The sequence below is a fragment of the Candoia aspera genome, chromosome 13, assembly GCF_035149785.1.
Source record: "Candoia aspera isolate rCanAsp1 chromosome 13, rCanAsp1.hap2, whole genome shotgun sequence".
Classification (NCBI taxonomy): Eukaryota; Metazoa; Chordata; class Lepidosauria; order Squamata; family Boidae; genus Candoia; species Candoia aspera.
Genome location: NC_086165.1, coordinates 1,511,621 through 1,582,401, shown reverse-complemented (window position 1 = coordinate 1,582,401; position 70,781 = coordinate 1,511,621). Strand labels below are relative to the sequence as shown.

At 48.2% G+C, this 70,781-nt stretch overlaps 2 protein-coding genes across 4 annotated transcripts; both read right to left on the bottom strand.

Moving 5' to 3' along the window:
- Positions 1-12,895: 12,895 nt before the first annotated feature.
- On the bottom strand, positions 12,896-33,572 carry ANXA2 (annexin A2). The gene is made up of 13 exons (XM_063313922.1): positions 33,459-33,572; positions 25,744-25,803; positions 23,325-23,424; positions 20,103-20,197; positions 19,503-19,616; positions 18,382-18,472; positions 17,469-17,548; positions 16,675-16,734; positions 15,824-15,917; positions 15,098-15,193; positions 14,308-14,366; positions 13,571-13,693; positions 12,896-13,333 (listed from the first exon to the last, which is right to left on the bottom strand). Exons 2-13 carry the CDS (start codon positions 25,789-25,791, stop codon positions 13,274-13,276), a joined length of 1,020 nt encoding a protein of 339 aa, XP_063169992.1. The 5' UTR covers positions 25,792-25,803; positions 33,459-33,572; the 3' UTR covers positions 12,896-13,273.
- A 4,281-nt stretch (positions 33,573-37,853) lies between these two features.
- Positions 37,854-64,373, bottom strand: ICE2 (interactor of little elongation complex ELL subunit 2). 3 transcript variants are annotated; one of them, XM_063313989.1, is made up of 15 exons: positions 64,270-64,373; positions 62,270-62,374; positions 59,949-60,180; positions 59,276-59,395; positions 58,398-58,532; positions 57,915-58,073; positions 56,803-56,962; positions 56,025-56,194; positions 54,229-55,195; positions 53,454-53,617; positions 50,837-50,966; positions 49,320-49,404; positions 48,516-48,566; positions 47,676-47,934; positions 37,854-45,195 (listed from the first exon to the last, which is right to left on the bottom strand). In XM_063313989.1, exons 1-15 carry the CDS (start codon positions 64,314-64,316, stop codon positions 44,983-44,985), a joined length of 2,997 nt encoding a protein of 998 aa, XP_063170059.1. In that variant the 5' UTR covers positions 64,317-64,373; the 3' UTR covers positions 37,854-44,982. The 3 variants fall into 3 exon arrangements, with proteins under 3 accessions (XP_063170059.1, XP_063170060.1, XP_063170061.1); XM_063313990.1 differs by having other exon boundaries at positions 57,948-58,073; XM_063313991.1 differs by lacking the exons at positions 59,949-60,180; positions 64,270-64,373 and having other exon boundaries at positions 62,270-62,375.
- Positions 64,374-70,781: the final 6,408 nt, after the last annotated feature.

The window sequence follows — 70,781 nt, the reverse complement described above, 5'->3', positions numbered from 1 at the left end:
GGAGAGCTTCCGGCCCCCTCCTTGCCATGGCCACCAGCAAGAAGCAGCGATGAGCATAATTAGCCTCCCCTAAACACAGTAAACACCCCAAACATTTTGCAAAGCATAAGCCTGATCTTCAAAGAACGGCTTAGCAGGCCCGCCGTTCTAATGTACAGGTAGTCCTCGACTTATGACCATTCGTTTCACAGCCATTCAAAGTTATGACAGTGCTGAATGAAGGGACTTACAACTAGTCCTTGTACTTACAACGGTCACAGCATCCCCACAATCACGTGATCAGAATTCAAGGGCTTGGCAACCGGCATATATTTATGTCAATGGCAACATCCCACGATCACACGATCGCCATTTGCAACCTTTCCAGCTGGCTTCTGACGAGCAAAGTCAATGGGGGAAGCTGGATTCACTTAACCATGTGATTGACTTAACAGCTGTGGTGATTCGCTTAACAACTGTGGCAAAAAAGGTTGTAAAATCGGGCATGACTCACTTAACAACCTCCTTGCTTAGCGATGGAAGTTCAGGTCCCAGTTGTGGTCGTAAGCCGAGGACAACCTGTATAGAGATGCACAAGCCCTGATAAAGGAATGTTGTCATGGACCCCTGGCCAAATCCAGTTTGCCTGGTTAAAAACCCTTTCCTGCCCTCAAAACAAAATGGGGCAGGAGGAAAGAGGCCGCGTGTCAGTTTTGCCCGCCAAGGGGAAGGCACCCCCTGCAGTGCAACACCTTGCCCCCCGTTCTGGTCTGTTGAAGAAGGAGAAGAGACGCCATTGCTTGGAATGGGGTGGAAAAATTAAAACCAACCTCAGGGGGCTCCGAAGCATCTCTCTGAGGGGGAAAGGCCAACCAGGGAAGCCCCCAGGAAAGGGGACCCTACAAGACTATCCCAGAGAAAGAAAGGGTTCACCCCCCCCAAACACTGGAACTCAGGACCATTCAGCCAAAGTGGCGGGAGACAACCTGGCAGAGCCGCCATGGCAAAGAGCGGGTGGCAAGGGGTCATTCTCAAAAGGCCATGTTTCGCCCACGAGGACGTAGCATTGTGGAGAGGGAGGAGAGAGAGAAAGGGACGTCACCTGGGCTCTAAGTTCTCCAAAGGGAAAAAGCTCTCAGGCGGTTTTGGAACATCCCACTAATATGGTTGAACGGAGCTATTCAAAAATATTTATTTGTTTGTTTGTTTGTTCATTCGTTTGTTCATTCATTCATTCATTCCTTTTCTTTTTTTTCTACTTTCTGATATGCTAAGTCTTGTTAAATTCATCTATTTTTTCTTTTTCGTTCATTTGTGTGTGTATGTGCATAGTAACAAGACAATGGAGGTTTTAATATTGAATCATTAGCTTAAGACTGAAACCTTTAGTATATAACAAATACTTCGGCGTGATGCAAGTCCCAGCGGTTTTTCTGTTTTCAATGTTGTACTCAACTCTGAATGAGAAAGCCAAATAATTTTAACAACTGCAATTGCAGTAATTAATATTGGCAGAGCATCTTTTCCATTTCTCTTCTTTATTTTCAGTACTTTAAGTTACCTAAATAATAGAATGTCAGTTCTATTACTGACATTCAATAATCATTAATTATATCATATAAACATCACTGTATTGAAATAAAACGTATCAAGATTTCTAACAATTCAATAAAAAGGAAAAGAAAATTGTTGAGTGGCCCTGAGTTCTGGGGGAGTTCATTCATCCATCCAGGATTTATTTATTTATTTGGTTGGTTGGTTGTCAAATCCATCGGACCCCTAAGAGATTCTGGATGGTGTATAACAGTAAACAATATAGGAAAGGCATAATGTGCCTCTCCAAGAGAAAAACATGCCAACAAACCTCATATCAGAGGCTCACCGCCCACCCTAACCCACAGCTTGGGGGGAAGTCAAGGGTTTAAATTTAGGGGATCCAAGCTTTGCAGCCCCCCAGATTATGCTGTAAATTATGTTGTGGAAAGTTACTCTCCTGCAGCAAATAATTGGCGGGGAGGCAGAAATCTATGACAAAATTAGAGGAGTGATTGGCCAAAATTGAATTACTTGATTAATCTTCTTGAAAGCTGCTTCCCCACCGGATGCCTCAAAAGCGGAGACAAGGTACAGAAACGGACCAGCGCTGAAAAGGATCCTTGCTACTCGAAGCACTCCTTCTACAGAAGTTTGGTTTTCTCTGAAGCCTCCAAGATGACTTCAGCTGAGACTTCCCCTTGTAAACAAAAATGGAAAATACTTGCAAATCTTTTAATTTCCAAGTTAATGAATTCATGGGCCTTCCCTCCCACCAAGGATTCACCCCAGCGGAGGGTCTGGCTTCTGGGCACAGAACACCAGAAACGTAGCAGCTCGCGAGCAGCACAAAATCCCCCTTCGCCACTTGTCCGCTTCTTCCCGATATTAAAGTGTTTAAATGTAATAAACAGAGGCAGAAAATTGACTTGTTTTATCCGTGCCTGCCTCACGAACAACTGGATTACCAGCAGATTTGAGGTAATTAATTATAATCTTCTAGGGGAAAATATGGCCTAACGGGCTCATCACAAGAAATGTTGCATTTGGCTCCCCACCCGGTCCCCTAATTCCTGACAGTTACAAACTCCAAAGAAGAACATCTGATGAAGGGATAAAGTTTTTCTTTATCAGGAATAGTTCCCACTTCAGTTTAGGGAAGACACCAGGGGAACTTCTAGGTCAACTGGCGCTCCAGATGTGCTTCACTACAACCCCCATCATCCACCCCATCTATCCGCGCAGGGGATAATCCAACACATTCAGAAAATATTGGGTTGGCAAAGCTGCTCTGTAGATTGTTGGGGGGGTCAAAAACATCAAGATGGCATCTGTGACCGCTTGATCAAAGCACATGCAATGCCTGCAAAATAGGGCGGAGCTTCAGCACAGGTAACAGAATCTCGGCTTCCATCACCTGGTCCCGACTTGACTTTCTTCGCCCCATCCTGCAGACCCTCCTGAGAAACAGGCCAGTTTGTCAGTTCTGCACCGAGATGGTTGTCCTGCTGGCTTCGGAGGGAAGCTACAGTTCTCCCAGAGGTAAAGATGGGTGGGACAGCAGGTTCCTGGTCTGGTTCCTGCGCCCTACTCCCGAATCCATCCATCAGGGGACCCCACAGCCTCCTCACCGCAGATGCACAAATGTCACGGAGCCCGACCCTCAAGGTCCTGCCCCCCCCAGCAACAAACCCAAGAGTGCGCCTTTGATCCTAGCTCCTAGCAGAAGACAACACTGGCCGATGATCCAAGCTGGGTCCCAGGAGAGGTGTAGGGTCCAGTCCTGACCTCGGGAGCGACAGGAAAACCAAGCTTGCTTCCTGGGTCTTTCTCCCCCCAGGGTCTCTCTTGGCAGTGGAGCAGGGCCTTTGCTACCCCGGGGCCTTTCCAATCCCCTTCAGTCACAGCCATCCAGAGCAGAAACCTTTTAGGGTTCACCGCTTCTGTCATTGGGTGTGGCCTTTGTAATTGGTGTGAACAGTTTAGGGAAGGTGGTTTGGGCATATTTTGAATGGAAGAACAGTCACCCCCTGGTGTCTGTGGAGCCAATACAAGGTTCAGACGGGGAGAATATTGACCGCTATTCTCAATTTCTAATTGAATCCTGGTGTTTGCAGCTGCCTGAGAGATTCCCACTTATCAGCTGCAGTACAAGTAGTCCTCACTTAACAACCATTTGTTTAGTGATGGTTCAGACTTACGATGGCGCTGGGAAAACTGTCTTACGATCAGTCCTCACACTTACAACTGTTGCAGCATCCCCGCAGTCACGTGATCACAATTTGGGCACTTGGCAACAGGTTCACATTTATGACTGTCACAGTGCCCCATGTGATCGTCATTTTCCTGGCCAGCTTCTGGCAAGCTAAATCAATGGGGAACTGCATGATTCACATAATGGCCACATGGTTTGCTTAACACCCACGGAGATTCACTTAACAACCACTGCAAAAAAAGCTGTAAAATTGGTCGGATTCACTTAATGACCGCTTCACTTAGCAGCCAAAATTCTGGTCCTATTGTGGTCGTTAAGTGAGGACTACCTGTAAAACCAATTCTTTTTCTAATTCAGTTCTTTCAATGCTCCAGCACCAGGCCTTCCCCCAGATCAAGTTTGCTTCCCGGTTCATTGTAGAGACACGTCCAGGACTGAACTTCATGTGCGCCTCGTCCGATCCTCGTCTGGTGTCTCATGAATACCGTTGGCCTGCCAAGCGATTCATGCACAAGCCCCGAAACACCCAAATCCTCTGACTTCAAGAACTCAAACTTCAAGAACCCCACAAAGTTTCTTATTTTGCATAGAAAGGGGAGGGTCGCAACACATTCAGGAAAGACATTGGATTCTGTGCATCGTACAAGGGCTGAAAGGAAGCTCGGTTTAAGGCACGTCCTTCTTCCCTAGAGAAACTGGCCAAGAGGAGAGCAATTAGATTAACTATCGCGGAGTAATGGATATCATACGGTTAGCTAATGAAAAGATTCGTTCAGAATTTCATCCCCGTACTTAAAAAAAAAAAAGATAATACCGAATAACTGTGTTAAATACACAGGGAGGAACTGTACCTGATCGAGCAATCTGGGGGGAGAATAAAGTTATATAATTTGCAGGGTGATTGGGGAGGCAGCACCTCCCTAAAAAAAGGTGGAATATTTTTAACTCTTGACCTTCAAATCCAGTGGTGACCCATGTCCCTCCTCTGCTCAAAATGTTCACCTGCCTTGGCAGGGTGGTGGCACTAGCAGGCAGCCACGTCACTAGGCACCCCTGGTGTTCTCTGCTGTCCACCCTTCTGGGATGTCCACAAGGTGAGTGGGGAGTCAAAAAAGTCAAGATGGAGCCAGAATCGAACCCCCACCCTTTCTACCTGCATCATGCATGGAATGCTTAAAGAAAAGGGGCAGGGGTGCAGCCCTGTCTTAATTTTTTTTACACCACCACTACCCCGCAGACACCCTCCTGCCCCCCTCCCTCTTGTCTGGGGTGCACATCAGCTTTTCTCTGCAGAATGACCATGCATTTGTTGGGCACCGGTGGAGCCTTCCGAACAGCCGCGTCCCTGGCCAACATCTGGCCCCTTTCAAGGAGGAAAGGGTATACATAATTCTAATTTGAAAATGCCAGACATTAATATGCTGATTTTCCTGGTGTTTGTCTTCCCTGTTTGGAGAAATTACGACTACAAATATCTTGCATGGAGCACCTCTGAGCAACCAGCTTGAGCAAACAACACTGGAGCTGAGACAACCTCACACTGCTGATTAAAGCCACTTCAGAGGCAGTGGTGATTAGCGGGCTTGGCTGGCAGCCATCCTTCGCCTCCTTCTTTGGGGAAACAGATGAACAAAGCGTTTGGTGAGGGGCTCTCCCCCCCGCAAGCCGGAGGCCCACCCACATGACAAGAAGTAAGGAGGACAGATGGCCCCCTGCAGAACAGCCCGGCTCCCCATTGGCTCCAGAATGCGTTCCCTCTGGCTTCCGGAGGCCCCGCTGAAAATTGGCTCCAGAAAAGACACGGACAGGTTTGGAGAGGTGGGGTAGCCTCCATAATGGATGGTTGGCAGTGCCAAGCCTGGGTGCCGTGAGATGAACTATCCCACCCACCCTGTCCTCAGCTGGTGGAGGTATGTGGAGGAAAGATGGAAGTTGGTGGAGATCCATGGTGTTAGTCCAAGGTTAGCTGCCTGAAAGACGACTGCCCCATGCCGAAGATCTGTGCTCCGTCACCAGCTGAGGACCTGGTTTGTCCATCCACGACAGAGACCTACTTCTGAATCTGAGTCACCCCTGCAAAGGCTCCCCAATTCCAGTTCCCCCAGCACTGGGGTGGAGACCAAAAGACATGCAGTCCTCAACCAGCGTAGACGCTACAGGTCCACGTCTCTGGGCCACCTCTTTGGGAACGGTGCCTTCTCCTGCTCCGCGTAAGGTGCATACAGGAAAGAGGGTAGAGAGAGTGAGTTCTGGAAACGTGCAAACCTCAAACCTTTTGCCTCAGAGCCCCCCTCCCATCAAAGCCAGCATTGCCCGTCCTCGGCTGAAGCTCCCCCAGATTATTTCCCAAGCCTCTTGCTTGTATCAGGCACCAAGCGAAGCCCTTTCTCCTTTGACCTTTTCCGCAGAGAGGGCGATCCGTCGCAGGGCTCGCTCACCAGTTCCGAACCGCAGGTCAACCTGATCTGCAAAATATTCTGTTCAAAATCATCGTGGAGGACTCTGAAAAGTGTAAAGAGAAAGGCGGTGGCCGGAGAAGCAGACAGACACCCCCCCCCCATTTATCTGGCAATCTTCCCCATTATGGGCAAGATGCAGAGATTTCTAGTGATCCTTGTACCATCTGCCTGTTTACAAACCAACGAGCTTAAGAAATCCAATTCCTCTTTTCCCCACTTTTGGGAGGTGCAGTACATCAGTGGCCACCTTAGAAAGAGAAGGTCTGATAGAAATGCAAAGAGAAAGAAAACGACTGCACGTAATTCCAGCCGAACGGCTTGATAAGGACGATGGAGGCGATGCAACGGAAAATGCTATTCTGTGGACCCGGCCAGGGACGTCTCCACCTGCAAGCACCATTGGCACATCATTTCCGCTTTATTAAGCGTTGCCGAGAAATGCAAGGGTGCCAGCAAAGAAGGGGGAATTCTAGCAATTACGAATTATTCTAGCAATTCGTCACTTTCCCCTTTGGGGAATGGGAAGGCCTTCTTAGCAATCTCTTGGAATGCTAAAACGGCCCCAGGGCCCTTCCCTTTCCCCATCCCCTTGGGTGAAAAGTGGCTGATTTGATTGCGTTTGTGGCTGCGGAGGGCGGTGGGGGGTGGATGGGTTTTTTATACTGCGGGTTTTAATTTCGTAAGCCGCCTGGAGTCACCATGTGTGAGTTGGGCAGCCGTACAAATTTATTAAATAGATAGATAGATAGATAGATAGATAGATAGATAGATAGATAGATAGATAGATAGGATGCGGAGGTCTCCCCCAAATGCAGCTTTCCATGGTAAGTTCCTAAGTGGGCATCAAATTAGCTGGTGGTCTTCCTTGGGAGCATTTAATCTGGCATCTTCATATGCTCAGGACGGCTTGCCAAACAAGTCTACTCATGATTCAACCAACCAACCAGGTTAGTTGGTTGTCCACAGGGCATGGTGGTCAAAAAAGTCAAGTTGGCAATTGCCATTTCACACCCATTGTGGCTGCTATCTTGACTTCTGTGAGGAGATCTGGTGGATACCCCTGAACCATCCAGCCAACAGTGAGAATGATGCTAGGGAGAGTGGAGGGCAAAAGGAAGAGGGGCCGACCAAGGGCAAGGTGGATGGATGATATTCTAGAGGTGACGGACTTGTCCCTGGGGGAGTTGGGGGTGTTGACGACCGACAGGAAGCTCTGGCGTGGGCTGGTCCATGAAGTCACAAAGAGTCGGAAACGACTAAACGAATAAACAACAAAATTCCTGCATTCCTTAATTCTGCCTCAATTCTACATCCTTCTAGAAGCCACGTGCCCTAAATCTTTCACACCTGGTTTTCTGAGGGCATCTAAAAGTAGCCTGCATTTTTACCAAACATAATCTAACCGCATTCTTAGTTAACAGGTGCAATATAATAGTTCTATTTTAATGAGACTTGATCACAGACAGTAGTTCCTAGTGAACTGGGATCACCAACATTTTGAAGCACAATATAAACGTATGAATCTAAGGTTGCAGGTACTCTTTAATATCTTCTGAATTAATTCCAGAGAGGCATAGATCTTCAGCTCAGCACAGCATCTCTGCATCTGACTAAATTACAGTTTAAGGTCTCAATCCTTTCTCTGCATCCACAGAAATTCAGATTTCCTCTGTGATAAATTAGGAACAATAAGCTGCTTCAGAATGGACTGCCTTCCCCAAATATCCTCAGTGGCTAAAAAATCAAAGAAAAGAAAAACATTTTATTGTATTTGATGTTAAAGTAACTTATAGGACAATATATGTTTGTCAAGGACTAGTAACTCATCATTTCAAGTGGCTACTATGATTCACTATAATGGACTCAACGTGAGTTCTATTTTGCATTGGCGTGTTGTAAAATTATATCAATTTATATAGCTACGATAGGCTGCCCTGTGCAAATCCTCCCTCTCTTTGTTTAAACAGAGCTTCTAAACAATTTTCCTGTGAAATGTGGCCTAGATATTTTTTGCCAAGATAATGTTAACTGGACTGTTTCACCCCGATGCATGAATCACCCACAAGCTTCCCATGAGTTATGCCTCATACATTGGCTGTTCTTCTTTCTTTTAAAGAATACATCATGGTTCTGCTTTCCCGTTTAATACTACAGGCAACAGAAGGAAATAAAGCTCTTTGCATTTTGATAGTTATGGTTTTAGCATGCCCTGTCCTTTCACTGCAATTCGAAATATACCTCCCTTGTCATAAATGCCATTCTGATAAGGGGGGGCTAGTTAAGGCTTAATCCTATATAAAGTTGAAAATATATCCCACTGAGAATGGTACTTGCAGATGGATGCATTTGGAACACAACAACCTTATTCTCTGCATGTGCATAAATCTTTTTTATGCACACACATCTTTTTTTATCTATCATCTATACACGTGCATATACACAGTTCAAATAATGAATGGCTGACAATTCTGAAATTCATTTAAGTGCTATGTTAAGATGACAAAACCTTTTTTCCTGTTTCTTCTCCGGGGAAAGGGTCTCTCATAAGCTGTATCCACAACTGTTTTGAGCATATATAATATAAAGATTAACCAATGAAAAGAAAGAGGGGAAAGGCCTTATGACACCACGACTGGAGACAGAAATCCGGCAAAAGTTCGTTTCAAATCCCATTTAATTCAGCGGGGCTTAAAGGCAAGCACAATTACAGCTGCAGATTGCACATCCAGACACAACTGGAGATAGACCCCCTTGCTTGAAAGGGGATAACGGAAGGACTTTGAGGCCGTATCACACATATTAGGAATTGGTGCAATTGAGCTTAATGGACTTTACTCCTGAGTAAACATGGATAGGGTTGCTTTGCATGGCTAGAACCTGATGCACGCATCTTTGGAAGCAACTCAACTCAATCAATTGCCTATGGTGGATCGAAGGGCCCACTGACCCCATTAAACAGGTGGGGTTTAGTCCCCTCCCCTTGCTTCAAAAGGCTTTGAAGTTGATCTTTGCTGGGTTTGAGATTTCAAACTCAAAATGTCTCAAGAGAACGGAAGAGCTGCCTGGCAGATCTCAGACCATTCAGACAGTGAGAATTTTGCCAAAGATTACACAGATTTTTGCAGCTGCCAGGACCAATCCCTACGACATTGTACTGGTGAGGGTGACAAAGTTTAAACTTGAAAAATATGCAGTGTTAACCTAAGTCTTTGCTGGGGGGGGGGGTTGGAGGGAGCTGAATCCCCTCTTGCTTTTGATCTTTTACCTGCCTGCTGCTTTCTCCCCTCCAGCTTATTTTCCGCAGCGGTTGAGCATCAGAGGCCATTAAAGACAAGAAGCCGCCGTGAAAGAAAGGCGCTTCCTCGAACAGGCTTTGCCTTTCCCCCGTGTCGTGACACTAAAAACATCCAAGCTGGACATAAATAAGTCTCCTGGCCTAATTAAAGGCATTCGCTCTCCCTATTAAAAATTTAGAAGCGCTCCCGAGTATAAGCAAGTCATTTTGAAAGCGAGGAAAAGAAAGTCTCGCGCCCGCCCATAATTGGAAAATTGTTGTTTTAGCCAGCCTCCTGAATAACACACCAGCACCATAAATTACTCTAATTTTGCTCCTTTCAGTAAAGGGCATCCTTAAATGCTGGTGATTAAATCCATGCAAGATTCACCTGAACACCCTGGGTAGAGGAACGTCTATCCTTTTCGCTTGCTGGTACGCAGGTTGCAATAATTTAGGTAAACACTTGCTTTTCAACCATTAAAATTGCTACTTTGCCCATAACATTCTACACATCGAGAGAAAGGGCGGCATATTGAGTACTTCCACAAGGGAACTGATGCTAAAATGGTGGGATAAAGGCTGTAGGCCAACCGCAGAACACACCCTTGGCCTGAAGAGGGTCCCAGCTGCAAGGCCCAGCGCCCCAGGCAAGGCTGGGAATATCTGCTGCTTGAAACTCTGGCACACTAGCCCCCCCTGGGTGATGTGGACTATGTTTCCCCATCCCCAGATGTGTCCAGCTGTAGCATCTGTATCCCTGACCTAGCATGCCCCATAATGGGGTTCTTGGTCTAACTCATCAGAGCTGATGAGACATCAAGAAGGGAAGGCAGCTCTGAACATCTCCCTGGGTTGAGCCCCAGAGAAATAGTTAAATTCTGTTTATCCCCAGGGACCTGCAGGTGTGCAGGTCCCTGGGATTGGGGCCAGAGAGTCACCCAGCAAACCGGGCTTCTGCTTGAAAGGGCAGCAGGTGCTGAATACCTGGGAGAGCTGTTCTGATGTTGGTGGTGAAGGACACTGCCAATTAATTACTCAGTCATAAAGCAGGACTCCCATGCTGTTGCTTGTGATGGGGGGAGCATTGCAAGGAATTTAAGGAGGGGGTCTTTTTTTAAAACCTGATGAGCCTTGTGCAGAGTAGGAGGGCTCTTAAAACTTCCTCTGGGCTTTAATTCTTGATTTAATTCTTGCAAGTTGGAGAACTCCTGCATGATCTAAAGTAGTGTTCCTCAACCTTGGCAACTTTAAGATGGGTGGACATCAACTCCCAGAATTCCCCAGCCAGAATTCTGGGAGTTGAAGTCCACCCATCTTAAAGTTGCCAAGGTTGTGGAACACAGATCTGATGTTTAATTAGGAAAAGCAAGTGGTATACTATGTCTTACCCCTAAAGCCAATAAGTTTGTTTTATTCATTGGGAGTCCCACAAACTCATTTAGCATTTTAGAGGAGAGATAGAGAGATATAGGTATATACAGTATGTATGGGTGTATGTGTACATGTGTGTGTAAATGTGTATTATATTATATTATATTATATTATATTATATATTATATTATTATGAGAGCAGTTCATTCAAGAAAATAATGCCAAAGTTTATGGTCAGCCCAGACCTTCTGGTGAGCCAAGAGCCATCCGCTTTGCTTTGAGCACCCCCTCGTGGGCAGCAGTCAGACTTGCAGGCTTGGCTTGTAAATTGCTCCAGAAAAACGGAACATTTCTTCCTAAATATCTATTTTATCTGCACATGGAGGAACGTGCCCAGGATCTCGCAAATGCTGACAGCCAGCTGCCTCCATTGATTCATCCATCAGCTGGGTGATATAGCTTCTCTGCTCAATTTTTTTTCTTGAATCCTTTTATGGCACCCTTCTCCTAAAACTCTGGATTCCCTAACGGGTCCTGTTGGGTTGAAGCTGGTTCCATCCGTAGCCAGGCTAGCTAGTAGATGAAAAGGTGGTTTGCCTAGCCACGGTTCAGTGAACAAACAACAATGATGGGATACGAACCCAACACATATTGTGGTTGGTGCAATATGAGAATTAGGGCTGGCTAATCCCTAAATCCCTGCTTATATTTTTTGTGCGTAGCGAACGCACTCTCTAGCAGCCAAAATGAGGCCATGAACATGGTTACCTTGGTGGTTTTCACTGCTGTGCGGGTTGGAGTTCGTCAAGGTCCACCTGCAGGTTATCACTGCTTCGCCGGCTGCATTGGCTTCCAGGAGGCAGTTCAAGGAGATGCTGTCACCTGTAAAGCCCTTAGCAGCCCAGGGCTGGGCTATCTGCAGGACCGCACGTCTCCAATTGTTCCTGCCCATGTGGGACCCCTCTATGCGCCAGTGCCATCTGTTGGGCCACCAGTCCTATGGAGCCCCGTTCCTCCCAAGATCCAGATGATCTTCACCCTGTTGGCCTTCTATAAGGCCCTAAAGCATGTTTCTCAACCTTGGCCGCTTGAAGATGGGTGGACTTCAACTCCCTTGCTGGCTGGGGAATTCTGGGAGTTGAAGTCCACCCATCTTCAAGCGGCCAAGGTTGAGAAACACTGCCTAAGACCTCGCTGTTCCCCCAGCCTTGGGCCAGGATGTCAGGCGGACCTGATGTATACGAATTGCACCTTGGGGAGGGGAGGGGAGGGGAGGGGAGGGAAGGGGTGACAGAGTTGACCCAGACCTCAAAGCATTTGTATCGATTATTGTGGTTTTATTAATTTTGGTGTGTTTCCCAGTTAGCTGTCCAGTCAAATGCCAGATTGACAGTCATATAATAAGCATTTGAAACACATTAAATGATTCTACGCAGTAAGGCTCTTTCAAGAGGGTAACATGCGTAAAATTTGTTGAGCGTCAATATACGAACAGCGCGCAAAGAATTAAAGCCTGCCACTTGGACTCAGATTGAACTACTCCGCCCTCAGCCCACCTTTAGGAATACGGGTAGTCCTCGTTTAGCAACTGTCTCATTTAGCGATCGTTCGCAGTTACAACACTGAGGGAAAAGTAACTTTATGGCCAATCCTCACATTTATGACCTTTGCAGGTCTGTAAAGCAAAGGAAAGCTCAAGTCAGATCATAAGCACAATTGCAGTTTTCACTTAGCGACCGCTTCACTTAACATCCAAGTTGCTGGTCCCAATTGTGGTTGCTAAATGAGGACTATCTGTAGCTATTCCCCACCTGCTCAAAGCACAGTGCGCAAATCTGTTCATTGCATATCACACGGCTGGAAAAACGCCCCTTCATCCCTGCCTCTCCCCCGGCACGCACAGAGCCACAAGACTGTGTTTGTGGGCCCGTGTCAGAGACTGGCAGAATTAAGAAAAAAGGAAGATCGTACAGTCAAGACACAAGCCTAACAAGATGGTACCCCGCTGTTGCCAGAGGCAGACGCCCACGGAGGAATTGCACGAGAACGAAAGGAGTTCCCTTCAAAGTAAAAATCTCATTATTTTTATTTGTCCTTCCGGCAGGACCCCATCGGAGGCAGGATCTTTCACAACACGTGTCGGTGGTGGTGTCCGTCCAATCCACTTCCCTCTCTTTGGAATGTTAACTGCTTCAGCCGGGAGACTTCCGCAGGGCTAGCGACTTGGGCAAGAGCTAAGCAGGGAGGGGGCAACACGGAAAGCGACCCAGGCGGTTGGCCTTGCTTACAGAGAATGCGGAAGCTGGATTAGCCGGCTACTGTGTCAGTGAATCTAGTCCTGCAGAGACAGAGGAAGAAGAAGCGGGGCGAAGCAGGGGGGGAGCACATTTCCAGCCAGGAATGTTTGGTTGGGTTTTTCCTTTAATTCTCATCCCAGGCTCAATCTTCTCCCCCACACAGATTCAGGAGCGCCCGCTGGTAATCCCCCTTTGTGTCTTGCTGTAAAAAACAGAAAGGACCAAATCAGACCTCTTAACGATGCAAATACGATTGTGCACAGGAGTTGGTTCAATCCCCGCTCTGGTCGCCAGAGCCCAGCACGGGACACATCTTGGGGCCTTTGGGGGGCAGGGGAGGGAGGAAACGCCCCCACACTTGGCACGACGCGCATCTCTTAAGGAGATTTTCATCAGAGATGCCAAGAGCCGAGCCGGCCCCAGCAGTTTGTCCACCCACCTGGATAAAGTAATAGAGGGATTTTCCGTATTTCCTCTTGAATTCACTCTTAATTTTCAACATGTCAACCTCAGCTCGAGAAACCATGATTCGGATCAAGACTTTGTCGCGGGTTCCTTTGCCCTGAAGATTAAGATACCTCACACTGAAACTTAAATGTCCAGAAATGTCTGGGAAATCTTTACAAGCATTTTCTTTCCCCAGCCAGCAAAGGAAAATCTTGAATTGCTTGATATAAAGATGGGGAAAGCGCTTTGGGATAATTTGCACGAGGCAAAAGAATTAACGCAACTGCCTGGACGTCTCTCCCATTTCTGCATCCTGATGAAAAAGACCAATGTGGTTTCTGGAAATCGTTCCATGACCGAGCAATCAGTAGCAGGGTAATAATGTCCAGTTCTGACATCAGCACGGTTTAAAAGCTATGACTTCGGTCCTCACCCACTTTTAAGCGATAAATCAATCAACTGAATGCAACGAAGTCAGCATCTACCCAAAACATTGACATTAACACCAAATGAAATCTCCAATTGCATCTCCAGTGTGCATTTCCAGTTGGTTTCAACCACAATGTCCCTCTGCCGAGGTGTTGGCAGGTTATGGTCAAGAAGACACACATGCAACGCACGTAAAAGTCAGACTAAGCTTGGATTGCACCATCACGGCCACCGTCTTGACTTTTTTGACCACGCCCTGTCCTCCTGCTCAAATCCAGACCCCGTTCTCGAATGCCTTACCTTCATGGAATCATACAGCCGATCAGCAAAGTACAGCTGCTTGTTCTGAATACACTGGACTGTGGAAGGAACAAGATCAAAGATGGGGGTGAAATGTGTGGCAGGGAAATTGAAATCACAAGAACCTTTTGGAAATGTGCAACTATCAGAGATAATGTTACCCAGATTGAAGACACGGCCAAATCTCAAAACCCACACTCTAAAATCAAACAACTCAAAACTAGGGGTGGCTTAATTCTGTCTTGGCTATTTCCTCTATTTAAAAAAAAATCCTGCTGGAATGTTGTGGTGTCCATAACAAATTAGGCATGGGCCTAATCAGTGGAATATAATTAAAAAGGAAATCATCTTTCACCATCTACATTCCACTGGAAACTCCTAGCATACATTGATTTTGAACCTTTTTTTTTTTTTGCTGGTGTTAATTAGAAATGCAACAACTTAAAGAACTTGCATAATGCAAGACAACCATCAAAGAACACCTCCAAATTCAGCTGGAGATTATTTTCCGGCCTCTCCGACCATGTAGCCTAAAAAGGGTCACAAATCTGTATCTTGAAGACTACCAAACCTGAAAGCCTTATCATTCCTGTACTAATTTCCCAGAGCAAGGAAGATCCATAAAGAGCCCTGGTGTTCTGGCATCACTACAAATCTTCACACCAATTTCCCCTCCATTAGGCCAACGGTCACCTCTGGCAAATGCGTTCTCTGCTTGGAGACAGCCAGCCTGAGATGTCCGTGACCACATTCAGATGGCCAGTTTTCCCACCCTTCTCTGTTTCCTTACCGAGATTAAGGAAGGCGTTTTCAAGATCACCTTTCACCTCCTTCCTGATGCTCTCCAACATATCGTAAGGGCTGTAGCTCTTGTACCTTTCAAACACTACCAAGACAAGGGGGAGAAAGTCAAAACAATCATTTGGGTGAAGACAAAGTTCAAGAAGAACATCAGGATCTAATGGTAGGCTAGATCTATCATAACACTGTAGGCTAGATCTATCATAACATCTATCATAACGCTCAGGAAGAAGACAGTAAGTTGGACTAAGAGGAGGAGAGTAAGTCCTCCTAAGGACTTACTGTCTTAGTAAGTTGGACTAAGAGGAGGAGAGTAAGTCCTCCTGCCAAGTCTCCTTCATGTCCTTCAATGAGCAACAGAGAATTGTTCTTTCGTCTTGGCTCAGTAGCGCTGCTTATCAAGCAAGTCCTCGCCCTTAAGGACCTTCTCTGTGGTCCGCTCTCAATGCGCAAGAAAGCTCTGGAAAGTGAAGGAACTACACAGAGCATAGACTTCTTGCACAGTGTCACACGCTGACAGGCAGAGGAGCCGCCCATCACCTGCCTCCTGGTCCTTCTCAGCTGAAGATGCAAGGACCTTCTTTCTGAAAGCCGATGCTCCAGGCAGAATTCTGGATCCAATCCCTGACCTGCAGCTCAGCCCTGTGTGGTTAGTCCTGGGCATCTCCTCGCTTCGCCTGCCCGCCCCCAGCTGTCCTGGGAGGATTCACTTTACCTTTCTGGAGATGGGGAATGCTCCTTTCAGTCATAACATTGATCCACTTGGGAACATCCGTGCCCTTCCGCTTCACGCCGGCATCATAAAGGTCCTGGGGATGGCACAGACATGTCTGGTGTCAGCTCCTGCCCACAGCTGGCATGCTGCTGGCCAACCTGGCACCCTCTGGATGCAGTTCTTAGAAGCTCAGCCAGCAATTTTGCAGGCAGCAGGTTGGGGAAAATCTGCCAGCTCTTGCCAAGGCAGTTCCCCCCCCTCACCCCACCCCCAGATGGCTCATCATCCGAGTTATCCTCAAAGCTCGGTGGTACTGAAAGCAGAGACGGAGGAGCCATTCAACGGAAGTGGAATGCCCATGTCTCCAAGCCGTAAGTACAACAAGCAGATTGACAGCGGGAAAGGGGAAATAGTGCCCCCCCCCCAAATTCAGAGCAAACAGCAAATGCCGGTGAGATTGTAGAAGGGCGTTGTTAGGAAAAATGCCTAGCAAAAGCCATACTCTACTGGAAGAAACTGCACAAAGATATGGAAGTATTTCCAGATACGCTTTCTTCTAAATAAATAATCAATCAATCAATCAGATGGAGGAACTGGGGTGAAATTACCCTGGAAAAGCAGAAAAGCAACCACAGCAATGAAGGAAAACTTGCATGGCCAGATGAAGTGATAGAAACCACAGATGCAGATGGAAAATGAGAGAGACAGATAACCTTACGTTATATTTGGGGGGTGGGGTTGTTTGCTTTAATCCTGTAAGATGCCCAGGACCACTTGTGTGAGATGGGTGGCTATAAGAATGATAGAAACCAATACACCATTTTCAGTCACAGAAAGTCAGAAGCATTTACCCGGGCGTCTTGGTCAATGAGCTCGTAGTCCACCACAGAACAGTCTTCGTTTCTCCTCCCCTTTAAACAAAGAACAGAAACACCAAGGATATCAGTCACAGAGTCCTAGACAGGAAAGACCATGAGGGCATCTAGTCCAACCCCCAGCTTTGGCGCACCTGCAGGAATCACACTGCTCCGACGGCAACTGAGACCGGAATTTCCATTGCTAAGTGACGTGGTTGTAAAGCGTGATGTCACGTGACCATGCCACTACCAGGCGGAAATTCCAGCACTTGCCGCCATTAAGTGAACCACCGTGGGTCATTAAGCAGTTGCCACTGTTAAGTGAACCACCGCAGGTCATTAAGTGAGGATTAACTCAACAATCGGATTCCGAGATCCAAATCAAATCAGTTTGCAGATTGGAACCAGAGCAATTTCGTGATCCAAACCGGATCGCTCCTGTAAATCAGAACCAACCGGATCGGCACCCTCCTGATACGCAGCTGTGGGCTCCATGCATTTGGGGGTCTTTGAGGTTGAACCATTTATAATACACTGTATTCTTTTCTCCTAGCTATGAAGTAAAGGACTGTTCTTGCGGTTACTGATTTCCTCAACCGGAGAAGCAATTCCTAAAAATCCTGACGCCGGACATGAAACGAAGTACCCCTCAATATCAGACTGTAAGAGGTCAGGCCTGGTGTAACATCAGAAAAGTCTGCCGTCCTATTCAAATACGTGCCACGGGTTTCCCGATGGCCCCAGAACCAAAAGTAAGGCAACAGAAAAAGCAACCAGGAGATTCCTACCTTGGCCAGGGCGACCATCAGCTTCCGGAAATCCCCAGACGTATCAGAGATGATGTCTTTTTCCAGTTCAGTCTTATACACTAAAAACAAAGCAGAAAGATGGAAAAGTCACCTCTGGTTTAGACAGACAGTCAAACACTGAATTTGGGTCACACCTGATTGCGGTCCTGAAAGTCAATGCAGATGCAGGAATAAATCATGGTTTGATGTTCTGTAAAGCAGCCACAGTCACAGGAGTCACTCAGGTTCCTGACTACCCATTTAGCGACCACAATTGGGACAGTCCACTTGGTCATTAAGCAAAGCGGTCACTAAGTGAAACCGCAACTGTGCTTATGAACTGACTTCAGCTTTCCTTTGCTTTACAGACCTGCAAAGGTCATAAATGCAAGGATTGGTTGCAAAGTGACTTTTTCTTCACCACTGTAACCGCAAATGGTCGCTAATCGAGGCAGTTGCTAAATGAGGAGTACCTGTAATTAAATTCTGTCTGGAGGACCCTGAAAACTTGGTAAAGCTGAGGAAGGTTGGTGGGGCTTTTTTCTGTGAACTCCAAACTGTGTACACTACACAAAATATCCTTTCTTGCTCCAGTTTTTTTGGCCAGGGACTTGATTTGAAAGCCACGCTTCCTGTTCCTCCAGTCCCGATGGCCTCCTTTTGCTTCTAAGCCCAGCAAAGTTTGCTACGTTCCCCCCTCGCTGGCTGCAGGCTGCTTATTCAACGTCTGGACACCGCACAGCAGAAGAAGGGAAGCGTCACCTGGGCAACTTGCTGCGACTTGCCTCTTTTCCTTTGGTATACAACCATCGTTGCGGACCAGCTCTGACTCTCAAGCGTTTTAGAGCAAAACCCTGGTTTTCTAAAGGAGAGAATTAGCCAACTTCTCCCACGTCCATCCTGGCCAACTTACCCTCCTTGTAGACTTTGTTGATGATGGCAAGTTCCTGGTTTGTCCGTGAGCAGATGACCTCTATGACAGTATCTTCGTCGGTCCCCAGGCCCTGAAATGCGAGCGGAAAATCAGAGCAGCGCTCTGTGGTCATCTCAGTTCGGTGGATCCCGGTCTGACTCACATAACTGGCAAACATCAGGGAAAACCTCAGGCGTGCCAAGCAGCGGCTTCGCTTGAACTTAGCTCCAGTTCCTCCTCCAGGGATGGCTGGAGAAGCTCCAGCCTCAGACTTAGAAAGCTGCTCCCATCATTCCTGACAGCTGGAAGGACTCATGACTCACACGGTGCTAGTTTTTGCGGTCAATTATCGCATCCCAACTTGACTTGAATGACGTTCGGAAATCCTCAAGAGACCTAGCACCAACATAATGCTAAATGCTGGCCCAATTTTACAATGCTTGTTCGTCTCTTTTAATTCTGTTTCCCCCCCCCCCTCTCTCTTTTTTTAACTGTGCTCTTAAATGCTGAGATAAAGAGTTCTGGCCCCTCCGCCCAAGCTAGAGGCAAAGCCATGATCCCCAACCCAACCTTCACTGCAATGCAGATTATGGACACTAGAGGGGGGTGTTGGATAAAGAAAATGCCAGGGTTAGACCTGGCACTGCACCAAGGCTAGACAGGTGGTCAAGTGGCAAGAAATCTTCAGGAACTGCTGATTCCCATTCGGGAACGTCACCAGAAAGGAAAAGGGCAGCCCAGGTTATATTCCTGAACTAGCTCTGGGCAATCGGGAGCAGAGACCAGTTGAGGAGGGCACCGGACGCAATTCCGAAGGTTCCAAGGGAGATCCCAGGGGTCGACCCTTTCTGAGCATCCAAATCTGCTCTCCTAAACCTGCCAGTGTGTGGTACTCCAATTCCCATAACTCCCAAAGGTCCCCTGCCTTGGGCTGGAGCGGATGGGACCTACAGACCAGCATCCATGCGGACTGGGCAGGGTGAGCAAAATTTAGGAGGGGAAGAACAGAGCTCGGTTTCTTTGGGAGGGCAAAGAGGGCAACTTGACCGGGGTTGGCATGATGTGTGAAGGGGGGGAGGGAGAGGGGCCTCCCCCGCCCCCAGCACCAGGATTTCACTGACCTTCATGGCCCCCTTCAGCTCAGAAGCATCGTACTGCGCCGGCGTCTTCAAGAGGCCCAGGATGACTGCCTCCAAGTGGCCGGAGAGGGCAGATTTCAAAGCAACAGCCAGTTCCTAACAGCAGGAAAGAGACCAAAGAGTTCAGGACGCCCTCTGCATAACCAGACGTTTGCTCCCCCCAAGCAACTTGGCTCACACAAGCCATAAATTGTGGTTTATAAATCAGGAGGGGCTGGGTTCTCACAGCAAACTAGGTCAAAACCCAGATCGCTTTATGGTTAAGGTGTGAATTCAGCCTACAGATGCAAGCAGAAAGCTCACAAATCACACTAAGCCAGGTTTAGTCAAGGTTTGAATAAGCCACAATTGGCGTTTATACCAGGATGCTTAGTAATGCACAACACGTCAAGCTGGTTTATATCGACATCATGCATCTGTTTCGCTAGCATCATTTCTCTACTGAAGCATGATTTTATAGATTTCTGTCTGTCTACTTCAGTGTTTCTCAACCTTGGCAGCTTGAAGATGGTGGACTTCAGCTCCCAGAATTCCCCACCTCGCCCGAGGGAATTCTGGGAGCTGAAGTCCCGGCCTCCATACCTTCTTTGTTCTCCTCTGGTAGGCGAAAGCGATGTCCTGCCGCTGATCATTGCTGCGGTTTGTCAAAAGGTTGACAATGGTCACTTCATCCACACCTAGAGACAGAGAAGGCCACAGGTCAGCTCAAGGCATCTGCCTCCTCCATCCATTATTCTGATTATATAGGTTTTATTCTTACAATTATTAATTAAAATGGTTATAGCTTTCGGTTATACAGATTTTCAAACTACTCAACTTTGGCTCTTGAACGCCTCTATTTCAGCACCAGCCTGAGATGCTCAGATGCCCCATGCGGACAACAGAATCCATCTTAATGGTGCTTCGGCAGCTCCAAATTAATTTGTTGCTATGGATTCATTCCTGCTTCTCACATATCAGCAAATGAGGCTCAACCAATACTTATCACCTTGATGCAAAATCTGCCTTGCCAAAGACATTCTCCACAGGTAGTCCTCATTTAACAACCATTTGTTTAGTGATGGTTCAGACTTATGATGGTGCTAAAAAAAACAATTTATGACCAGTCCTCAAACTTACAACTGTCGCAGCATCCCCATGGTCACGATTTGGGTGCTTGGCAATTGGTTCACATTTATGACCGTTGCAGCATCCCATGGTCACATGATTGCCATTTTTGACGTTCCCAGCCAACTTCTGGCAAGCAAAATTGATGGGGAACCACATGATTCACTTAAGAACCACGTGGTTTGCTTAACACCCATGGTGATTCACTTAAAGACTGCTGGAAAAAAGGTTGTAAAATTGGGACAGATTCACTTAATAACCACTTCACTTAGCAACCAAAACTCCGGTCCCAATTGTAGTCATTATGCGAGGACTACCTGTATTTTCCCTATATTATTTAAACAAAACTCTCTGAAAAGGTGTGCAAGCTGCTGGGGTGCATGTGTGTGTATGAGAGAGAGAGTGTGTGTGTGTAGAGCATTGTTTTTCAACCTTGGCAGCTTTAAGATGGGTGGACTTCAACTCCCAGAATTCCCGAGCCAGCCATGCTGGCTGGGGAATTCTGGGAGTTGAAATCCACCCTTCTTAAAGCTGCCAAGGTTGAGAAACACTGGTGTAGAGGGAGCCTATAGTGAAAAAAATCTCAGTTATAGAAACCACACTGAGTCGGAAAGCAATTAAGGACGGCTACTCTGGACCAAAGTTTAGTTTCCTGCATCAGCTTTTCCTTTAGCAACAACCCATTTAAAGCCACTTGTCACGCTGGCTGGCTTTAAAAAATCCCTCCTTGGGGTTCTTGCCAGGCTGGGGAAATAAAGGTGTGTCTGTGCATGCCTCCTGCAAAGGTCCCATCGGTCGTGCCGAGAACGAAAACGATTGCAGCTCCACCCCTTTTTACGCGCATCAGTGTGCATGGAAAAGGGGCAGACCATGCCGTTGTGGACACCACTGCGACGTTTTTGACACACACGCACAAGCTCCCTGTGCAAGCCTTCACCTTTGGGGGCCAAGAAGGGAAAGCTGGTGGGCTTGGTGCATAAAAACGAGGCACCTTCCAGTTTTACATCTCAAGGAGCTGGCCTCAGGCTGGCAGAGGGACCCCAAGAGTTGGGATCCTCCAGGCGTCTCTCCCCAGGCAGATAAGCGTCCCTAACAAGAGCAGGCATGTCACTAGTCCTCACTACTTTCAGCCCCCTTGGCCGCAAATGCTGCCTTCCCAGAGGCCGCTCCACTTTCTCCCCACTGGAGCAAACTGGTCGCTCCTGTCTCTTCCCAGTACCCCCCGCCTGGTCCTGTAGCATTCAAACGGAGTAGGGAGGGCTATCTGGGGGAAGCACCAAGGAATCTGCTTCACCCCTGTCCAAAGGGCTTTGGAAAGAGGCTTAGCCACACCGCGTTGCCACCGCAAAAGGCCAGCCGTCAGGCCACCATAACGTACTCGATCTCCATGCCCAAAATGCTGCCTCCCAGGGTGGCATGTAAAAACAGAAACCAGAAAGGAAGAAAAACCCCAAGTGGAAAGAGAGACAGGGATGGCAAAACAAACATGGGAACGTTTTTCAAAAACATCCCCACCCAGCTTTGGGACCGGCACCAGAACGCCCTGCTCATCAGCGCAGCTGGTGAGGAGATCGGGGTCCACCTCTGCTCCCTCTCCTGCCGTTGCTCGCAGTAGACCCTCCTCGCCAACTTGGGGCATACTGGCAGATCCCAGGGGGCGCCTTCTCAATCAACCGGCCCCGAGGAAGGACGGGAGGGTCCCAGAATGGTTCCAAGGCCCACCACTCCGGGAGCCCAGCCCGAACGTCCTTCTCTCTCCAGGGAGAGCCCAAGCGGTGCTGGGCATCCTTGATTCGGCCCCACCTCTGGGCTCCACCCACTGGTTCTGCAACCAGGTGCCCTCCATCAGCACACAACAGAGCCCGAGGACGGTGGCCGCCGGCTGCGATCCCCAAACTCTGGGAAGGCCTCAGGCTGGAGGGCCGGTGTCCAAAGACAGCCCTCCAACAGGGTTATGACCGAAGCAGCCTTTACTTTGCAGCAAAAGGGGAAGGAAAAAGGTGGCTCCTGCAGTTTTGGGGAAAGAGAAGGAAGCTTGGGTCCACATCTCCCGCCAGCCAAAGTTCATTTCCACTTCTAATTCATTTTCACAAAGGTTGGAAGAGCTGCCCCACTGCGAAGCTGCAGTGAACCCCTCCCCAGGCTTAGCCAATCAGAGCTCCCCAACATGGCGCCCCCCCATAGAAGAGACACTGCCAGAGCAGGGCAGCCTTGGACCCTCCCTCACCTGCTCCCCAACCCACAACCTATCAGGGCACCCGAAAACCTGTCCCAACACCTGATGCCTCCTTTGCTTTTCCCCGCCCCCCCTTCTCCCTCCCCATCACTTTTCCTCTCGTGTCGCACCTTTTCAGATGATCAGGCTGGTGGCAGGGACAATCTCATTCGCCCTGTAAGCCATCTCTGGAAGTCTTCTCAGCTGCAGGCTGCAGCAACCCACCCACCAGCAAGTCCCCTGCACCCAGATTTGGCAGTATCCCCACAACACCAGACCCACTTGCATTTGTTTTAGGAGCTGCTCGGCAGCTGCCCCGTGAGCGAAGGCCGCCCATCTCCAGCCCGTTCCCCCAGGAGCGGATGGGGGCCGTGGGGCACTTCTCCCACCATCCTGTCTCACGTCCAGCCAGGAGGAAACGCAGCCGTGGTGGACGTGGGAGGCCCCAGCAGCTCCTTCCACGCAGCCTGCTTCACACCCACCTTTCGTCTTGATGGCGGTTTCGAGGGTCAAAGCATCGCGATCTGCATCAAAGTTTCCATAGGCTTTGACGGTCGCGTAGGCGCTGGGGGGCAGGGAGTGCTGGGGGGGAGGAAAAGGGCAACTGTGAAAAGGAAGGCCCGCCCAGCCGCTCATCGCTCTCTCGCCCGGCCCGTGCCCGCTCTTACTCCCAGCCAGCATGGACTGAGCTGGCTGGCGCTGATGGGGTCTGTAGTCCAAGACACACACACACCCAACATAGCCTGGTTGGGGAAGATGACTGTTAAGGCAGCAGGTCCGGCCTCGCTTCCCCAAGGTGCCCAAATACAGAAGTGGCTTTTGTGAAATACTGCACTCTGCCAAAGGCCACCTCCCATGGCGGCGGGGGGGGGGGCAGATCTCCAAAAGGGATCTTCAATTTGTCCCCCCCCCCCGCCCCGCCCTTCCATCAAGCCTGCCAAGCAGATTATACAAGGGTGGCCACATGGAAAGTTTTCTTTTCTTCGGAAATCTGCCCTGCGAGGGGAAGGGTTGGGAAAGGCACGTTCTTGAAAACCCACCCTGCGAGTGGCCGCCCCTTCCACCTTTCCTCTCCCTGGGCAGGGGCTGGCTTGCTGCCCCGCCAGGCTTGGCACCAGCAATTTCCCAGAAGAAGCAACTTGCTTGTGATGCCAAAACCAACAATGAGTGGAAAAGTTGAATGCACCAAAATCAAGCTGTCTGCTCTCCAAACAAAGGACATTCCTTTGCCGTTGAACACCCCGCAGCGGAAAGAGCTTGGAACGGGAGGGCGGGAGGAAATAACTCAGCAGCCCCAGGAGAGCCATCTTCGCCAGAGAACCTGGAGGGCTCCTGCTAGTCAGAGGACACCATTCTGGGCCGCCACAAGGCAGGGAAAGCGGCACACGCATACAACCCCCCCACCCCCCAGACAGCATAGCAGACATTGGGAAAAAGCAGTTAACTGCATCGGATGCGCCCCAAATGGCCCTGCTCTCTGTTGCATGCTTAGCAAAGAGGAAAGACGTTTAGAAGGTGCTGCTCTGCAAAAGAAGATTCCGGGGATTGCAAGATTACAGTCCCGCTTAAACCAGAGAAAAAGTAGATCTCAGTGCCCGTAAATCTCATCCTTTGATGAAAGGTTACTTTGGAAAGGAGCTGCGTTGGGCCCGGTGCACCCCTCTGCAGCCCGTGGGTGGGTCTCAGCACCCCATACATTTTAGAGATTGGCTGTGCAAAGGCTACTGGACCAAAACCACTTGCCATCACTATCTATAAGATTAGCCATACAATACAGGCTGATCCTGGGACGGCCATTCCTTGTTCTTGCGCTGGAGAGGCTAATGCCCTGGTGCCAAGCCCCCTAGAGTCAGCCGTGTCCCCCTCCCAATTACGGGATTTGAGACTTTCATCCTAAGTGGTCGATAATGATCACAACCTGATCTTCTCAAGATAATCACTTCCAGACAGTTCCAAAGAGGGGCTGGCCAAGTGCCTCAGAAAATCAAGATGGTGTCCATGAACACATAATCAAATCCACATCTTGGCTTTTTTGACCTCCTGTGTGTCTGGCCCCCGGTTGTGAGCTGCCATTTGCTGCCCTTTCCTCACACAAGGGTGGTTGGCTACACACCCTTCCACTCTGAACAGCGTTTCCCAAAACCAGACAACTGGACTTTTGTCTCTGGCCAGCTCCTGTGCCCGGGAAGGTGGACACCGAGAGGCTGAAAGAGTAAAACCCCCGTGTCTTGGGGACAACCTGCCAGTATGGTTCCCAAATCCCACTAAGCCATAACAAGACCCAGCGTGTGAACTCTGCCAAAGGTGGTTTATAAACTATGGCTTGTGACTTGGATAAACCAAGCAGCTATGACTCGTTTAATCAACCTCAGCTGAAGGACGGTGCAGCCTTGCTCTGAGTGATCCTGCATGGCTGAAAGTGTGGAACAGTCTTAGAGAGGCCCATCCATTCATTCTCTGTTCTGGCTGGTTGTTCAAGATCCCAGCAGAAGATGATGTGACTCCCCAGCATCTACCCCCAATCCCATCTCAGGGGAGATGCCAAGTGTTGACTCTGTGGCCTTCGGTAAGCGAAGGAGGCTCTGAGTAAGAGGACGATGGGCTCACACTGAACCAGAAGATGCAAAAGAAGACCCCCAGAAAGACACAGGGAATACCCTTCCTCCAGGGTTGCGGGGAGACCTGGATTCTTAGAAAAAAGTGGTTGATCCAGGACAGTCAGTTGCTCACATGATATTGGGAACCCCAGAAATGCAACATATTTGTGCAATAACCCAGCGTATAACTGGGGGGGGGGTCGTTACAAAGAGGTATTTGCTCATCCTTATACCATGCAGATAAACAGTTGATTTTTTTTTTCCCGGTGGATGAGACAGGGGAAGGTAAAAGGGCAATACTTACATCTCCCTCCAGGGTGAGCTTGCTTAAGATTTCATGGACAGTCGACATCTTGACAAGAAGCTGGAGGAGAGAACAGGAAAAGAAGGCATTGTGGACATCCATCTCAGCATCTAGAGCGGGGCTTCTCAACCTCAGCAACTTTACGCTGCATGGACTTCAACTCCCAGAATTCCCCAGGCAGCATGCTGGTTGGAGAATGCTGAGAGCTGAAGTCCACAGAGCTTAAATTTCACAACAGGACCCCTGTTTTGGTCAGTCAATGGTAGTCCTCATGTCACCAGCATTCCGTTTCTCCAGGATTTTCCAAGCCTCCCCAGCAAAAGCTTTATTTCCAGCTAACCATACAGAAACCATACAGAGCGAGGGGGCCTCCCATCCAAAGACTAGTCAGACTCAACCCTGCCGACCTTCTGCGCCAGGCAATGAGGCCAACCTGGCTGCCACCTGCCAAGACGCTGCCTTTTAAAGCTGGCCCTGCCCTGGGCGAATAACTACATCCCTGAATTTCCCTCCCCTCGGCTTCAGCGACAAACCCGGGCCCCCTGTTCCGCAGGGGAAGGAAACTGTCACACACCCACACATAGACGGAGGCCCTTCTAGCTTGGCACCCCATCTCCCCCTCCGAGTAAGTTAAAAAGCCCCCAAGCCTTGCACCAGAGTTTCTGTGCAAGACAGGAAAGGGGTGGGAACAGACAGAAGGAGGCCTGTTTGATGTGGCTTTGCAGTAATATGCTTCTTTTTATTTCCAAACAGCCAGAGCAATCAATGGGGTGAGAACAGAATTGCAGCTGGTCAGATTAACACTCGCCAGCCTGCTGCACCTCAGACAAAAACGCCTGCCTTAATCGCGTGTGTGCATGTGAGTGAAGGCACCCACGTCCGCAGCGTTGTGCCTTCTTGGCTAAGGACAATGCTCAAGACCAGCCAGTGAAGTGAATCTGGGCGTGTCTTCAGACCATACGCGGCATTAAAAAGGTGTGGGGCGAGAGGTTTGAGTTCAATTGTCAAGGCAGGAATGCGATTAAGATGGCCACAGTCGAATTAAGGAAGTGATCTTTGAAAAGAAGTTTGGCCTCTTCCACGCTACAAAACCACCCTGCTGCATGACTTCAGAAAGATGGAGGAAGCTGGAGTCGGCGCACCATTCACAAGCCAGCTGTTAAGGGTGGGGCAACGAACAAGATGGGGAAAGCAAGGGTTGCCAATGATTTTTCAGCTCCGCCAACGCCACGTGCCTCAATTCCAAAGGCTTCAAACATCCCGAGAGAGAGAGAAACAGAAAGAGAGGAGGAGAGGAGAGAGGGAGGGAGGAGAGAGAGAGAGAGAGAGAAACACCAGGAGATTGTACTGGAACACAGCAAAAGAATGCACATTCCTTAGAAATGATTTGGAAGAATCTTGAGATTAAAAAGAAAAAAAAAAAGAAATCACAGTGGGAGAAAAGTGGACCTGAAATTTGCAGTGCAGAACAGGGGACTCCATCCAGCAAAGCCGAGGAGGGATTTTCATTCTTCCAAGCCCAGATTCAGGTTCTGGTGGATTCCAATTCCATTGCGGGGCAGGATGATGGCAGCTGCCAGCACTTCCCCACCCCTGGCCAGGCTTCAGGAAAGTTTCTTCCCCTCCACCCCCACCGCCTGGTCAGAGTGTTTGCAAGGATCCCAAAGAGGATGGGCTGAGTCCCTGGAATGAGGGGCAGCAGTGCTTGGAGGGAAGGCACCCCAGCCATGCCATTCCTCTTCCTCTTCCAAAAGAAGGGAACTCCCAGACTCCTCGGTCAGAGAAGCATGCCAGCTGCTGCCGCCAGATGTGGCCAAGAAACAGATGACCGTTTGCAGACGCTCCCCTTCAGATCAACCCCAGGCAAGCTGGCCCACTTGCAAAATCCAGCAGGGGTATGGCAGACCCCTGGAAGGGGCACACAGCCACTGCCCTGATCGAAACACGCAGTCATGAAAAGGGAGCGGATCTGAAGAACTCCTGGGAGGATCCTTAGAGGCCATCCAGCCCAACCCCAGCAGCTGACAGCCTTTCCAAAGCCGCAGAGCCGTCTTAGGGAAATGGAGACCCCAGAGTTTAGCCAAGGGGCTGGCTGGCAAGCATATTGCTCACTTCCCCTCAACGCATGGCTCAGGGGGAGGGTGTCTGCCGATAAAGGGGAAGTTTATTGAGGACAGAAGTGGGTAAGATATGAACTCTGGGCAGGAAGAAATGTGGGAAGGACAAAGGTCTGGTTACATGGGGCTGAAAAGTGGGTGTCGGCAAGTCCCTACATAGCTTCAAAAACGAGGTTTCTAGTCCCTAGGATGGCCAAGATTGTTTGGAAATAGTTTGGTTCAGGAAACAGCAATGTGCCCATCGGTTTGGGCTCCCCGCCAACGGCTTGCACATCCTCTGGCCCAGCCAAAGCAGGCAAGTGAGGCCAAATGAACGTGCACAGAAGCACAGCAAGTTTCCACACAATATTCACACTTCTTACTCCAGGGCTGAAGCGTCAAACCTAAACAGGTCCCAACGGTGGGCACTCTGCTCGGGTCTGTAGAGCCTCCTTCCAACCTAAAGAGGAGTCAAGGGCCTTCCCATCGCCATTGGAGAACTGATCAGCGGGGTGCAAACGCAGCCCCCTTCCCTCTTCCTGTTTCTCAGCTGGCAGCTATATTCATAGGTATACTGCTTCCTAACCTGGAGGCTCTAAAGCACCCCCCATGGTTTATATTCCTCTTTCCTGGGTTCTCCAATCTCTTCTCAAAACAATCTAAATTCTGCAGCGACCCAACAGGCCAAAGTTTGCTCATTAATCCCCATAAAATTATTGACATGACTCTCACACACAGACATATATACAAGCATCTGGGTGCTCTTAATCTTAATTTACAGGACCAGAATCTGGAAAAGCAGCTGCCTGTGGTTCCATTAGGGCATTGTTTCTCAACCTCGGCTGGTTTAAGATGTGTGGACTTCAACTCCCAGAATTCCCCAGCCAGCACTGCTGGCTGGGGAATTCTGGGAGTTGAAGTCCACACATCTTAAACCAGCCGAGGTTGAGAAATACTGCATTAGGACCTAATGGAGCTCCAGCCACAAACTGAACGCCTGATGGAAACACAAGCACACGCACACACACTCACGCACGCGTGCAATCCGAGCCAAGGGCAGCCCAGCTGGTCACCCACCCTTGGAACACCCGGCTGGTCGCTGAACTGCCACCCAAAGGGCCAATCAGAGGGAAGCCAGGCCGGGGAGTGGGTGGGGGGAATGCGTCATACAAAGGGAATTCTGCAGGGATCTCTCTCTCCACTGGAGAGCAGATCTTTGATTGAGGGGGAAAGATTGCTGTGGTTCAGCTACGTGGCAGCCACGCAGGTGAGGGCTGCTGTAACACGGGTGCAGCAGCAGCTGCTGCTGCAGAATCTGGGCGTTTCCCGAGGATTCTAGTCCTCATGGGGGGCGGGGGGGGAGAGGAGCGGCCGAGCCCTGCAGGGCATCTTCCGGGCAGCTTGAAAGGGGCAGACATTCAGGCATCTTTCTCGTCAAACGCCTCGCTCCTTTCCCCAAACCTCCTCCTGAGATCCAGCTTCTCTTGGGTTCCCATCAACCGTTTCATTCATATCAACAAGGGGAAAAAAGTGGTTACGAGTGCACACCGCCAGCATCCCGCATGCGTAAAACCGCTTAACACCAGGCCAGTGCAGTCTAGAACAAAGGCACACTTAAATCCCAAGTTTCTTCTGCTTTTCGGTCGTTTGGCAGCCATTACAGCAAATCCTACCTAACTACAACTGAGAAATGAAAGGTTCAAACGGGAACCCGCAGGGACTTGTTCTCTTCGACTGGGGCTTGTTCTTGCTTATCCCTTGCCCTGCTATGCACTGGCATTAGGAAATAGCAAAGGGGATCAAATCCAAGCTACTCTAGGGAGTAGGAATGAAAGGCTGAGGAACTGTTTAGCTCAGCACAATTAGGAGCGCGATGCTTACACAGCAGACGAAGCCTGGGTCTGGTCCAGCCCCAAAGGGGACTGTGTTTGAGTTCGCCCAATCCGTCGCTGCAAGACTTAACTCTACAGCCTTCAAGGCAAAAGGCTGCCAACATCAGCGCAGTCTTCCCCAACATGGTGCCCTCCAAAAGCAGCTGGACTTCCACTCCAGTAATCCTCGGCCAAGGGGCAAAGGAGTTGGCGCTTTGTGGGAATTACGGAATTTAAGATGGCCACATCTGGAGGCCACCACGTTGGGCTACCTCGCTCTCCTGATAAAATGCAGGCTTTCTGATTAAAGGTATTTCTGCCACAAGGCCCTGCAAGGTAAGCTAGGATCGTTCCTGGTGGCCAGTAGGAATCAAGAAAATGCGGGATACAGTTGAGCAGAGAAACAGATCTGTAGCGCAGCTTGCAACTGGCTTTTTGAATACCAATGGCCAAAAACGTCCCTTCTGGGCACCCGACACCCAGTGGTCCCTGAACAATACCAGGCATCAAGGAGCCTTTGCAGCTGAATAATAGATTTTCTTTTAATTCACCCTTCCAGAGGATTAAACCTCCCTGCAAAGGGCCGGGATGCTGCTTCACAGCCAGAACCTCTCCCGCTGCCTGGACCCAGAGCTAAGCCAGTTTTGCCCAGACACGCAGGCTCCAGGCTGGGAACGTTGCTCCAAGGTGCGGCTAATCCCTGGCAGGTAAGGAAAAGGGGAGGGGACGCTCCCCTTTCCAAGGAGGAGCGGCAAGCCCCGAGCCCTCATGACCGCCGCCCGTCCCCTGGCCTGCAGGAAAGCTGGGTGTGGCTGCGGAGGAATGCAGGCAGAGAGGCTCGGCGCAGCCGAGAGAACCCTCTCGGAAAAACCCAAGGGGAGAGGATCCGCAGGAAGAGGCCACCGTCCCCAGCTCCAAGCAGAAGCCCCAGATGTTTCCTTCGCTTGCAAGGTGGGAGGCAGCTGAGGAAAACATACTCATGTGCCACTTTTCTCCCCGCCCCAAATAGAACCAGACAACAACACATTCAAAAGCAAAGGTTGTGCAGCGCTGCTGCTGATTCAGCAGAGAGTCCAACCCACGCCAGGCCTTCCCGGGGCACTGAATGCCTCCATTCAAGGCAGCAGCCTCTTTGCAGAAAGGATCCCTTCCTCGCCACGGAGGTCAATCTTGGGTAGCCCTTGGCGTAGTTTGGCTCCAGCCAGCCCCTCAGTGGCCCCCAAGCCCACAGAACCTTTCAGGGCGGGTAGTGATTTGAACCCAGATCTCCAAGGCTGTAATCTGATGCACCACTCTCTACCGATGGGCGGGGACAAATTAGAGAGAGAGAGAGAGAGAGAGAGAGAGAGAGAGCGCCTACGCTACCCCTTTTGCTTCACAGCCCGGCCACGGAGATGGCGGAATTTCTTCCCCACTCCAAGAGGCCCTCGAAGACAGAGCTGCCAACCAATTTGCAGCAAGGCTGGAAAACGTCCTTGTTGGCTGCCACCCATCAGGGCTCTCTTAATAGCAAACACATGTCTTCTGAAGAGCAAACAGACTCGCTGCAGCTGCAGCACTCTGGAGGTTCGGTCAAGGCCCACTTTGCAGGATGTAGGGCGGATCTCCAGCTGTGGCAGCCAATATGGCTAATCGTGAGGGATGCTGGGAACGCTAAAAGAGCCAGGGGTGCTCCATGGCTGTCCTTAACTGGGACAGCTGAGAAGCAGTCAGGATCCCTCTAAAGGTAAATGCAAATGGATACGCTCCAAATTGTTCCAAGGCTCATGCGCAAAGAATTGCATCTCTGCCACCAGAAATCTTTTGAGGGCTTTGAATAGCAGCTGGTGCCCTAACTCTGCCACAGGTTCAACCCGACTTGCAAACAAGACTGCTAAGCTGCTAGTCCACAATATTTTTCAGGGGCTAGGCAGTTTACATATATCACTGTGAGGCTTTCGATGGTCCACAACCATCCGCTCCTCCAATCTTCCAAAGCTCCTTTGGTGTAAATTAAGCCAAGAGGCTGGCTAATAAATTTCCTGCAAACGTGGAGCAGAAGCTGGTGAGCCCCACCATCTGCTCCCTACACTGCCTCTCTGTTCAAGTAACAAGGAGAGCTTTTTGTGGCACTGCAAACTCCCAGCGGGGCCATTTCCTCTCCGAAAAATGCGTCAAAGGACAATCACCCGGTTTACATTACAGCGGCCCCAAGATGAGGCGACCGATTTCGGAGTCCTCGCGAGAGGCAGAACGAGGTGGGTAAAACAGGGTGAAAGTCGAGGACGGGGCTTGCATATCCCCTGCCAATGCCCCCCTCCCCTTTCTGTCCTCCAGACATTTGGCAAAGCCCAGGGCAAGAGCAGGGCGTGGCGCCCACTTTTCTCAGCAGCGCTTACCGCATTGCTTGCTGTGACATGCGAGCTGGCGAGGGGGGCGAGAGGGAGAATCGCAGGGAATGACATAACAGAAACGATGTTCAGCCCAAGAGGGCCACACCCAAGGGCTGTGCAGAGAGGCATCTCTGCAGCTGGCAAACGCAAGCGCCAGGTCGGGCACGGGGTGATGCGAAAGGTGAAAGGTCCCCTGTGCGAGCACCGAGACATGTCTGACACTCTGGGGGGACAGGCTGGGCATGGGGTGGGGGGAATAAACAGGCCCTCAATAAGGGGCTCCATCTCAACAGCTGTGCAGCTATCTATCAAGTCCTCTTTGTAGAGCTGAGAAAAGCATTTGTATCCTCCTAAATCCAATCCATGCACACAACCACACAGACACACACACACACACACAGATTGCCTACGTGGCCCTGTGGCCTGTACTGGCAAGTGGGCATCGCCAGCTCCAGGCAGAAGGCAGGGAAGGTCTCCTGCACGAGTCCTTCGAGAGGAAAGTGGGCCACGGCCAACACGCCAGGGAAGGAGGATGTTGAAAGTAGCTCAGCGAGGGCTGGGGGCGGAAGCCGGGCTGAGGCAAGAAAGGGACTTCAGCAAGCCTGCTTCTTCCACCGGCATTTCTGGCCGTTCTCAAGACAACCCCGTTTTTTATGACCACAGCACCGCGCAGGCCACCGGGCTACACGGGCCTTCAGAGTCACCATCTTGCCTGGCTAAAGGGATTGGTGCAGCTCCTAAAGCTTGCACAATATAGCCATGGAAACAGGTAGGGGAGGGCGGGTCGGTCTCCCTCCCGCGGGAAGGATTCAGAGAGGGGCATCCCTGCTAAAGTCCAGCCCCGTGGCCGGCTGCGTGTTTGCAAAAAGACGGAGCCGCTGCATCGAGCTTCTCCAAAAGGAAAAAGCAGCTCCTATTTGCTTCCTAGCAAGAGAAGATGGTCCCGCCGAGGGTCGCATCAGCATCCTCCACCCACCCCACAAATGGCCCGCCGGAACCCTTTCGGGGACTCGCAAGACCGCGGCGACTCGCCCCCGGCACTGCCAAGGCGGGTCCCGCCGCGCCCAGCGCCCCCTCCGCCCCCGGGCCCGCCGCGCCCTCCCCGCTGGACCCGGGCCGGGCGCCCACCCAAGGCGGCGCTTCGCCTGGCCCGGGACCGAGGCGGGACGCGGCGCCGGAGGGCCGGACGGGCACCTTCTCCAACGTGGCGCCCCGCCCAACGGCCGCACCGACGGGTACCAGCTCCGCCCGACGCCGGCGGGGAAAGCGGGGGGGACGGAGGCGCGACCCTTCCGGGACGCTCCCGGCAGGGCGGGGGGCGGCGGGGCGCTTGCAGCCCTCTAGGGGCCCCGGGGCGCGCGGGGGACGGGACTTACCGGGCGGGGCTGCAGACTCCGAGCGCCGGCCGGCCGAGCAGGAGCGGGCGGCGCCCGGGCGGCCCTTTTGTAGCCGGGCTGCCTCCTCCAGTCCCCGCCCGCCCTGACGGAGGCCAAGCCCGGCCCGGCCGCCGCCTCTGACTCAGCCCCGCCGGGGCGGGAGGGGCGCCGGCGCAGCTGGCGCGGACCGCGGGGGGGGGAGGGCGCGGGGGCCGGCGGGCAGCCGCGTCGGGCCAGGCAGGGGCTGGGCGGGCCGGGGCGACTCCCTGGAGCGCCCCCGAACCGTCGCAGCCGTCCTAGCTCCTGCCCGGCCTCGGGACAGACGGCGGGGCGGGGCAGCGGCTCCGCTGGCCGAGCCGGGGTTGCAGCGGGGCTGGCCCGTCCCGGGGCGCGGCGGTCGCGGGCGGCGGGTGGCTCCTACGGGGAGCCGCCGCGGCTCGGTGGGAGCCCCTGGGGTTGCGCGAGGCGCGGCCGTGGGGAGCCGGTGCCGCCGCCCCTTCGGAGGCTCGGGCCGTGCCACCGCCGGTTCTGCACCGGGCAGGGAAGCCTCAGTTGCCCCGAGGGGAAAGGAGGGCCCTGGAGGGACCCTCTCCAGTGCAAAGGGCCGGACCCCGGGAGGGGACAAGGACACGCCTTTGGGGGGCCCTGCTGGCTGCTGCTGGAACGGGCCGTTGGGGGCACCTCCTGGAGAAGACCTCCGGCACTTTCTCACCTCTCCAGTCGATTCCACCCACAACCCTTGGCCCTAAATTAGGTCAGTCTCAACCTGGTTGCTGCCAATATGAGTTGCTTGAGGCATCTGAGACAGACCACATGGAAACCCAACTGGGGTTGAGTGTTCCTTCCTGGTGAGATGACTTGAGGGATGAATCCGGGAAGTTTTCTTAGCCAAAACATGGAGGGGATGGGCCATCCTCCGGGGATCTCCCATCCGACCTCCAGCCAGGCCCAACTCAGCTTCACTTTGAAACCCAGACAGGGTCGGCCCCAACTGAGGGGGCCGATGGAATCAAGGCCAGCCTGCGTGGCCCAGTTGAGGGAGGCCCTCTCCTGCAGAGCCAAAGGGGCTTTGTGGGCTCAAGCTGATTTGGGCCTGAAGCTGATAGAGGAAAACAACATTTTTTTCATGGCCATTTCAAGAAAATTTTGCCAGGCCATTAGCATGGTGTTTCTCAACCTCAGCAACGTTAAAATGCATGGACTTCAACTCCCAGCGGTGAGATCATAGCCAAAAAATGACAAATGGGGAAAAGAACCGGGATCCCGTTAGCACAAGCACGCCCTGGAACCTGCAGTCCCTTCTGCCAAAGTCAATTGCTTGAAACTTGCAGCCTCCCAACTGCCTGCCTGCCCATTTCGCAGACCCCTGATCTCCTCGAGAGCTCCAAAGCATGACCAGCGGGATGCACCTAATGAAAAACATAAAGTGCCTCCAATTTTCTAAGTGCTGTTCAGCTGTTAAAAGATTAGACATTTTCTAACAGGCCTGATACAAAAAGAAAAGGGGAGGGAACGCAAACAGTGGCATACGGTTCACTCTGGCAAAGAGGGAAATTAAAAAGCATATTGTTTCTTTCCTGTTTTTATTTTTTTAACCGACTGGCAAAGAACAGGCGTGCCGGTCCTAGAGTTTAGTGACCGAAGCAAAAGGAATTTCTCTTTCCCCCAATCAAAATCCTCCTTGGAGCAGCAGATTACTTTAGAGATTGATTTTTCCAGTAGGAGGGGTGGGGGAGCAGCAACGGATAGAGGGCTGTTTAATCATCTTGTCTGGCAGGAGCTTCAAAGGATGCCCAGTGGGAGGAGGCGGTGGCGGGATTTAACCTTTTCGAAGAGGAACTCTATTATGGGCAGCTGGTGCTCAAGAACATTGTTTGTGTGCGATTTTCATGCAGCGTGAAGTGTTTGGGAGGCTCGGAGTCAAACCTAGGCAACTTCTTAATACCTTTATTTTTAAATAGGTAGTCCTCGCTTAACTACCACAATTGGGATCAGAATACCGGTTGCTAAGCAATACAGTCGTTAAGCAAATCCAACCTGATTTTATGACCATTTTGCAGTGATCGTTAAGTGAATCACATGGTCATTAAGTGAACCATGCAGTTCCCCACTGATTTTGCTTGCCGGAAGTCAGCTGGGAAGGTTGAAAATGGTGATCACATGATCACAGGATGCTGCAATGGTTGTGAATGCAAACCAGTTGCCAAGCGCCCAAAGTGCAATCACATGACCTTGGGGACACTGTGACAGTCATAAGTGCGAGGATTGGTCGTAAGTCAGTTTTTTCAGCACTGTCATAAGTCTGAACTGTCGCTAAAAGAATGATTGATAAGCGAGGACTACCTTTATGCAATGTAATTTTTAAAGGGACCAGGTTTGAGTTGAGAAAGGTCTGATGGGGCCCTCATCGCCCGCCAAACATTGAAATGATGTGGAGAAGCCAGCTGTGGTCGAGCAGATGGAGGAGCAGGACAGGCGATCCCATCCGGGGCGCCGCCTAGCAAGCTCCCAGCATGCTTTGCAGCAAAGACTCTCAAATCTAGGCTTGCATTCCTGTCGCTGGTGCGCATCACTGGAGAATTTCGTCTGCTCTGTTTAATCCTGTCCAAAGGAGCATCTAGTATCTCAGGAAGCGGGAGAAGAGGGGGGGAAAAACTGCTGGAAAAAATGGAAACATGGAGGGTGTTACATATCCAATTCGGTCTTAACCTTATTGACCTATTTGCATTTTCAGCGTATCCTCTCCCTTACTCCAGGAACAGAAATTAGGACAGATGCGTATCGTCCCAAGAGCCAGATGGCCGCCACTTCTAGCTCCTCCGTAACTGCTGAAGCCTTAGGAAAAAAAGGGGGGTGCCTGGCCAAAGCCAGAAATTGTATGATCATCTTTTCAAATTGATATTTGCAGCACCATTAAATCAGTCTGAAAGCTCATCGTTTGATTGTGAAGAGAACAGATGGGAATCTCATCCAAGGACATTCAGAGGACCTGGGACGAGGTTCCCCCCCCCACGAGATCTGGATCGAGTCCGCCTCCCTCCCACGCTGTTGTTAAGAAGAGCCTTGAAGATCTGGCTCTTCACCCAGGCCTTTGGTGAGGGAGAGGGAGACCCCTTGCACTGACCATCTTTTATCTTTATCTTTTACCGATTTGATTGTAATTTCTTTGATTGTTGTGAGCTGCCCAGATTGTTATTGTTATTACAGATAGTCCTCGCTTAACGACCATTCGTTTAGCAACAGTTCAGACTTACAACAGTGATGGAAAAAACGACTTGCAGCCAGTCCTCACACTTACGACCGTTGCAGCGTCCTACGGTCACATGATCACCATTTTCAACCTTCCCAGCCAGCTTCCAGCAAGCAGAATCGATGGGGAACCACGTTTTGCTTAATGACCACATGGTTCGCTTAACAGCCGCTGCAAAAAAAGGTTGTAAAATTGGGTCAGATTTCCTTCATGACCACTTCACTTAACCAAAATTCCAGTCCCAGTTGTGGGAGGGCCACCTGTAAGGGAAACCCTGGAATGCGCAAGGCTTCTTAGCATCTTCTTTGTAACTTACTCCGAGTCAGCCTACTACAAAGCAAGCTTAAAGCTCTACTGGAGGAAAAAATGTATCTTAGACCATTTCCACACTAGTGTCTTCCAGCCGTTAGCAGGGGCCCGAAAACAGGTCGCGACTGATAATATGGCCACGGCAATGGCTGGATGATGTGCAAAGCCATGCTGTTGTGCATGCTCAGGCCTGTTCACTAGAGACAAGGAGCTTATTCCACCTTTGATTTCTGAGGACCCCGAACATTAATTTGCAAGCAACGTTAATTAACATTAATTCACAACCAATTCACACGAAGAAGCTATTGTGAAGAACTGCTACTTGTCAAAGGCGTCCCCCAAATTTGGAAAGTTATTCTCGGCTTGTGGACCTCCAGGCAGTTCTTGACAGAGGTGAGCAGCTGTAATGCAGCATCATGTTTTGGTTAGAGCAGAAAGGCTTCGCTGTATGTCCGTGTATTACATAATACTGCTGGAATGTTGCTGCATATCTGGGACATCTGTTGTGATTACACAATTACTCCACTTTTGCCCTCAAAACGTAGCTCATGGGGAGAAGGGCAGCCAGAAAATTTTCCATGCCATCCTGTTAGCTCTGTGCTGGACATCCAAGCTTAGTTTTACCAAATGTAAGGACCGCCTGGCCATTTTAGTACCTTTCTAGCTAGGCACAGGATCTGCTGTTTCTCATGGTTTGTTTGTTATCAAAATGTTCGGTGGTGGTTTTTATTGAGGGCTTGGTAGTGTCGGAGAATCAGCATTGTGGATACATCTGCATTAAGAAGTTTGTCTTCCAAGGAAACTTAGCAAGATGCACTTAAAATAGGATCAATCAAAGCAACATTATTATCTATTTAATACACTGGCTTTAAAGAGTTTTACACATAAAATTGCCTAGGCAAACATTATTCCTACAAAGAGCATATTATCAAAAATACTTTCAGGTCAACCAAGGAAATCATTTTAAGTCATTATTAACCTATTGGGGCTTGCAGTAGGGCTGGTGATACGTACTCAGAAGACCCCAGCATTCACAGGTAAAGTTGGGTTAAACCTGGCTTAAGGCACCAGGAAATTGTGGACCCAGCCATGTAGGAATTTAAAGAAAGGCTCAGCATTAGACCTACAGGCTTTTGTCAACAAGAATTCCTGCTGTATCATCCACATTTAGAAGTTGCCTTGGTGCACCCACGAAGGAGAAATAAATAACACTCTGCAACTGAGCGGTGTGAATGAAGTGTGTGTCAACAATAAATATGGAATGGGCGCGGCTAAGAATTTTACCCAACTTCCGGAATACTGGCCATACTGATTTCCTGACTCACTTAAAAAGGAAACTACATGAAAAAAATAACGAGGGAAGGGGGTGGGGGGACAGGCCCTGGTATTTTCTGAAAAAAAGTAGGCTCCCTTAACTGATTTTTTTTTTTTTTTTTAAATTCTAGGACTTCTGGTAACTTAAACCTGTTAATAACCTTTTGACCGCGAGATACAATCACACACTGAAATCAAACCATGAATGACAAATGTAAAAAACCACAGAATATCCAACCACCAAGCAAACAGATGCCTGTTTACAAATGAAGGCGCTTCCTGCCCAATCGCAAGCCAACCCAGATTTGGAGTCTTCAGCAGAACCTTGGGAATCCCCACTCTGGCGATTGATTGATTGATTCCATTTCTATCACTGCCCATCTCATCTAAGTGACTCTGGGCGGCTCGCATAACAATAATTAAAAATAAAAACAAAATAAAAGCCACTAAAACCAATTAAAACAGTTAATTAGAGCAATAAAGTTGATTTCCGGGAGAGGACAATAAATTACTGACAATGCAACCAACCAGCAGGCTTGATACCACCACTGGGCCCCCCAAGCACGACAACAAAACCCACGTCTTAAGAGCCTTACGGAAGGCCAGCAGGGCCAGGGGCAATCTAACCTCGGGGTGTGGGGATGATGTGCTGAACAAGGGGTGACACAGCAGAAAAGGCTCTCCTACTGGGTCTCATCAGATGCTATTCCTTGATGGATGGGACCCGTAACATGCCTCTCCTGATGGGACAGTCGATGAACTAGGGAGGTGGTCCCTCAAATAATCTGGCTCCATGCCATGTCTGGGCTATGCTCGGTTGGGGGTGGGGGGACGACAATCTACATGGCAAGAGTTTTCTTACCGAGGAGGGTCCATCCACACCAAGGGCGCTGCACTGCACCTTTCAACATTTCCTCCCCAAATCCAGAAGTGGTCCTGGCATATGCCAACAAGCAACACCAAGACCAACTTGAGGAGCCCCTGGTTGTAAGGCGCCTTTGGTACGAAGACTCGGTGGGCAACTCAAGTCCCAGTGGAGATCCCAGTAAAGGGAGGAAGCTTCTTGGTCCGTGGCCCTGGAGAAAAGCCGGTGGAACGTCAAGACAGGCCACCTACCTAAATCCCCACAGAGGACATCTTTTGTCGAAGTGTAAGAACTGAGTTCTGTTTTAAATCAGGGTAGAATCATCTCTATGCAAAGACGGTTTTAATCCCGGATCCACTGTGCGCATAGACAGACTTTAAGTGGCTGAACAGCCCTTCATGGAAAAGGTGGCTCTAAGATTGGGGTTAGAGGTACCTGAATTCTGAGTGCACTCACCAAATTAGTGCCTGTGATTCTTTGAAGGAGATCAGGAACCGTTATAAGCTGTTACCAACCAATGTCATTTGCAGCCAGGCTGGGAAGCTGGCAATGGCAACCTTTTTATGTAAAGCTGCTGAGAGAACCAACCACCTGGCTGGGTTCATGCAGAAACCACGAATGGCTGCTAACTCAAGGGCACTGACCTTTTCAAGTTAAGCACCTCCACAGCCAGTAACACCAAGCTACCCCGTGGCATGATCTGGCTGGTCAGGAGCCATGCCCCCTTTCCAGGCTCCAGCGAGACACCAAGACACAACCTGCGGAGGAGATCCTGATGGACAAAGGGCTTGTTTTCCTACTCAGCCACATCAGTAAGGTGGTTTGGGGAGCAGAGAATGGCTTTGGAGGGCACCTTTGTTTTTGCAGACCTGCCAGATCCAGCTTCCCCATCCTGCTTGCCAGGGAAAACAGGAGCTGGAGGGGAGAAGCACATCTACATAGCCCACCTCAGCCCACAAGCCGCTCGGGGTCAGATGGGAGCAGCGGAGAGCCAGAATCATATCTGACCAGCCGTAGTCCTGGTATCCGGGACCTCGCTCTTCCCATCCACCGGCCGGCCTGGGGATCTTCTGCCTTCCAAGCAGGGGCTCTGACCCTCGATGACCCACATCTTCCCACGGGTAACACTTCCAGGTGCTGCTTACTCTCCAGGATCATGGCTCCACCTCATAAAAAGCAAGCGCAGGAGACCCCCCGAGAGCTGGGCGGGCCATTTTTGGAAGCCAAAGTACCCCATGTGCATTCTTTTCCATGCTCTGGTGGAGCAGACCACGGGAAACCTGTGCAGTTTCTCAGGAACCCCGGAATGGATGGTCTCACTCCAGGGGCTGGCTATGAAAAGAGGAAGCATGGGATAAATCACAGGGTGGTGGTTGTGGGAAAACTAGGAGGCGGCGGCAGTATTTTGTATGTTTGCCACCTTGAGTTGTTTATAAAAATAATAAAGGCAGAACAATTAATTAATTAATTAATTAATGTTTCCGTTCCACTTCATGACACTTGCCACCCCTTCCCCAAAACCTGAGTCTCACAAATAGCAGTAAATCAGAAACGAAACTTTGGGGGGGGGGTGGCTTTTTTTCAATATTATTGGGAATGTCCTTCTTCGCCCAGAGAGAAGGCTAATCCAAGACTGTCTGCTGATGAACGCTTACCCCGCCCCCGTTCCCCTACAAAGGACCAAACTCCATCCTGTTGCCGCCAGGACCTTGCAGGCCCCAGCATGTTCGCTGGAAAGATGGCATGCTCATAATTCAGCTGAAAGGAAGGGAGCAAATTAAATGAGAACTGGATTCGTGTGCAGACATGAACCGACCCAAACAGTCTGCTGGCGCCAGACGTGAGCCAGCCGCTTGCTCCTCCAGGGGCCGGTTTTGGAAGAGCATCAGAGCAAACCCATTAGCAATATTGATCCGCAAGAAGGAACTTTTTAGAGTCAAGGCCTTGCGCACTCCCACGGTAATTTCTGATGTGTTCAGCAGACCGCATCCCATCCTCCGGGGGGGCAGGAGACCAGCCAGACCAGAAATGAAGCAGGAGGAGACAAGAACACATTTCTTTTTTTTCTCATGGGCAATTATATTTTAAGTAGCAATGTACGTCTCATGCATTTACCCCAGTGACCTTGTTGGCTGGGGCAGGATGGAAACGGCAGTCAGACCCATCTACAGGGCATGACTTGAGCGAAGACTACCCAGAACACGGCCAGTCTGGTGTCGCGGTTGAGGCCCTGCTAGAAACCGGGAGGCCATGCGTTCTAGTCCTGCTTAGGCACAAAGCCAGCTGGGCGACCCTGGGCCAGTCCCTCTCTCTCAGCCCAATGGCCAACCCCTTCTGAAAAACCTTGCCGAGAAGACTGCAGGGACCGGTCCAGGCAGTCTCCGAGAATCGGACGCGACTGAACAGGTTAAAAAAATAAATAACACAATAAGCAGCCTGCCTTCGTGGTGGAAAATGGGCCCTACCAAGCAAAAGGTGGCGAGGGCAGCAGAACCAAAGGGCATTCCCCCCTAAAAAATGCAAGACGCAGGACACCAGCGTCTCAGAGTCTCAGAAGCAGGCCAGACCACAACAGAACAAGCGCCGTTTTTCCCCACTGCAGTGAAAGGAGTTTTATTTAGTTCGCTCCAAGAATAGCGATAACTAATTGAGGGAGAATCAAGCCAGGCCTTTCTGGGGCCAGCCTCTCCCCCCTCCCCGCCCCCAGCTAAGCCAAAAAGCAGTAAGCTGGAGTCAACCTCCAGTTCTCGAAGAGACGGGAGAGAAATCAGAACCCTGCATTTGCAAAGTTCTGCTCTTGTCTGATAGGAGAGCTGTGTCCGCGGGCTTCAGCAAGCAGGGACGCTTCTCTGCGAGTGCATCGACTGACCAGTCATTCCAACCTAACAAGTGGGGACGGAAAGGAGCACCCTGGGAGAGTTGCAGGTTTCCAGCAAATGCCCCCTGAGCAGGGCAATGACTCGTCTCCTGCAGGGAGAGTTCGGTGTCTGCACCACTGGCTGGTGCTGCAAGGCGGGGCAGGCGAGCTGAAGATGCGGTGACATCATCCCATCAGCTGCACTGCTGCAGGGGGGGATCCCACAAGGCAGGGTCCACACGCTTCCCGTGCTGTTGCAGAACCAGGGAACAGGGGAATCAAGAGGTGGGGGTGGGGGGCTGCTCAGTGAGGAATTAGCCAACGTGCAAGATGGATTTGTTTTTAATTTATTAAATGCATGGCCAGGGAAATCACGAATGACAGAGACCTGGGGACAGCCTACCAGGCCTGCAAATTGCACATTATTTTTCTGCTGAAGAATAACCAAGTCGCAGCCGTTTGTGGATTTCCTGCGGCAGTTAAAAGGGAAGTCTGAAACAGGAATTTCTGAACTTTGCTTTGGATGTGGGACTGCACCGGCTGGCTAATCTCCCACCCAGATTCAGATCCAAACTGAAGCAAGCTGATTTCCAAATCAGAATACAGACTTAATCTTATGGAGGATGTACACCCCAAAAGTAAAGCAGGTTAAGTTTATCCCCCCCTCCCCCTTCCATTCTGATACAGGGTCAATGAAGTAGCTTGACAACACAGGCTAAAATGTTGCAAATCAAAAGTTGGTAATTCTTCTAAACCCTCAAAAACCTCTAAATACAGAATTCGTATTTTTTAAACACAGTAGAAAAACTTACCAAGTTAATTGCCTTAAGTGTGTACAAGTACAGGTAGTCCTTGACTTACGACCACAGTTGGGACTGGAACTTCCATTGCTAAGCAAGGTGGTGGTTAAGTGAGACACACCAGTTTTTATGAGCTTTTTTGTGCGGTCGTTAAGTGAATCTGGCTTCCCCCATTGGCTTTGCTTGTCGGAAGCCGGCTGGGAAGGTTGCAAATGGCGATCGTGTGACCCTGGAACACTGCAACCGTCGTAACTATGAGGTGGTCACCAAGTGCCTGAATTTTGATCACGTGACCGCAGGGGCGTTGTGACAGCCCTAAGTGGGAGGACCGGTTGTAAGTCACTTTTTCCAGCACCGTCGTAATGTCGAGCGGTCGCTAAACGAAAGGTCATGAGTCGAGGACTACCTGTAACTTGTATGATTGTTATAGACTGAAAGGGATGACTGTATACAGACTGAACAAGCTCTTTCAGCTGCTCAGAAAATCCAACTAGCTAGACACGTCCTACCCTCTGACAAAGCAGGGGGCTGGAAAAGGGAGAAGTTGCCGCCACCCAAATGTCCCTCTGAAGCAGCTGATCTGCAGTGAAGACGTGACAGCTATTTTTAAGAGGCCTGCCACCCCACATGCGCTCAGCAGGGGCTTTGGGTATTATTGATGGTGGAGACAGAAGTCAGAGGAAAGCCCCAACAGATCCACTGAGAGGCTCCACTTCTGTCGAGATGGTCTTTCCACCCCTCTTTGGAGCGAACAAAATCCCTGCTTCAGAGCCCCACCCGATTATTGAGCATATGACTCACCCCAGAAATATTTCCCCCGTGGGAGGTCACAGATTGGATTTTGAAAGAGAACCTAGCATTAAGCAATCCTGCAACCCAAACACTCTACCTTGTCATTAAAACCAACCAACCCAAGCAGATTGCAGACACAAAGGGGAGACGCCGGCGTCTGTTGTAGCAACCAGATAAAAACTTAAGGCTCTTCAGGAAACAAGACGGCCTTCCTGAGGTTCTCCGATACACAAGGTGTGGCGAGGTAACACCAAATTGAAAACACGTTCTTTCTTTGATAAAGGATTGCACTCATGCAGAAAAGCAGAAATAGGTCATGCCTAGCCCCCCCCCCCAAATCAGTTCAGAATTACATGCAACCAAAAAGCCCAAATGTTTCCGTGCCTGAAATGGGACAGAAAGCCTGATGTGTCGGTCTCTGTGTTTAACTGGGCAAAAACTTTGCGTGCTTCTGCAGAAACCCTTCTGCTCAGCGACATCAGGGCTGCCCCACACTTCCCTACCCCACCTCGGACCAACCTCGGGGTCCTCCTGTTGGTCTTGCCTGGGGCACGAGTGCCACACAACTGCGACCACACAACCACTGACGCCAACGTTAATTTGTTTGGACTGTACGACAACGTGCATACAACCGAGCTGGGCAAAAGCTCAAGCAAGCTGCAAGTCCGCATTCCACAAAAACAAATTCAGAAATAAGCAACTAGGATATTTTAAATGTAGACCAACACACCCACGCATGATGCGAGTAATCCACTTTGACCTGTGAAAAAGGCAAAATAGATTTAGTGCCATTTCTGCTTTCCATGATGGCACGTGCCCGAGGACCGACGGAAGCGCCTTGGGAGACCCTTAACAAACTGGAGAACTTTAAAATCAACACTTAAGCTTCAAAGCGGCTTGTGGCCGTGGCCAAGGCTGTTTTCTGGACATGACTGCAATCTGCAGGAAAGGGCAGTTTTAAAGGGAAAGTCAAACAGAGACTGGTCAGCCCCACTTGCCCAAAATTGTAGAACTGCTTAAATGCAACTGTCCGTTTTAAAGGAAGGCTACAGAGGGCTTGGTTTTCACCCAGCAACGTTACTGGGGATAAACAGCAACACAAAAGCAGCTTTGATCACGCAGAAAGTTTGCTGCTATCACTCCCAAGTTGCTTCAGGGCACTTTTGACGTGGGACAAACTCATCCGATGCACCTCTTAAGTACAGAAGGAGCCGAGAGGTTTCACGGCAACAACGCACTGCAGATCTGCCCGCTCTGCTGGAGTTGCCCACCACGTTCTTCATTTGCTGGCGAAGCAGCTTTTTCGCTGAGACGAGACCTGCCATTCCCCCGCCCAATTAAGTCATGCCGTCTTTGCTCATGCGCGTCTTTTTCCAGAATTTCCAGTTTGGGCCCTGATTTGCCGGCCCGCAGCTCTTTCTCCTTGCTTTGTTCTGCGCAGCCCCACGCCTCTTTCTGAAAGGCCCAGCTGGTGAGCAACCGTCCTTTGCTTCCACGGAAACTGGCCCTCTGTGGCTGGGTGTGCCAAGGGAAGCTTTGGCACCACTCATCTAGGAGTCAGAAGGGGGGAGGAAGAAGGAACAGCTTCAAAATCAATCAAAGCTCAGACGTCAGGCTTCTGCAGAACTGGTTGAAATTTAGTCACCTGGAAACCCAGGGAAAACTCTTCCTTCTTGCTGCTGAGCTCCCAAATTGATTTTTTTCAACCCTGGAGTAAGTTAGATCATTTGTACAGTGGCCACACGCCCTCCCTTTATTATAAAGGACACGCCTTTCTTTCAGAAAGCTGTCCTTTAGATTTCTTTCTTTTCTTGGTTTTGTTCTCAAATTTTCCTCCGTAAAGCAAAGTTATGAAGTTTTACCCTTACGAACCTCTTTCAGAGTGGCCCCCTTTTCAGGTTTGCCCTTGATCGTTTCCAAGAAAATATGGAATTTTTCTGTAATTACATGACAAGTTGCTGTGAAGGGGCTACGCCAGGGCAGCAAGGGTTTCAGCATTGCTTAGGGCGACCTTATCTGCATCCCCCATCCTGTACCCCTAGAATTGCTCCCTCGGCTTTGTTTGCAGAACTTCTGTCCTAACAGCCAGGAATCACCCTGAGACGAGGAACAGGTCTCTGGTGTTTATTACTGCTACGTAAGACAGAAAATCCTGACAAACTGAAGAAGCGTGGGAAAAACCCAGACAGATAAACCCCAAAGGTTAAGGCGGGTCTGATGTGTGTCTCTTTGAATGGCTGCTCAACTCCTCCGTACCGCGCATGCGTTTCCCCCCCTGGATAGGGACCCGCTCCTGCTCACCATCAGTACTCAAGACAACTTCTGACCAATGAGCTCCAGATGACATCGGGAATTACTTGGAAAGGAGATAGCGAGGCACAGCTCTTAGAAGCCGCTCTGAAATCCTAGTATCTCTGAAAACGTTTTATAATGAAATGGGGAACACTGTTCTCCCTTGGGGCGGGTAAACTCTAAGCACCCAGAGGCTGCTAGCTATGCAAGCCGGAGTCCCACGCAGCTGATTGGTGCTGAGCTGAGGAAGGCTGCCAGCCCATAAAAGTTTGCTTGTTCCACCCCAAACTAAGTTAAGCTCCATTTTCTTAGCATTAGTGCAGAATACCTTATTTTGTCATTCTTGCAAATATTTCCAATAACACCGCTTCCAAAATCTATACAGAACTTGAGTCTGAGTGGAGCAGGAGAGGGAGATGGATAAGGAAGATCTTGATCTCCATCCCAAGCCCACCAGCACAAGAACCTCAAGATGAAGGTTTCCTGCTTTGAAATCTGAAAAGCTGCTGCATCTTGGCTAAGAGATGCAGCAATAACTTGGTGTTGCATTTCAAGGGAACCGCCTCTCCGACCGCAACGCGGATACACTGGATCCTCGGCTCAGGCGACAGCTGGAAAAGGCCGAGAAGGCCGGATAAACGGACCTTGTTGGCTTTATTGGGAAACCCACCCAGATAAAATTATGTATTTCCATCGGGAACATTCAAATCATGTTTTCTTTCCTTAAAGCAATCAGACAGCTCAAGAGAAGGAAGAACAAGCAGAATTTATGCAGAATCTTAAGGACAAACAGATTACAGCAGTGTTTCTCAACCTTGGCCATTTTAAGAGGTGTGAACTTCAACTCCCAGAATTCCCCAGCCAGCACAGTTACCAGGGTGCCCAGTAATAGAGAGTACGAATGCTTCATGCATCTGACAAAGCCTGCCTTATTTTATACTCTAGTGGATTAGAGTATGAAATAAGGCAGGCTTTGTCAGATGCATGAAGCATTTGTACTCTCTATTACTGGGCACCCTGGTAACTTCAGAATGTTGAAGGGGGGAAAGGCAAATTAGTATACATTTAAAAAATATTCAGCTTCTGGATTACATATAAATAAAGAGACCCTGATGCTTGGAAGACAAAACATTACCTGAATCACATTTTTCTCGCTCTGTCCAAAGATATATGCACACTTGTGTGGACCCACCCCACGCCAACAGAGGGTAATACCATCGTGAATAGTGCCCACAAAACCAGTGCCACAATATATTGGCCAAGTCTAGTCTAGTGCTTTGATGCAGTGGCAGAACAATAATGTTGTGGGCTTGTAAACCCTGACCAATTATTAAAAACCCTGACCCCTTATTATCGCTTTAGACCAGGCCAAAGCACACCTCTTTACACCCAGTGCCCTTCCAATGGGCCGTCACTGCTTGAGCCTGATGAATACAAAACAAGAAAAACTCTTTTTCCAAACTATGGGTAGTCCTCGACTTACAACCATTTGTTTAGCAACTGTCTGAAGTTACAACAGTGCTGGAAAAAGTGACTTATGCTGGTCCTTGCACTTATGACCATTGCAGTATCCTGGGGCCGTGCATCGCCATTTGCGACCTTCCCAGCCGGCTTCCGACAAGCAAGGTCAACGGGGGGAAGCCAGATTTGCTTAACAACCGCGTGACTCACGAGGACTACCTGTATGCTAAGTCTGGAAAATCTGTCAACTTACATTCCACCTTAGAACCATTCTCACCTTCACGTTCTTGGTGCTCTCGGCCGGCTTCGGTGGGAAAGTGCACGGGACTCGGCCTTGGGCAAAGTGGTGTGGCAGAGGGATATTGGGGTCGAGCGGGACCCACGGGACAGAGAGGACAGCTGGAGCAGGGGGCGGGTCGGTGTGAGCGGCGTGCAAGTTGTACGTGGCCCGCGTGGCATTTCCATCGGCACTCTTGTAGATGGTCACTGATGACTCTCCCGCTGGATGAGCCAAGAGATAAGCGCCCTCCTGCAAGCTGACAGCACAACAGCCATTACAAACCGACGCCAAATCAGGCCGCTCCCTCTGACCTGAAGCTGTGTGACGTGAGCTGCCCCCTTCACCCCTTGCGACCGACACCCGGCTTAGATGGCTTCTGCTGGGATTTCTGATCACAGTCACTAAACTTGCCTGGCTCAGCCCAGCAAGGAGCAAATCAACCTAAGCAGGGACAGGAAGCAGGGAAGACCCAGTATTGCTTTTGTGCATTTCTTGGATGCAGCAGAAGTGACTGAATCCGATCCAATTCACATGCGTGCAAGACATCACCGGCTAAACTAGAGGCCTTGAAAGACGCTTGAGGCGGCTCCCAGGCAGAGCAGAAGCCCTCCTCTTCAGGCCCCACAGAGAAGCCCATTTTGGCCAGGAGGGCTGCCAGGGTCATTCGCCACAGCTGTGATTCTCCGTTCAGACGTTTATGGGACGGCTTTCTGCACCCGGCATGCTTCCCAGGGCTTGATTCTTGAGTTCTGGGCCCTCTGCTCTCCTTATTTCAAGCCCTTTGTTATGCATGCAACATAAAAGAAAGAGAAGGAAAACAGAAAGCCACGTACGTACCAGACCACTTTCTTCAAGATGTTTTGGAGAATATTTAAAGAGTTGGCTCGCCTGTGCAGGAAAATGAACGTTCAGGAGCAATAAAATAAATACGAGGAAATTAATGCATTATGAAAATTAAAGCACTGTAATCACCGTTTGTCCAAGAAATAGAAAGACACACAGAAACCTGAAGAATTTGTGAATTCTGATGGAGCCCTCTCTTTCTTTGATCACCCAGAGCCCGGCTGGTGAGGGGTCAGACGTGATCACTTTATCCTACATTATTTTAAATCCGCTCCAGGCAGCTGCTACACATGCAGACAAACGTGGAACCTGGCATTTGACAGGAAGTTCAACATCCTGAGAGTCTCAACTGCCAGTCATATCTAGGGGCAAGTTTCTAAACCTCATGACTCAAAAGGGAGTTTGAGAAATGTCTGGACTAGGTCAGCTGTCATTTCAGAAAACGACTGAGAAATGAAGGATTTGGGGAGGTTTCTATGGCTCAGCATGATCTGAGTGTATCTACTGTAAAAGAAAAGGTCAAATAATAAACGGCCCTCCTCAAATTAATATTGGCTCAGGCATATAATCCAAATATTAGTAGCTCACTTAGGGATCAAATTTTTATCTAAAGGATTGCTTAACCCAAAACTAACACAGGGTTGAGTATTTGTGGACCAAAGACAGGATATCACACAGCTAAGGTGTACTATATTGAACTTTTTTTAAAAAGCCCATGATTTATATTGCATTCGCTGAAAGAAAATATTTAAATGTAGCAAGAGGAATCCCTGTAAACCATTACAGGAAGTTACTTACTTAAATGTGCCAAATCGTTTTCTCAAAGCCTCCCCGGTCAGGCGCTCAAGCAGAAAGAGCTGTGAAGTAAGAGCATCGACGTGACCTAAAGAGGGGGACACCGCCAGGGGTTTTCAAAAGGGAAATGAAGACACGCCAAAGCAGGAGATACCACAGTTTGGACAAAAATGAAATCACAACACCATCAGAACTTGAAACGAAGGGGAAGTCAGATTTAATTCTGAGGCTCAGCTCACCTACCACCCTAACCGATCAATCTGTTGTATTGCAGAAACCCAGCCACTGTGGTTTATACAATAAATCATGGTTTAGGATGATGCATGCACCAGGCCTGAAAGTTTCTCTGGTTCGGTGCTGTTTCCAACAGTGACTATTCAAAAGTCGATGTTGGGTGCTTCAAAAGTGTATTTAAACCATCACTTGTTTCAAGGTTCTGTGCATTACCTAGACCAGGGTTTCTCAACCGGGGTTCTGTGACGCCTTTGGGTTCCATGAAAGGTCACTAGGGGTTCCCTGGGAGATTGCAATTCATTTAATTTGGGCAACTTCGCATTAAAGAGGTAAATGTCATTCTTTATTTTTAGTTTACGAACACTGTAAATGCACCTATACAGGCCTACATGTGAAACACACATAGTAATTTTGGAACTTCTGGCCTATCTTCGAGCCTGAATGTGCAGGGGCTCCCCAAGGCCTGAACAATATTTCAAGGGCTCCTCCAGGGCCAAAAGGTTGAGAAAGCCTGACCTAGAAATAATCCATTCTTGGATGTGACTGAGCTTGGCTCAGCTGGAGTTTCAGCCTAACTTTCAGACGCAGAGCACCCATGAGCTTGCCCATCATATGCTCTGAAATGAGGCAACCCTTAGACACACTTCATCTGATGCAACCAGCCGAATGCCCGTTTCTCAACAGCAGTAGGGAATCGCTCACACTGCTTGGACAGTTAAGACTTTGATGACTGTGGCTTCTGAACTTCCATCCTTCTGAATGCCATTTCCATGGGAGCCAGAAGGCAAGTCTTACAGAGATATTATCAGTTACCTTTGAGACAAAATTTCCAAAATTATGTTCATATCACGTTCTTCTGTTTGATTCTACATTATCTGCCAAGTCTGGCAAACACAGCATCACCGTATTTTCCGGGAATCCTTGCGGATCCTTCAGATTCCAAGATGGACCGATGTAATGAACCTGCGCAGCAAATGTCATCCTATCACACCGCAGTCTTGTGAGCTCCTCCGCCCAGAGCTTGCTCACCTCTGCTCCAGGGTGCCATGCACGTAGCCAGACAGCAACGCAGCCACAGCCGCCATGACGTATTTTAAGCTGCAGCCAACGAGTGAGATTTGAAGCGAATGGACATTCTATCGCACTATGAACTGATTCCAATCTTTAAGGATTGGTACATTGCTACAGTCAGTTGCATAAAACGCTTGGCAGGAAGGAAACTGCATGGCACTTTGCACAGATGTTAAAAAAAAACAAAAAAAAAACCAAGCCTGAAACGCACTTACCCACTGTGAAAGAACTACTGGAATGTAACACGCTTTCCATCCACAGCCGACATGCTTCATCTTCCGTTAAAGCCTCTACCCCGTAGAAGGCCTGGTATTCCAACTTGGGCAATACGTAAACTGGAAAGTGCTAGAAAACAAACGCGTGCGGTGAAGCAAAAGCTTTTTCACTTCAGAGTATTTTCAGTCTGTGTAGTTTGTGGAAAATCAAAACACAACCCTGATCCGCTGCCGGGGCTTGCCTTCTCTGAGATCAGCTACGTGGAGCTACAAGTAAGAAAGCGATGATCTTTAAGAGAATTACTGTTTATTGTAATAGAAAAGTCAAGGGTCTGAGTGGTAATCACCGAGAAGTGCTCCTCCTGAGCCAGTTTGTTCTTTTCTACAGATAGTCCTCACTTAATGACCACAATTGGGACCAGAATTTCAATTGCTAAGTGATGCGGCTGTTAAGCAAATCCAACCTGATTTTATGACCATTTTTGCAGCAGTCGTTAAGCGAATCACATAATTAAGTGAATCACATGGTTCCCCACTGATTTTGCTTCCCAGAAGCTGGCTGGGAAGGCTGAAAATGATAATCACGTGACCACAGGACGCTGCGACAGTTGTAAGTGCGAGGATCGATAGAAAGTTGGGGTCTAGCGCCGCCGTAAGTCCGAACTGTCACTAAACAAATGGTTGTTAAGTGAGGACCACCTGTATTCTACAGAAAGCAGATGACACTGCCACAGATAGTTCATTTATGAAGCTGAAATGGTGCTGAACAGGGTGATTCTTCTATTTCAAAACGTGCTGCTACTGTGTGCAAAGTGCAGTGTGCCAGCGTGTGTCCCCATCACAAACTGCTTCCCAGCTATGGCTTCCTGGCTCTGCGCACATACACCTCTGGGGCAGGGGTGGGGGGAGCACAGGTGCAGCAGTAACTCCTCCAGTTAGCAGGTGACTCACCAGGACTGCCGGCCGGTCCCTGCCTTGGCTAATCTCTTTTCTCCCTACCCAGAAGGAAACCGCTCTTTTCGGCTTCAGCCCTCCTTTTCTATTTTGCACGTCTGCTTAAAGAAGTGTTTGGGATGCCTCCAAATGCCACGACGCCCTCGGATCATCAAAATAGGAGCCCAACACCTCACACGCATAGAAGGAACCAGGAGGGCCCACAGGGTACGGCCCAAACAGCCAGGATGGCAGCTGCGATGGGGCAGCCGCTGACGCACATCAAAATCAGGCGGCGCTTTGATCACACTGTCACGGGCACCGCACCGTCTTGGCTGTTTGGACTGTATCCTGCAGACACCCCTGCATCCCACCTTTTCTAGGCTACCTACAAAATGTTAAAGCATTAAAATGAAAGTCAACCCCTGCATGCGGGACTGCAGTTGGAGAGGAAAGCGGAAAAGGAAATTGGGAGAGAAGCTGACCCTTTGCTAGCTGATTTCTCTCTCGCCTCCAAATTCTTCCTGAGCAGCAAAGGGGTTAACACCTCTAAACCGCCTGAGCGGCGGACAGACATCTACACTTTCACACATTTCACCTGACCGGACCAGGGTTCTGAGGCTCAAACTGTCCGAAACAAGAAATGTCGAACACCACGAGGCACGTACCTCCTACACACGCCTTCGGAAACGGCTACGGGTTTCACAGATGAGCACGAGCGTGTGCGAGGTCAAAGATACAAGTCTCACGCACACCGCTCACCCTGGGGACAGACAGGTAAGTGGCAAACAAGGACCCAGGACCAAAAGCATTCACCCCTATTTCTTGCAGACCTGGGAGAGACTTAGGAGTTGAGTGCTGCAATGCTGCCATCTTCAGGAATCCAGAAAAAAAGAGGACGAATTACAGCCCTACAAACTCAGTGTAAAAGAGTATCAATATTGCAAATTTTTTTGCCAAGAATTCTCCCTCTCCTAATATATGGCCTATGAACTCTTACCCTTACAATTAGTCCACTGCAAGGAAGAGGGCTGATGACTGTAAGTGTCCTAACAGCCAGGAACCACGCTGAGACAAGGAGTAGGTCTCTAGTGTTTTATTACTGCTACATTAGAGAGAAAATCCTAACAAATTGAAGAAGTGTGGGAAAAACCCAGACAGATAAACCCCCAAAGTCAAGGCGGGTCTGATCTGTGTCTCTTTGAACGGCTGCTCAACTCCTCCGTACCGTGCATGCATTTCCCCCCCTGGATCGGGGCCCACTCCTGCTCGCCATCAGTGCTCATGACATCAAGCATAATGACCACAGCAGGAACCAGCTGTGGGGTTTAACTCAAGCGCTCACTGGTTCGCCCTGCACCTTCCGCATACGTGACATATTGCTGATTGGTCCTGAGAAAGCAAGGCTGCTTTTGACAGCGCTTGAGAAACTGAACCCTGTGAATTACAGGGAGGGTCTATGGCAGAAGATCTGACCCTGGAGCAATGCTGGCTGGGGAATTCTGGGGGTTGAAGCCCACACGCCTTCAAGCTGCCAAGGTCGAAAAACGCTGCCTTAAAGAGAAACGTCTGAATGAGCCAGCTGCTGATTGAGCAGGCAACACGGGAGCTGGCTGAAATATAAACAAGGAGGAGCGTCATACACGCCCCCAAGCGCCGTATTTCACCCAACACGAGAACTCACCCGCCTGAATTTCGCCTTCTTCTGCTGGGGTCGTAGCTCGACTTTCTGTATGGTGGTGCGCACCAGCAGGAGCATGTCCTCCAAGCTGAACAATCTGTAGACCAGGTTGCCGCGCTGAGGAGGTTCGTAGTCTGCCCCTTCTTCCACTGCATCCCACAGCACCCCTTTCAGGAAAGACAGGGGGAACATGGTCATACAGGTAGTCCTCGCTTAACGACCACAATTAGGACTGGCATTTTGGTTGCTAAGTGAAGCGGTCATTAAGCAAATCCAACCTGATTTTACCACCTTATTTGTGGCAGGCATTAAGCAAATCACCGCAGGCATTAAGCAAACCACATGGTCATTAAGCGAATTGTGTGGTTCCCCACTGATTTTGCTTGCCAGAAGCTGGCCAGGAAGGTCAAAAATGGCGATCATGTGACCACCTGACGCTGGGAGAGTTATAAATGTGAACCGGTTGCCAAGTGCCCAAATCATGATCACGTGACCGTGGGGATGCTACAATGGTCATAAGTGTGAGGAGAGGGCATAAGTCGGTTTTTTCAGCACCATTCTAAGTCTGAACCATCACTAAACAAATGGTTGTTAAGCAAGGACTACCTGTACCACCTTTTCTCGCATGAAGCTGCTTCACCCATTAAAGATATTTTTTCTCCCCAACATGACATTCCCATGGTTTCTGAGCAAAGAATGTTCTAAGGAGCTGCACGCACACCCACCTGAAATGTTTACAGCTTCACCAGGGTGGTAGCCTAGCTGTCAAAAAACCCACCTTTCTGAGGCCCCTGGTAACAGGTTGCCCAAGTAAACTTGGAGGAGCTGCCCGTATTCACCACAGTATCTTGCCCAGGCTCCGCAGCTGAAGGAGATGCCAAGGGGGCAGAATGGGAATCTCCCTGGCTTTGGGTAGGATTCACACTCCTTTCGCCGGTTATCTGCAGGTGCCCCTGACAATGTGGAGAAGGGGGCTTCAGGAGTTCAGTCTGCATTTTCAAAATCTGCCCCACAGGATCAATTTTTGGGGACAGCCGTGGACGACGTCTGCAGGGGGCATTTGTTTTGTGCGTCTCTGAAGAATCCGCTGGTTTTCCCAGCTGGGCCTGCCCAGGGCTGGATGAAGGAGCAGCAAATCTTTCGGAGCCGTGGTCAGAAGAGATCGCGTGAGATTCAGACACGGCAACAGTTTCACATTCGGCGTCGATGATCAAAGGTTCTCCATCGGTGTCGCTGCAGCAGGATGGGGCAGGGGACCCGTCATCTTCAGCTGCGCCAGTTCCTTCACCAATATTATTATTTTTATCTGAAGAAGCGATCAAGGTATCAGGGTCCAGATTTTTTCCTTTGGCCAAAGCAACACTTCCGCCATCTGGGTCAGTTCCCGCTAGCTTAAAACCTTTACCCGATGAGTTTTCCTCACTATCCAAATCTGGGAGGTCACTCCCCAAGGGTGAGGTCTTCCCCCTGCTAAAAACTGTTCTGTGCTCCTCTGCTTTGCTCTTTCCTTCCCCAAAGCTACTGTTCGCAGCCCACTTGGACTCCTTTTCCATTTTCAAGTACTCCGACAAGACCACAGACAAACCGGATGGCTTTGCTGGAGTGATCTCAGCCTGAGAAGCGCTCAGGGGCTTTGTGCTCGAGGCAAAGCTTTCAAGTTCGGTGACATCCGTATCAAAGTCCAGATCAGCAGAGACGGATTCTTGCATCAGCCTGCCTTGGCACTTTTTGAGCTTTGCTCCTGGCTGGAAGAGAGAAAACAGAAGTGGTAATATGGCCTGGATTCATGCATCGCATTGCTTTCACCACAATGTTGAGCAAGCTATGGCAATTCGGTATAATGCTTATCCCTGGAATACCATGGCATATTCTCTGCCAAAGGCCACCAAGCTGAATATGTAAATTCTGCTTAACTGTTTTCAACACCAACGGGCAAGCTGGGGCTGCTAAGTTGAGATGGATGGCTAACTTAGAAGAAAGGGACACGAGGGGAGGAGGACCACAGTCTACAATTCTGCACTACGTTTCATCCGGTTACATTACTAGAACCCATCTAATGAAGCTGACTGATGGCTGGTTTCCCCAAGACAAAGGGAGCCTGGGAAATGTACTACTCCAAGGGACTGTGACAGCTACCAACTTCAGAAGCTTTAAGGTGAGCAAATCTATGCGAATAAAGCTGTCAATGGTCATGCTCTTTGTGAGTAAAGACAGAGGGCCTAGGAAGACCAGTTGCTTCAAGAGAAGGACGCCGCCCTACTTGCAGAGTCCACAGAGACGTGTGAATAGTTAGTTGGTCCAGATCTAAAGTCCTGGACAAGACAGCTTTGCTCTGACCCAGTGTTTCTCAACCGTGGCGACTTCAAGAAGGGTGGACTCCATAGCTGACTGAGGAATTCTGGGAGTTGAAGTCCACCCTTCTTAAAGTCGCCAAGGTTGAGAAACACTGCTCTGACCCAACACAGCTCCTTGAAGGCTCCAACTGTCCAACTTTTTTTTTAATGCAAGCTTATCCCATGATATTTAGTTCCTTTTAGTACCTAAAACAAACAAACAAACACAACTGAAACTCACCAGCTCTTCCGATGGCTTGTCTAGTATCACAGCCCGGGCTACAATACTAGATTGCTTTGTCATGTGAAAATCTGCCAGGACTTCGTGAAAAACCTGGTTCTTTTCTCTCACAGTCATCTCCTTCTTAGGGAGAGGGGGGTCAACAAAGGCCACTTTGACTGGCTTGAGACCTTGGAAGAAAAAGGTGGATTTTCATTTTTCAGTAGCAAGGGATAATTACCTTTGAGCTAAACATGGAAAGTATAAGAAATAAAACTTCCCGCACAATAAGAACTGGATTCACTTTCCCAACATTATTAGTTGGGAGGGAATAAATTGACAATAAACAATAAACAACAGAGGTTATTTTAATCACCAGGTAGAGTATTTCAATGCAAAATAAAAACACAAGTCACCTACAGACACAGTTAATGTTCATATCAAAAAGAAACTGTGACGCTATCTGTTGTTTATTTTTCCTGCTCAGTTTCCTGTGCTCTGCTATCACGTTATCAACAGACATTTTGTATTAAAAATAAACTATATTTGTTTGCTTTTTTTCCCCAGAAGAGTACAACACTTAAGCAAAACTGTTCTGTTCAGAGTTAAGCGTCATTCTTGAGGTCAGTGGGACTCGCTTTCAGGAAACTGGACTGTTTCGCCAATAAGCATAAGCTATTTGGCTCACCATAAAGTTCTGGTGAGGTGGCTCATCCTCAGTCACAAATAACTTGTCTAACTCAGCACTAGAATAATGTTAAGACCAACTCTACACTGAAGTAAGAAGAATGAGGCCTACCAGCAAGAGAAACTGTTTTTACAGAAACAGGAAGTTCCCACTGCTGCTTATAATCCAGACCATGATTGTTCAACAGAGTATAGAAGGATTCGCCGGTCAGCACCACCTGAGGACAGTATTTTGCAGCCAGCTTTTCAGCATTTGGGTCAGTGCTAACATCCTTTAAAAAAATGGAAACAGGGAGGTAATACATTGTAAATTAGTCTGAACAAAATGATATTATTACACCATTAAGGTCGGACTTTCAAAAGACGACTCGAAGAATTTGCTATGTCCCAGAAGTATTTTTAGCACACACGCTTAGAAGCAAACATTCCTATTTACATATCTGTGCCTTTAAGTATATAAAGTCCCTTTGTTCCAGCATGAACTGTTGTATGTAGTAAAACCTCAAGTTCCAAGGTCCTGTATTTCTGATGAAAATCTGCCCTCCTCCTACCTACAGATATCTAATTCTTACATAATACATCGGTGTGTTTGTGTGCACTTATAGATAAAATATCTTAAATTATAGCGGTTGCTAACTACACCATTTGACCCTGGAACATTTGTCATTTGATGCCCAAGTATCCCTCGGAATTGTCCTTATATCGAGATCTGCAGCAACTTTTCTAGAGTTCAGAGCAAACACTGAAGGCATTTTTCTTCTAAACTAAAACAATGGCAAGTCCTGATATTTCTAAAGATAGGACATTTCTGGGTTTGCTGAGCTCAATTTAAAAGAAAATTTAACCAACCCTTAAACGAACCAACAGCAAAGGCTGGCTTGGTTCAAAGCTACAACTTCTGCCTCGCCCATAACAGAAAGTGAAGAAGCTGAAGCTTCTCCTGACCAGTTCAGAGGAAGAGAAAGGCGAGTGTGAAAACTCAAGCTCACACCGGCTCACGGCTCATTCGCACAGAGCCGAAGTGCATTCACACGTGAAGCATTTCTTTCTGCTCACTTTTTTAAAAGAATTGCTTCAAAAACTCACTGCATACACCCCAATTAGAATTCTGAACGACAAGGGGAGCTATTAAGGTTGAGAGGAAAATACAACAGTCATTGGGATAATCTGCAGAGAATGGTTCACGCACAAGTGCGATTAAAATGGAGCAACACGTGTGACTACCGTTCTCCTTGGCTCGCCAGGTTGCATCCTTACCTTGTGCAGCTGAGCAGCTCGGTGCTTCGGAGTCCCGCAGTCTGATTCGTTCTTAGGTTTATCAGCAGGTAAATGAATTGAGGCAGGTAGCTTTGGAAAGTACCGCTTAACAAGGTGCACCGTTCCCTTGGAAGAAAGAAAATAATTTTAAAAATGTAACACTCTTGGTTAAACAGCTGCCAAAAGAAAAGGCCACTTAAGCCTGCTTCTTGGCCAAGCCCTGAGGATTTGAGAGTCAATTCCCAACATCTCCAAGCGGGGCGTGGAAATCCTTCTTCCTTAATAAAAGGGAGAACCAGGTCTGGGTTGCAAACATCCAGTAAACTACTAGAGGACAGCAAAGGGCTTGTCTTTGCTGCCATCTTGTGGGCTTACGGATTTCTACAGGCTTGATCAGTATTCCCCAGGAAGATATGATATTGAGGTAGGAATATTTTCTGGGGAGCTTACCAAGGCAAGAAGACTTTTTTCAAACTTCAGGGTCAGCTCTCTACTAAACTGTCCTCCCATGATGCTGGTAACTTCATGCAAAGAATACCATTCAGGATACTTCTTCACATAACCAATGCGAGCTCTCAAAAAATCCTCAGAGGAAAGAGAAAAGAAGGACCTTACTGTATATATTCTTCAAATATGCCTTGGAATATTTAAATCTCTACATCAGTGTTTCTCAACCTGGGCCGCTTTAAGCTGTGTGGACATCAACTTCCAGAATTCCCCAGCCAGCAAGGGATAATGGGAGTTGCAGTCCATACAGCTTAAAGTGGCCCAGGTTGAGAAACACTGCTCTACATCATGAAGGAGCTTCAGCAGAAAACACAAAACATTTTTTTTAATTAACCAGTGTATGAAAAACCAAACAATGTACCATTATTTTGAAAATAGTTCATCCCACCTTCAGAATTTTTTTTTAAAAAATTAAAATCTAAGAGAGAATGGCTTTGAAGAAGGCTCAGCAGGTCGCAAGTACCCAGCCTTGGTGATTGTGGAAAACCTGAGTTGGGCCTGGTTACTACATGGATGGGAGGCCACCAGGGGATCCTAGGATGGGGGACTATGCTGGGAAGTTGCAAAAACATTCCACGAGGCAATGAGAAGCCACTTTGACATTACCACTGAGAAAGAAACAGGGACATGTCCATGAAGTCCCTGGGAGTCAGGCTTGACTTGAAGGCAACTTTGCAACTATTCATCCAGCTAAGTAATTGGAATATGCATCTCTTGAGAACTGAAAGGGCAGCTCATTCCTTCTCAAGTGGATATCCGTTTTAGAAGCAGAGGGGTTCTCTGTTCCTGGAAAAGGTAGCAGAGCCACCTTTTAATATTACCTTGGTATAAAGCAACGCGTCTTCAGAGATGCCACTGTAATCTTTAGAACAACTTCTAGCAGCGTTCTGGGCAAATTTTAAGAATTCTGCAACTTCTTTGCTCACAAATTCTTTCATTTGCTGAAACAAAGGTGACAACAGTAATTTCAAAACCACAATTCTTTTAGAAGTCACTATTATTATTTCTGGATCCAGTACGTTTTAAAAGCACAAATGGAGCCAGATCAAAAGCAAAGTTTGGATTTACTAAACCGTTTGAAGCCACAGACCGGCAGCCTCTTTTTCAGTGTGTCTGAGCAGGCGGCATGGGTGAAAATGGCCATGTCTAAGTTGTGACTGACTTTTTCACAAATCCCAGGAACTGAAACCACAGCTTGTCCAATGAGCCCAGACTTCAGGGGTTGAAGGCACACGCTTAAAGCCCAAGAATCCCTAGGACATTTTTTAGGCTGAGGGATGGGCAGGAGAGGAATGAGGACAAGAAAGGGGGCAGGTGAATCTCCTGGGCTGCACAGCTCTCTGTCACGCAGCTTCCCAGATTCGTAAGACTGCAGCAAAGGTGGTTCCAAGCGCCATTATTTCTACCAACCATCTCTTGACTGTGCCTGGCACATGTAAACAATCTGTTTATCTCCATGGTAAACTAGAAGAAGAAAAGAAACACAGCACTTACCAGATATTGTGCATAATTCCTTTGCTGATTCCAGTGCAAGAGGTTTGGATCAGCATTTAAATACTGAGACAAAAGAAATAAATATCTTCTTTGCTCTTTCTCCGACAAGCTAGAAACATAAGGATAGGGGACCCTTGGCTCTTGACAAGGTGCCACAGAAGGCTCTCCTTTACTTGCAGTCGGCGTTTTTTCTTGCCCAGAGTTTGACGCATCAGCCTTGTTCTCTGTGAGGCTGAAACAAAGCCATCTTCAGCAAACTGTCACATTTCCCATTCAACCAGCAGCATCTTGAGCACTATTACCAAACCGGTTTGATACTTGCTTTTATTTAATTCTGGCCAAGACAGATAAGGAGCTTCCAGGTTCACTCCCTCAACCCCCAACATGAAAGAGAACATTTAAAACTTTACTTGGAAAGAAAACTACATGGGGTGATGTTTTAGTTATAGAGGTTAACCACTGGTTGTGCTAATCCCATTTTTTTGGCCTCTGAAATCTCTCCTGTGTTGTCAGAGTGAATTTGTATTCCTGTCCTCAGACAAGAACGCTGCGTTCAGTACAAATTACTTGCAGGAAACAGTGCGGACCTTGTGCTTATTTAGGAGCAGGTACAAACCAAATAAAAAAGTCATTTTCTTTCAGCAGCCCAAACCATTTCCCACCATTCTTAAGACTCTTTTCAGCTTTGGATTAGCACATCTTGATGCATGATGGGGTGCTCCTGGGGTGGGGGGAACTTCTAAAGCCCCTGTGATTGCACAGAATTTGTTTTGTGGTTCCTTGGATCCTACAAACATCCCAAGGGGTCTTCAATGGTCCCACCAACCCCAACCACGTGCCCTCAATGCACAATGCCTTGCTCTGCACTTAACTATGTCGGACGAGCATGGTTAAGTCATGAGCATATTTTGGATTAACTAAACCAAGTGTTAACTGCTGATCTGGTAGAAAAGAAAGACTTGAATTACATCCCAGGAAAAGGTCTCAGCAGTATCATCTCTACTGCTCTTAATAACACCACACAGCTGTCTCTCAGAATGAGAGAACGTGTCCATCCTCGTGGAACGAACTGGCAAATTTAATTAAGCTGCTCTCCCAACAAGTTGCTGACTCAGGCAGGCCTGATGCAGGAATGTCAAGTGATTCGAGCAGCTTAAATTAGCTCGGTTTGATGGAGAAGGGGAGAGGGGCCCATCAGGATACCGTGGCAATGTGTGGCTGTCAAAGCCCGCAGCAGAGTGAAGGCCAAAGTCGCCTTCCCACCTGCCTCCCCAGCTGGGTTCTTAGTTAAAACACTCCTTTCTTCAGAGGGGAAAAGATCCTATCAGAAGGAAAACAAAAATCGGAAGGGGTCTGGTAGCACCTTTTCCGACTAATGCGTTTTATGAAAAGGCGAGAGAGCTCTCTTCATGAAATGTTACACCTTTTAATCAAAGTTCTTAGTCGGAAAAGATGCTCCAGACTCCTCCTGATGTTGGGCTACCAGAGACCAACATGACTCCTACTACTAGAGACGAGAAGGGACTCAATGTCTTGGGTGCAAATTCAGCCATTCTTAGAATCTCACTGGCCCCTTGGCGCAGCAGCCTTTGCTCTCCGCCTTCCAAGCTTTGCCTCCACAAAGCCTCAAGGAACCAATTCAGGGGAAGAGCTACCTGGAACCGCCTGCTTTTCAACCCACGCTCCAGGGACTGTGTATTCTTCATTTAATTCCTTGCCATACATCTCCCTATTCTAATTTTAATTATTGTCATTCATTTTTCACTGTTCATTTATTTTAGATGGGGATCCACCTGGGGATCCACTGAAAAAAGAAGACTAACAATGAACAGACCATCTACTGAAGCCCAAAGGTTGGGAAAATGTGTCCACTTTCCAAACTAGCTTCTGGTTGCTGAAGAGGGTTCCCCTTTTTCATTTCCAAGGTAGATCTCAGTTGTGGATGCTTATGACTGTTCTCATGAGCAACTCAGAAACACATCCTGCAGTAAAGGTTTATCCCTGGCAATTGGTCGTGTGTCCCTCAGTTTATTTAGAGGACAGGCAAAGACCCTTCTACCTTTCCTCTCTTTTAAAGATTTTAAAGGTTGGGGCCTCCATCTGAAAAGGGGAACCTCCCTCTCTCTGAGGAACTGCTTCATCTATTCAAACACACCTACAATTAGGAAGGCTATTCTCTACCATTCAGTCAGAACCTGCCTTCTTAACAAGAACACAAGGAAGTTGTATTCCAAGTAAAAATGGATAAAATCAGCCTACACGATTCTTGGCCAGAATGCCACTTCTAGCCACATTTGTTACAGGAAAGCATCATCTAATACCTTTTTGATAATAACATGAGCTCGGAGAGGGGCGGAGCCAAAGAATACTTCTCATAAAGGTCTCGCGAGAAATACACATCGTGGCCATTTCGGGGCGGAACGTCCCTACGGTGTGAGAAGGGGGAAAAAAAACAGTCAAATCTATAAAAGCATTAAAAGCAATCATCAAAGGCATGCTAAACCGAGATGGGTGAAGTCTGGACTTGAATACCCCAATAAGCTCATAAGCGTATTGCCTCTGTCCATCAGTAATTCAGCCCAATCTCTTTCAGTCCTGGTGCTCATTTGCATTTTCAGGGGTTCCTTTAAAGGCACTTCTTAAACTGTGCAACCCCATTACCCCTTTTCCTGGTCTCGAATAATGGCACAACCCCCCCCCAGCCCCCCCACCAGACTGTTGTTTTACACAACACCTCGGCAGCAGCAGCGGTGCCAAACTGGATCGAGTCACAAACAAACAAGTGATTACAAATGGCTCCGTTACCCCCACGATATGCCCAAATTACCCCCTTGGGTAAGGGCCTAATTGATTGATTGATTGATTGATTGCCCTTGGGGTAATGAGCCCCAGTTTAAGAACCACCGTCTGAAGGCATGCTGGGAGACTAATAGAGTTTATTTTTTATTTATTTGTATTTATATGTCAAATTTCGTCACCGCCCATCTCACTCAAAGAGCCTAAATATTGTTCTTTTAGGGCTGGGAATCATGGGTGCGTAAAGCATGTTACGGCTGTCATCTTGTGGGGGCGTCTTTCCCAAGGACCGCAGAGAGGAGAGGGCAACCCCTGGCTGTCTGTCCTCAGGCCAGCTCCCAACTTTCCCCCTTCATTTCTCCGTGGCTGATCAGACCTCTGGCTTCATCCTCAGTTTTGGGGTATGACAGACTTTATTTTACAGCAAGGAACCGATCCAGCAACTCTCGCCATCTCAGCCTCGTGCCGGATCCTCACAGGGCTACCAAAAGGGGCATAAACGAAGCAATTCTGGAGTTTAAAGTTGAGAACTGCCAGGACATTTTGGGGTGTCCGACTCACTGGGGTCATTGGCCAATGATCCTTGATTGGTTGACTGAGAGATATCCCATTTTTAGACTGCCCTATTCCAAAACAGACATATTAACACATACATATATATCTCAATATCTTTATCTATATATCTATATAAATTCATATATATCTATACATCTATATATCTATAACGAGATATGGAGAGTGCTGGTCCATAGAATCACCAAGAATCCGACAGGATTGAATGGATAGCATCATCATCTTACATAGCTCATACAAATATATAAAACACACACATGTAAAACATATATACAAACACATATAAAACATATATATAACTAAAACACCTACGTATACATACACATATATATGTATACTTTAAAAAATACACCCTCCCACATCACCACAAACAAAAGGGGAAGAGCCAAGTCTTGCCAGCAGGACAATTAAAACATTATAATGAGAGGATTATAAACCACTTTACAGTAGAATATGATTGATTGTTATAACTGGCCATTATAGACTAAGCAGAAAGGACCGGTGGTTTATTCCACCCCATCGGCGAGGGGCGGCTGGGGAGGATGGGAACTAAGTTTACAGGGGAAGGCGGGGTGGGGATAATGGGAGTTGCAGTCCAGGACAGCGAGAAGCAGATTATGTCAAACTTGACCTATGCCCATTGAAAGGGGAAAAAAAAGTTTATTTGGAGGGATGAGGGTCCACGTCCCCCTCCCCCCAAAAAGCATTAATGGGGCCGATGCAACAATTGTTTATTTTAATCAGGCGCCCCTCCCTTCTGGCACGATCTGTTTCAGCCTCTCCAGAGCTGGGGGAAGGAGGAGCATTCTGTGCATGCCCAGAGGCTCGCTTTCCTCCCCACCCCCTCGCACGCTCCGGGGGTCTGGGGTGCACAAGCCACGTCCAGGCCCCGTCCTGCTCCCCGCCCAGCGGCCCCCGAGGGCCCCCGCCGGAGCCCCACGGCCGCGCTCACCAGCTCAGCGTCTTCCAACCGGCTTCCGCCATCTTCGCCGCCGCCATGTTGAGCCTGACCCTCCGCTTGCATTGCGCGGCCACTAGCGTCAGCAAGCACCGCCCCGAGCTTTCGAGATCATCCAATCCGCGCGGCGGAACTCACCACGAGGCGCCGCCGGGAGAGCGAAGCGACCAATCAGAGGGAGAAAAGGGAGGACGCGTAGAGGGGGAATCCGGCGCCATCTTGCGTGAGGGCGGGAGCCCCGCCCCTTTTCGCCCTTTCAGGAAGTGCAGGGCGTTTCCATGGGGAAACAGAGGGCCCTGGCTTTTCTTCCAGCCGGGTCAATAAATATGAGGTCGCAGACTGAGAAATAGATCTGAATATTTAGTACTAGGACCTTGGAAACAGCAAGAAAATAAGGTTGCAATAAGAATTTATAGCATCTTGATAGAAGTAACCTGGAATTTCTCAAACTTGGCAACTTTTAAGCTGTGTGGACTTCACTCCCCAGAATTCCCCAGCCAGGAAGGCCGGCTGGGGAATTCTGGGGAGTGAAGTCCACACAGCTTAAAAGTTGCCAAGTTTGAGAAACTCTGACCTGGAGTCTATGCCAATAATGAAACTCACCCAATCTTCTTCCAGTCCTATGCAAAAGTGGTCTCTGACTTCATTGGGGGCAGTGATGGAATTGTTCATGTTGGGCAGCTGAGTAAATAAAAGTGGGTTAAGTGATTGAAGAGATGCATACTCTGCTTTTCCTCCATTTTTCCCAAGGACACCCCTGTGGCTTAGATTGGGCTGAGAGTGAACGACCAGCCTGAAGTTACCCCATGGCTACATGGGTGAGCGTGGACCAGAACAGGGGTTCTCCAACATTTTCAAGTTGGGGAACCTCTGATCAAGAGGCAAAGTTTTACTGATGGACAATTGGCCATGCTTGAGCGGACCTTCCCTCTGCCCTTCTTTTTTCGTGAAACCTGATCAAATTCTTGTGGTGGAACACAGTTGGAAAAACCCTGGATTTGAAATTCACTTTGGTCTCTTCTACCACCATCCAACCCCAGAACCATGTTGTTTTGTCTGGGCATTGCATCGTTTCTACTTGATGGAGGAACCGATGGGTTTTATTGTTCTTCTCCAGCTGTTGGTCCATTTTTAAAATTGCATTAGGGCTGAGCTAAGCAAGGGCATTTCAGAGAAGACCACCTCTTCACCCGGTATTGGAGAACATGCTATTACTCACTGTTAAACAGGAAACAGCACTAAACAATCAAGGAAGAAACCCAAACCCCAACCAAGACTGACAAAGCAAGCAACCAGCAAACTTCACTCTTCCATGCACTGATGATGATTCCTAGCCTGGTAAGAATAAATATCTGCAGGACAAAAACCAAGCTCAGAGAACATCAAGAACCTGTCTAGATGTCTCCTGGTCATCTGTGGAAGGATGGTGGTGGTGCATACATTTGAAATCTATTGTATTTATGCAGGGTGTTGTTCATATAGCTTGATCTTTTGGACATATTATGCAAAGACTCAGCTCCCTTGAGAAGTCCATAATGCTAGGAAAGGTGGAAGGAAAGAGGAGAGAACAACCAGCAGCAAGATGGACGGACTGAGTTACAGTGATGATGAGTGCACTGTTGGAAGACCTGAAGGACCAGGTTGGGGACAGATCATCCTAGAGAAAATTTATCTAGGTGGTCACTAGGAGTCAAAAACAACTCGATGGCAATCAATCAATCAGTCGGAAGGACTAGGAACTACAGTAACTTCAGCCATGTGGCTTTCATTCCCTAGGCCTGCAAGCATTTTCTTGCACATAAACATGGTACAGGGGTTATTCCTGTGGGTGATGTACCTACTAATGGCAGACAGGCCTAGAGCAAGGATATGAAGAGATAAAACAGAAAGCTTGAGCAGGATGTTCTACTCAGCTTGTGCACCCAAATGTCTGGAAGATGAGATGGTATGAACCTGATTGGAAGAAGGCGAGATCAAGTAAGTGATGGTCAACGATGCGGAGATGGAGGTCCTTCTTCTCAAGACATAAGTAATTGTTTTCTGCAGATTCTCCAAAGGCACTTAGCTCTATGGGTTCCTCATTTAGATGTTTGGGTTCTAAATCAGGGGTTTTGCTTAATCACCTAGGGCAATCCTGTAAGACCCACAGAACTATCTTGAAGGAAAAAACGAATGTGACGAAGGTTTCCATTAGAAGCTGAAGTTTTATTACAGGAGAACAGTACATAAAGCACATCTAAAATTGATGTGTTCAATGCACTTAATAAAGGTAATGTAATATTAAAGGTACAGGTTCTAAGTACAATATAACAACATTCATATTAGAATGAAAATCAGAGTATTTAAAAGACAACATTAAATCTCTCATTTTTACAATTGTATTTACAAAATGAGTCAAAATACTTTATTCAGGATCCAGGATAAAATTGCTGCATCTAAGCTGTCAGGTGTAGGAGTGAATTCTAAAGAAAATCTGATTGCAGTGAAAAAAATAGGTCATAACTGGGCAAAGACCATTAGTATCGTTTTATTACAATATTATTTTTTAATATTCATCTTAATGGCTTATACTTTTTTTTATAACTAGAAAAAGGGACTTATATATACTGTACACAGAAGACAACACATTTTTGCATGTCCAGTACAGATTCATGTCAATTTGTAGTTATTTACAGAAAACTGAGCATGTCACTCAGTGAGGTTGGTGATGTTTATGTGCTTAGTTCTTAGACCAATACATATTTATAATCAGCATTTATTATTTTTCAGACATTTAATAATATGAGAAACATTACTCGCACAAACTTGCATAATTTATAAAACAATGAAGCCCAAACAGTTAGGGATTGGTATAAAGTATGTGAAACATTTATTATGCAAATTAGAGATTCTCTGTTTAAAAAGTGACTTGAATCAAGAAGGAAATGGACAGTAACAATGGACTTGCATTTTTAAAGAACACTGTATTTTTAAAAAACTTATTATCCCCAAAGTAATTGCATGTAAGCCTATTAAAATGTAGCCAGGGTGCAGATAAATTTTGATTTTTCCCCCCCCAGAATAATGATTCATGTTCTTAAATCAATCACAGAAGCAGTGCATGGAGCTGGGACTTTAATATTCACTATCCTCTATTATCAAAAAGAGTGGTAAACAAACAGCTTCTTAAATTCCTCAAAAATGTTTTGCTAAAGATTTTATAACCAGTTAATAGTACATAAAAGAGTCATAATAAATATTTCAAAGTTTAATTATTCCTCATTTCAGATATTTGATATCCATTATGTATTTGTAAAATGATACTGGTCCTAATTTTTTTTGAAGTGTAAATATCATGGGGGGGGGTGATTTTAAATGCCAAATTCTGTCCAGAATTAGACTGTGCCATGTTTGTGATGCCATGGAGAACCAGATGTGCATTTTTTAGTCCACACATCCCTAGAGTCACCTAGACTTATAGCAAGTGCACCTTTGTAGTCGTGAGTGAATGCCCATGACAGGAATAAAGAGGAGTTGATCAGCACTTTTATAACATTTGTTCGTTTTTCTCTGTATGCGTTGATGTATCAGGCAGCCATGTTTACAGTGCACTCCTATGCATATCTACTCACCACTTACTCCCAGTAAGTTCAGTGGAACTTTTTCCTGAATAAATGAGGTTGCAAGTCTGCACTCAACTCCTTGGGAGGAAGCGTTAATTGATTTAGGAGGTGGTAACACCCGATCAAACTCATCTGGGCTTGGAAGCTGTAGGGAATAAGGCCTGGGTGGTACTTGGATGAAAGCCCACCAGGGAGTTTCAGAGTGATTGCCAGACTAAGTTAAAAAAAAAAAAAGGCAGTGACAAAACATTTCCATGTGGTCAGCAAGAAACTGCCTGCACGCATCCACAGTTGCCAGAAGTTGAGTTTTGCTCAAGGGTCTTGACATCCTACTGAGCTCAGTAGGATTCCTACAGAGGATGTATGACACTTCCATGTGAGACTAGTTCCTCAAGTCTGAGGTTCTAGTAAATGCCTGGAGCAGCTCTATTTTCTAACCTTAGTGCAATATCCACATGGCATCCTTTATTGTGTTTACAGAGAATTCTCTAGCTCATAGAAAGGTGCAGGGCAGTTCTTCAACGTTTGGCTTGGGAGCTCTGGATTTCAGTACCAGTTTGTGACAATTGTGGGCACGTTTGGACTGGCAGACCACGCTCCACTGGTGATGGTAATATTTGGGGTTTGAGGTCACTCACTGAGAAGGCATGCCCAACCGCTCAAAGTGGGCCCCTGCTGATTGCCATATGGGCAGGCTCTAGGCCAATACACAAGAAGGCTTAGACCTCTAGACTTTATTGGAGGACTAAGTTCGTGTCTGGTTAAACATGGACTTTTTTGATGTTACTGAGGGCATAACTCTTTGCCACAACTCTTTTTCCTCATGTTCCTTGGGAACATTGATGGTAAGGATGAAACTAGGTATTTGGCTCGGGCAACGGTCATCTCCAAGGACCCAAGAGTCTTTGGATGCGCTGGTGGGGTCATGCAGTGGCCGCCACTTTATGAATAGCTCCTTCAAATGGGGCCGTATATTTCAGGGACAGCTGAAATTCATGTGATTGCAGTGGTCATTCGGGATGTTAAAGGAAGCCATCCTGAATTCTGCTCAGAGCAAACTGGTGGACTTTTCTAGAGCAGAGGCTGCTGCAACAGAGACTGGCAGCAAAAAGAGGAACCTGTGAAAAAATGTGGGTTGAGGAATGGGGTGTACAAAAATGTGCATAATAGGGATGGTTAAAAACATACGTTAAGGAATGTTCCCAGTCCAACGCCATGTCATGGAGAAATCTGTAAAGAACAAAACATGCAGATTTCCCAGTGACTCAAAACCAAATGATCAAAGCTTGATGGACAGGAAAATACACAAAATCCTCTCATCCTGATACGGAGCAGTTTACAGCTCCCTACATCCCGCGTAGCAATTACAGAGGCTGACCTCCTAGACAAGGACTGTATCTGATTCCTTCTGGCAATCCTAGGCATGGTATTAGTTCCCCAAGGATTTCTTGAAGACCATGCTGCCCACCTAACCATGGTTTGGATTTCAGTGGTGTAATTGCAATCCCTTCTTTTGCCCACCAGATTCTTGAATCACAAGTCCATATGGATTTTTTCTGAGGATTATTTCCAAAAGAAGCTGCCTAAAGTTGCCATATAGATCACCCATTGGTCCCAGGACTATTGCATTGTACCGTTAAGAGCTTTGTGAACATCTGGTCAAAAAAACCCTGCTGTTTGAGTACCGCAGGCATCCCAAAGCAGGGCACGTTACAATTAAACCCAGATCCAAGGTCTTCTGGAGCAGCTGTTTCCAGAGGGTCAGCAAAAAAATGGTGGCGAATCCCTGGCATTGCAGGAACTTAGGAGGGTAAAGGGAAGAGAGAAAAAGCTGTTGGATATCAAATATCATACTGAGGAGTTAATTTCCTCCTGATTAAATATACTAGAGACAACTTTATAGAATTATATTATATATCTGAAGATAAAACCATGACCCCAATCGAGTACTCTGATGCAGGTACTTTGTTGGGCCCGTGTGTAGGTGTGTATAAGGTACACACACACACACACACACACATAAATATTCCATGAAATATTCGTACAAGATCAAGTGTGGTATTGCCTAGGAATAAAACGGGGAAGGGAGTGTTGTTGTTCATCAAATTAACTTCTCTAGCACCACACGTCAGAAGAACACAAAAGAGCAGACTCTAGTGCTAAACATCTATTTCTAAAATAGAGTATATAGTAAAACAGATATTATACAGCATAATGTGGTATTTGATAAACAGATAAATATTTGCACCGCATAGGCTTTTTAAATAGTATATCTTTATCTATAGAGAATGAAAGCAAAATAGTTATAACCATACAGAAGGTGAGCAGAAGAACACGAACAGAATGACCCAGAACTGCTGAGACACAGATAATGACGTAAGAAACAGAGCTAGAGAAAATGTGTACAGGCCATTACAAGTCCTTAAATTAGTCGTAAAATAAGGAGTTGGCTGATCAAGTTTAAGAAAGCAGTAAACAAGAGATTTGCATTTCCATGCAGATGTCTACAATTTGTATGTCTTTAAATCTATGCACAAAAGTCATTGTTTTTATTGCTTGACATTCAGTTATGGCTAGAGTATTTTTAACCTTTATTTTGTACTTTGGAAATAAGAATATTGTTAAAGGTGCCATAAAATGGACAGCACTGAAAACAATTTGCAAATAAACCACCTACCACTGCAATTCTCCTTACTTTTTAAAAGCCTTGTCTGGGGTTTGTTAAATACGTTAAATATGTTCAAAGTGGGAAAATACATCGTCGCTTGAAGCCTCCCGTTGGCTCAAACATCCATACAAAAACGCATCTCCACAAAAAAGGAGCAGGCAGACAAACGGTTACACAGAGAGAAGCAGCCAGCTAATGTCCTATTCATCAAAAGGGTTGCTACCACTGGAGGTTTT

Coding starts and splice junctions, on each gene's coding strand:
- ANXA2 (XM_063313922.1), bottom strand. CDS start 25,791: ATGTCGACTGTCCATGAAATCTTAAGCAAGCTCACCCTGGAGGGAGAT. Junction 13,694..14,307: donor GGCTGTATGATTCCATGAAG/GTAAGGCATTCG, acceptor CTTAATCTTCAG/GGCAAAGGAACCCGCGACAA. Junction 13,334..13,570: donor CCCTCTATTACTTTATCCAG/GTGGGTGGACAA, acceptor TGTTTTTTACAG/CAAGACACAAAGGGGGATTA.
- ICE2 (XM_063313989.1), bottom strand. CDS start 64,316: ATGGCGGCGGCGAAGATGGCGGAAGCCGGTTGGAAGACGCTGAGCTG. Junction 56,963..57,914: donor CTGGCGAGCCAAGGAGAACG/GTAGTCACACGT, acceptor ATTTTTTTAAAG/GATGTTAGCACTGACCCAAA. Junction 45,196..47,675: donor AGAGCACCAAGAACGTGAAG/GTGAGAATGGTT, acceptor TCTGACTCCTAG/ATGAGTGGTGCCAAAGCTTC.